At 35.3% G+C, this 72,089-nt stretch overlaps 3 protein-coding genes across 4 annotated transcripts; all 3 read right to left on the reverse strand.

Annotated features, from left to right (window-relative positions):
* Positions 1–440: 440 nt before the first annotated feature.
* Positions 441–3,475, reverse strand: LOC127845991 (uncharacterized). Its single transcript, XM_052377172.1, has 2 exons — positions 997–3,475; positions 441–448 (listed from the first exon to the last, which is right to left on the reverse strand). The coding sequence occupies exons 1-2, from the start codon at positions 3,473–3,475 to the stop codon at positions 441–443; spliced, it is 2,487 nt and encodes an 828-aa protein (XP_052233132.1).
* Positions 3,476–18,515: 15,040 nt separating this feature from the next.
* On the reverse strand, positions 18,516–20,453 carry LOC127845992 (uncharacterized). Its single transcript, XM_052377173.1, has 2 exons — positions 20,297–20,453; positions 18,516–19,994 (listed from the first exon to the last, which is right to left on the reverse strand). Exons 1-2 carry the CDS (start codon positions 20,309–20,311, stop codon positions 18,516–18,518), a joined length of 1,494 nt encoding a protein of 497 aa, XP_052233133.1. The 5' UTR covers positions 20,312–20,453.
* Positions 20,454–37,820: 17,367 nt separating this feature from the next.
* On the reverse strand, positions 37,821–58,202 carry LOC127846538 (mpv17-like protein 2). Of its 2 annotated transcripts, XM_052377899.1 has the most exons (3): positions 57,862–58,202; positions 52,837–52,999; positions 37,821–39,805 (listed from the first exon to the last, which is right to left on the reverse strand). In XM_052377899.1, the coding sequence occupies exon 3, from the start codon at positions 39,795–39,797 to the stop codon at positions 38,940–38,942; it is 858 nt and encodes a 285-aa protein (XP_052233859.1). In that variant the 5' UTR covers positions 39,798–39,805; positions 52,837–52,999; positions 57,862–58,202; the 3' UTR covers positions 37,821–38,939. The 2 variants fall into 2 exon arrangements, with proteins under 2 accessions (XP_052233859.1, XP_052233858.1); XM_052377898.1 differs by lacking the exon at positions 52,837–52,999.
* Positions 58,203–72,089: the final 13,887 nt, after the last annotated feature.

Consider the following 72,089-nt stretch of genomic DNA (forward strand, 5'->3'; position numbering starts at 1 on the left):
ATATAGAATCTAATAATCATATTAAGTCATAAGAAACTTCTTTCTAAAAAAAAACCGATTTTTTTTTAAATTGGGATTTGTAAAATAATTTCGGTTTGGGATCGGGTCCGTTTGTTTGGGATCGTGTCCATTTTATGGCTTTTTTTACATAGCAAAAAAAACCCTGCAATATCTATATTTTTTTACAAAATAAACCTCTTAATTCATTGTATTAGTCACACTATCACAGTTCTCTGTATTAGTTACACTCTAAATTCTCAGTATAAGTTACACACTCTAATTTTTTGTATTAATTACAATCTCTATTAATTCTCTGTATAAGTTGCACTCTATTAATTCTTTGTATTCGTTTCACATTTGTACTTTTATGCATTAGTTATACTTGCTTAATTCTCTGTATAAGTTACTCTATCATAACTCTCTGTATAAGTTATACTCTCTCAATTCTCTGTATAAGTTACACATTCTTACTTTTCTGTATCAGTTGTACTTTTTTAATTCTCTGTATAATTTATACTCTATTATTATCTTGATAAGTTGCAGTCATTTAATTCTCTTTATTAGTTACACTGTGTTATATCTTTGTATTATTTACTCTGTCTTATGTCTCTTTATTAGTAACACTTTCTTAATTCTCTGCATAAGTTACACTTAATTTGATCTCTGTATTAGTTCCATGTATAAGTTATAAATACTTAATTCTCTGTATCAGTTACTCTCTTTTTTTGTATTTGTTACACTCTATTTATTCTCTGTATTACCGTAGTTACACACTTGTACTTTTCTGACTTCTGTATTATTTATACTTTCTGAGTGAAATACAGTTCTGTACTGCTAAAACCACCAACATCATCAGCTTAGAACCGCCTATCAACAAGTGTTTCGGCCCTTTAATCACAGGACACTCTCCAGGCGGCGGGCCCGCAGTGTTGATCAGACACTACGTGTTGGTGGTAGGCTTCCAGCTCCTCTCCTCTCTCTTTATCCACAACCAACTGGATGCCCTTTCTGCTGCTAGGCTCAGTTTGCCCACTGCTCTCTTCCTGTCTGCTCCTTTGATGCCCAAGGCACTGAACATTCTCCACAACGACTGTGCTGGGAATCCTCTAGTGCCGATTTCAACAGGGTAGAGCCACACTCGCCATCCTTTCTCTCTGCACTGTTCTTGCAGGTATGTATACTTGGCCTTTTTCCGTTCGAAGGCCTCTTCACAACGAGATTCCCAAGGGACTGTCAGTTCAACCATGATCAGACACTTATCTTTAGTGGACCACAACACAATGTCAGGCCTTAATGTTGTCTGGATAATGTTCGGGAACACTAGCTTTTGCTTCAAGTCAACAGACATTTCCCACTGATCAGATTCATCTAATACAGAACTGGTAGGCTGCAGTTTTTTAGGCGCCTTTTGTCCTTCCTTCACGAACTGAATCATTTGGGGTTTCTGTCTGGGCCTCTTCTTGGTCCTCTCGCGCTCCAACTTGTCAGCGAGTTCCTGAAGAACACTGTCGTGTCTCCACCTGTAGCGTCCTTGGGTGAGGGCTGTGGTACACGATGACAGAATATGTTCCATGGTTCCTGTCTTGTCACACAATTGGCACTTGGGGTGGTCCTGTAGACCCCATCTGTGCAGGTTTGAGGGTGACGGTAGCAGGTCATAGACTGATCTGAGCAGGAACGCTATCCTCAGTGGTTCGTAGCTCCAAATATCAGCCCAGGTCAGTTTTCTTTCTGTCGTTGTCCACTTCGTCCACGCACCTTGGGCACCGATAGCCACAGCTTTCGCTCTTCTGTCTTCTTCTTCTGCTGCTCTGACTTCATCTTGCACCATTCTCCTCCTTTCCATGTTTCCAGCAGAGCTCCATAATGTTATCTTGGAGCTGCCAAGCCCCTGTCTGCCTACAGCTGTGATGCCGACAATGTCTTTTTGCTGGAGTCTTTTCTCGGCCTGTTCGACTGCTTGGCTTGCTGACCACTTTCTCCCTGTCCTAGTTTCAATCCCAGCATTTCGGATTGAACTGTCCTGCGATTGCTTGAGCGTCACTAACAGTCGTGTCTTTGCAACTTTGAACTCCTCCACTAGTGATGATAGCGGGAGCTGTAGCTGGTTCGATCGCCCATACAATCCGATGCTGGTAAAGCTTGGTGGTATTCCCAGCCATCGGCGCAAGTGTCTGCTGATCTTTCTCTCCAAGCATTCGACAGAGGATGTAGGTATTTCATACAGCATAAGGGGCCACATCAGTCTGGGGAGAAGTGCATTCTGGAAGAGCAATGCCTTGAACTTTCCTGGTAAAGCGGATTTGTCGATTTGTTTCAGCCCTTCCTGGAGCTGTGACCTGATGCGCTCTACGTTTGCTTTGTCACTAAGGCTCGAATCAAACCACTTGCCCAGGCACTTTATGGGGCTGTCCATAATTGATGGTATGTCTTCCCCTTGGACTTGTAGGGTGAACCGTTTTGTGACTGATCCGCGCTTGATTACCAGGCTTCTGGACTTCTTGGGTTTGAAATTCATTCTAGCCCAGGTGGCTGCCTCCTCCAATACCTTTAGTACCCATCTTGCTTGTATGTGTGTCTGTGTTGTCACTGTCAGATCGTCCATGAAGCCTCTGTTTGTTGGCAGGTGTAACCCTGTAGATGTCTTAGGCCCGCGGGTTTCTTTGTTTGCAGGGTTGATTATGAGGTTCATGCCCATCACAAACAGGACAACTGAGATGGTACACCCGGTCACTATTCCCTTCTCCAGTCTCTGCCAAGCTGTCATCTTCTCGCCAACCATGAAGCGCAGTTTCATTCCACTGAAGTACGCAATGATCATCCCTTGAATGTGTTCAGGGATATGGTAGTACTGGAGGGCTGATTCGATGAGCTTATGTGGAATAGATCCGTAGGCGTTTGCAAGGTCTAGCCATACTACAGTCAGGTCTGATTTGTTCACCTTTGCTTCTCTAATGAGCTGGCTGATTGCACTGGTATGCTCCACACACCCTGAGAAGCCTGGCACTCCACCCTTCTGAACTGTCGTATCAATGTACCCATTTGTGGTCAGGTAGGTTGTCAGTCTTCTGGCTAAGATGGCGAAGAATATCTTGCCTTCCACGTTTAGCAAAGATATTGTTCTGAACTGGCTGATGTGTTTGGAGTTCTTCTCCTTTGGAGTAAATATACCTTCGGCATGCAGCCACTCATCATGTATTATCCCCTTCCTCCAGATCACCTTAAGTAGGTTCCATAGTCTACGCAGCAGGAGAGGGCACATCTTGTAGACCTTGTATGGTATCTTGTTTGGTCCTGGGGCTGATCCCATTCTCGCTTTCCTCACAACTTCTTTCACCTCTAAGAGCGAGGGCTCTTTACTTTCCAGTGGGAATGTTGGGGGTGCCACAGGTTCTAGTCTTGGGCAATCCCCGAGTGGTATTAACCTGTCTGGATCTGAGTGAACCTGTCTGAGGTGTTCCTCGATGTCTGCCATGCTGGTTTCTAATTGGCCTGACCTTTCTTTGTCCAGAAGTTGTTTGGAAAATTCTTAATTATCTGTAAAAGTTATTATTTCTTAATTATCTGTTTAACTCTTTCCCCCATAAGAAGCAAAGTGAAAATGGCTTTTGCAACCAGCATGAAATCAGAACAGCCTGCGAGTAACTGGCAGTCTGATCAGGTTTTATGCTGTTTGCTGCTCATCAGTAACTAAGGGTTGGAAATGAAGCCCTTAAAACTTGAATTTAGTAAGAAAGGTATTTAATTAAATGTAACTTTCTAATGGACTTCAAATGCGTCAAAATATGTATCTAAGTGGTGAAGGGTTAAGTAACACTCTCTTAATTCTCTATATTTTAGTAACACACTTTTTATTTTCTGTACTCTTTATTCTTGGTTTGATTTATAAAAATTGTAATTCATTGTACAACTCTTTTAATTCTCTGCATTAGTAGTATTCTGTTAATTCTCACTAGAAGTTACACTTAATTCTTTTTATAAGTAACACTCTCTAAATTCTATGAATGAATTAAATTCTCATAATTGTCTGTATTTGTTACTTTTTCCTAATTCGCTGAATAACTTACAATTACATTCTCTTATTTCCATGTATTAGTTACACTCTCTTAACTAGCTGTTTAAATTACTCTCTCTAAATTTACTGTATGATTTACACTGTCTTTGAAGTAATAAGTTACATTTCTTAATTCTCTGTATTAGTTTCACCGTCTAATTTTCTGTATTAATTACACTCTCTTAATGCTAGTAATTAGTTACATTGTTAAATTTTCACGCCCGATGAACATAACTCGGATAGAGTTAATCCTGTTTATATTGAACAGCTCGACTGCCCATTGACAATAGAAGAAATTACTAAGTCTATTAAGTCCATGCACCGTTTTAAGTCCTGTGATTTTGATAACAATGTAGCTGATTTTTTTATCGATGCAAATGAGATTATATCGCCATATTTGTGTAAAATATTTAATTACTTGTTCGATGTTAGATCTTATCCCATATCATGGACAAAAGGTGTTATCGTCCCTATTCATAAAAAGGGCGACAAATCAAATCAAGCTAACTATAGAGGGATAACTCTTATTAATATTACTGCAAAGATTTTTCCCTTGTATTACGAAATCGCATTAACAAATGGTCTGAGAATGAAAACGTTTTTGAAAGTTGCCAATTTGGTTTTAGAGATAACCATTCGACGACTGATGCAATCTTTCTTCTGCATGCAATTATTCAAAAAGTATTTAACTCAAAGGAAAAACTTTGGTGTGCGTTCATTGATTATCAACGTGCATTCGATACCGTTAACCATGATGCATTATGGGTTAAACTTGTTAAAGCCGGTATCAGTTGCAAAATGATTAATATGTTACAATGTATTTATAAAAATGTCCAGTCGTGTCTCAAGCTGCCTAACTTTTCAAAGGCAAATAATGCTAATACTTCTTACTCAGATTTCTTTGAAGTAACAATGGGCTTGAAACAAGGGGAGCCACTCTCGCCGATATTATTTATCTTATTTATTAATGACGTTTTTAAAACCATCAATTTGGATGATTTAACTGGAAAAGATGTAGAACTTCTCTCTATGTACATGATTTTGTTTGCTGACGACATTGTATTATTCACGACAAATCAGCTTAGTTTACAAGCCCAACTAGATGCTATATATTCGTATTCAGTAAAATGGGGCTTGAAAATAAATATCAATAAAACAAAAATCTGTGTTTTTGAAAAACGTAAAACAGTTGTAAATTCTGAAATAAACTTAAGTATTAATGGAGAAAGCATCGAAACTGTCGACGATTTTACTTACTTGGGAATAAATTTTACCTATACAGGAAACATTAAAAACGCTGTTAAAATGTTACAGGACCAGACTCTTAAAGCCTATTGTAGTTTAATATCTATTTTTGATAAAGTGCAATTAGACATTAAAACCAAGCTTTCATTATTTGACGCCATGGTCGTTCCAATTCTCCTGTATGGCTCCGAAATCTGGGGTGTCTATAACATAAAAGATGTTGATAAATTACATGTGCGATTTTTGAAAAACCTCCTCGGCGTCAAACAGCAGACTCCAAACTATGCTGTCCTTGGTGAATTTGGTCGTTTCCCCCTCTCTATTTTATGTAAAGAAAGGGCGATACGCTTTTGGTTAAAAATTATGAAAAATAGAAATTCTCCTATCTGTAACATATACTCCGATCTGTGTAACACTGGTAGCAGTGGCTGCTGGGCCAACAGAATCAATACCTTGATTGACCATTTAGATTTTAACAATATTCGTCATAATTTCAATTATGAAATTAACTACTTTCCAAGCTTGAAAAATAAACTTAGAGATATTTTTGTTCAAGAATGGAAGGGAACTATTCAATCAATGTCTAAATTACAGCAGTAGTGCTTATTCAAATCTGAATTTGTCTGTGAAAAGTACTTATTAAAAATACAAAAATATGACCTGCTGAAACAATTTGCCCGTTTTAGACTATCGTCGCACCATCTAGAAATTGAAGTTGGCAGATTCCAAGGTATTGATCGCGATCAGAGACTTTGTCGATGCTGCAATATGAACGTTGTTGAATCTGAGTATCACTTCCTACTTTGTTGTGACAATTATAGACACTTAAGACTGAAATTTATTGGACATATCTCTTGGCCTACCTTAAATTTATTCCAAACTTCTATGACATCGAAAAAAATAAATAAAATATTAGGAATTTGTAAATACCTAAAAGAAGCTATGTTATATAGAAATAATACCCTTACTGAATTATCTGTTCCTTAATCCAAAGTATATCAACGTTTCGTTACATAAATAAATTTTATGTATGCATGTAGATTATGCTTGAATATGTATATATGTACTTTGTTGTGTGTGATGATACTACTAAACTGTTCTTTTTGTCTTTGCCATAATTATGTTGTAAATGGCTAAAGGCATGTTTTTATTGCCGATTGCCAATAAACTTTGAAACTTTGTTAAATTTTCTGTATCTGTTACACTCTCTTAATTTTCTGACTTTTGATTCTGTATTAGTTACACTCTCTTAATTCTAGTAAAAGTATCATTCTCTGAATACACTGAAGAATTCACACTCTTTAAATTCTCTTGTATTAGTTACACTCTCTAAATTCTCTGTATTAGTTACACTCTCTAAATTCTCTGAATTAATTGCACTCTTTTGATTCTCTGAGTAAGGCACAATCTCTTAATTCTCTGTAATAGTTGCACTCTTAATTATAGTAATTAGTTACATTCTCATAACTTTCTGTATAAGTTACTCTCTCTTCATTCTCTGTATTAGTTACACTCTCTTATTTGTCTGTATTAGTTACACTGCCTTAATTCTCTGTATTCTCCCAATGCTCTGTATTGGTTTCTCTTTCTAAATTCTCCATTTTAGGTACACTCTCTTAATTTTTGTTTAAGTTAAACTCTCTTTATTCTCTGCATTAGTTACATTTCTTAATTATTTGCATAAGATATTCTCATAATTTGCTGTATAAGTTACATTCCCTTAAGTCACTCTATATTAATTCTCTGTATACCTTACTCTTTTTAATTTTCTGTATTAGTTATACTTTCTCAATTCTTTGTATTTGTTACTCTCTTCCTTAGTCCTTTTTGTGTTTAATTATAAAAAAAATGTTCTCATATCCACTAGTTAATCTCTTCTTTAATTTGATCCTTTTCACGTTTTTTGACACTTCTTGTTTGTTTTGGCTCTCATTGTCTGTCTCCTTTCTTCTCTCTCTCTCTCTTTTCCTTTTGTTCTCCTCTCCCACTGCGACCCCTAGGCGACATACTGTAGTTAATCTGCACTAGGACCCAGTACCAGTTGCCTGGACCATTCGCCGGGAACCAGTGTACACCAATGTCCATTACTGCCATCTCATACCGGCACTTGTACCTGGCTGACCGGGAACCGACACCTGCTGATGTGGAAGCCATTCTGGACGCAGCGAACATGCCCCACTATGAGCTGCGGTAAGCAGAACCAGTGTGGAAGTTCAAATCTTTTTTCTTTTGCTTGGTTACGTAGAAATTGCTTTTGAGTCTATTTCCTCGGTAGAACCAGCACTTGGTGTCTTTGAGGGCGATCTACAGAACGCTCCCAAAGTAGGGATGGAACCGAGCTCCCAGTCACTAGGCAGAAACTGTATCCACTATAACACAGCAACCCTTAACATGAAGATTTACCAAAGTTGTTTCAACAATTTTTTTGATGCTCTTTTATTGATGAAAAGCATAAAATAACGCGTATTAGAATAATGTTTAAGGAAAAATATTGTTCAATAGTCTGATATTTCAGGTTACTTTTTATATGAGCCTTGCTCTGGGTTAAATGTAATTGCCTAAAGTTTCGTTACAGATAAGTCTGTGAAGTTCTCATATGCTAATCAGGGACAACTTTTTCCGCTTGGAATTTAGATTTAAAATCAAGTCGTAAGAAATATCCTACAGACTGCACAGGCAAAGTTGGTACGACGCTTTACTCACAAGCATTAAGTCCAGTTTTCCTAAAATGAGTATCGATTTTCTGTGAACATTTATATATAAAATTAATTTAAAAAAATGCATGTAAATTGCCCTTTTTATTTCATAAAAATATAACATAAACGTATTGAAATACTTTTGAATTTACTTAAATAACATGATAACGTTTTGTTATATCCAGGTAAAGGATTGTTTGAGATTGTAATCTTTAAGGTGATTTTTGTATGAGCTGTGCTCTGGGAAAAAAAGTTTAATGTATGTGCGTAAAGTGTTGTCCCTTATTAGCCTGTGCAGTTTGCACAGGCTTATCTGAGGTTACACTTTATATGCATTAAGCCCTGTTTGCTCAGTGTGTGGCTCATATTTAACTTATGATATATTGGTATATTTGGGGTATATTGGAATTCACATTAGACCAGCCGTCCAGCTGTCATAAGACCAAAACTTGTTTGGATGCTTTCTCATACATTTGACAATGTAAAAAAATTATAGATGTAATATTTGGAATGTAGCATGAGATAGTGGTCCTCTACTAGGTTTGTTCAAATTATGCCACCTGGATTAAAATTGGCCACATGCATGTGGTGTTGAAATTCTTAAACAGACTTATAACAAGACATGTTTAAAGTATGCCCCCTTTGGCAAAAGTTGCTCCAAAACAGGGTTCTCGAGTATATAACCACTGAGCGACAATTTCTAGGCTGAGCATCCAGGGTGCAGGATCAACAGGGTTCTCAGGGTTTTCACACTGGACAGAATGAAAACCCACTGTAAAGAACTTTATTTGTCATATTGAAATATGTTTGCAAAAATCTTAAGTGCATAAAAGACAGTTTTTGCCGATATCTTGATTGAAGAATACATGATTGAATACGCCTGAAATCGGTGCAAAAATTTCACGTTGCATTCAGCATTACTGTAGATGTGAATTCATTACACATTGAATTTGGCCAAGAAAACACGCTTATAAATAACGTATTTCCGATGTTTTTCACATTACCATAAGCCCCATAAAAAGCTGTCTGATGCACCGGTTGAAATTCTTCAGAAAAATTGTTTTTAAAAGTTATTTGAAATAAATCACCACTTACCGGTTTGTTTACATCCCTTTACATGTACATCCATTTGTGAACCCCATAAAGTCATGTGATCCTGCACCATGTAATCCTCAGGGTCCTATTGTCTCAAATCATGCCCCTTTGGAAAACTGCTCAAACCTTTGCAGTTGAATCACCTTAGTGAGTAATTGATTGTTATAAAAAGAATTTTGGAAGAGAAAAGTTTAATAATAAGAAGTATCATGATGAAACTTTGAAGGTCTGAAGCTTGCATAGTTGGGAAACCACTTTTTAACACTTACATGCCGATGCTATCTGACAAAGTGGCATATAGAATTGTTACAGACAAGGCAGTGCCGATCCTAGTTTTATGGGTTAAAGATATAGGCCATGCTCTGGGAATACAAGGCTTAATGCATGTGGACAAATTTTCTTCTCAGATAAGCCTGTGCAGTCTGCACTGGCTAATCAGTAATTATATCAGTAATTATACTAAATGCCATGACTTGATTTTGGTTTAGGAGATACTTTCATTAAACGAAAAAAAAATATTAGCATTTAATGTTGTCCCTGATTATCCTGCGAGCAGTGCGCAGGCTTATCTGGGACGACACTTTATGCACATAAATTAAGCTCCAATTTTCCAGAGTGTAGCTCATATCAATATTCGTAGTTGTGGGGTCTGTTATAGAGCAAGCTTCCAAAGTGGGAAGTGAATCCAGCTCCCAGTCTCTATTATTAAAACTGCTGCCAACTTTGTGTTTTCTTATGTTTGCAGATTAGAGCACGAGCTTAGCTTCGATCATGATTGCCGAGTGGCACTTGACGACCTTCCCAAATATCAACCTATCCAAATTAAGCACGCATTTGGGGCGCCTTTTTGTTTCACTTTGGCAATACTTCCGGTATATGTGTTGACGTCCCCAAACGTACATGGTGAATTAATCAAGACAATTTTTGTAAGTATTAATCTTAGCATACCTGTTAATTATGTAATACAGTGGAAACCCTCTAAACCGGATCCTCTCTATACCGGAATTCTACCCAAAATATCTGGTCCCATTTTTCCCCTATATTAAAAATCATGCGTAAAATATCTCCTCAAGACCGGGGTCCCAGGGGTGTCGGGTTAAGAGGTTCCACTGTTTTATACAATAATTAAGAAGTGATACTTGCTGCCTTTTTATGAAGGAAAAATTGGACCAGAAAAGAATTAATGAACAAAATAAAAAAAATCATTTTAAACAGGTTCGTTTAAACTGGTTTTTATTATGCTTTAACAAAAACATTATTGTTTTGATATTTGAAATATGCTTGTGTTAAAATACTTAGGTTTGTGCAGGTATGTGTATTAACGGTATCCGTGAATAAATCCAATAACGGCGAAAATATGCTGTCGTGGCTGATATCCAGTCAGATGGCTTATCTGACTGGATATCAGCCACGACAGCATATTTTCGTTTTAGTGATTTCATCGATAACGCGCAATAGCTTCACGTTGTTAACCGAGATGATAGTTTACCTTGGTAATTTAAATCCCGATAGTCACGTCATTTGTTATTCAATATTCAAAATCTTACCCAATTTAGAAAGCTGAAATGTTGCTCTTTCTAAATATCTGATTTATATGTCAATGCAGAACAATTTATTATCATTTTTTAAATCACAGACCATAGAGACCGTTATTCAAATGAATTTATCATTTATGGATGATGTTTGTACCTAGGATGGCTAGAGTGCTGCATTATTTATCTGAAGACTGTGGGTTCAATCCTTTAACAGCTGCTTAACTTGTGTGGGTATTGGTCATCAAATCTTTTCCACTGCAATTCTTTCACTATCTCTGATTCAAGGAGGACAGTTGTCAAATACAGGCACGAGTATTCGCATTTAGTACTGGTAAACTAGCTAATTAGGGAAGTGTGAGTTGGTAAACCTACTACCTTGATATGACTAAAACACTGTTGAACGCGGGGGAAAATCCAACTAAACATACACAACTGAAGGATAAGTGGGGTTTTGCAATGTCAGGTGCATTCAGGAATAAATCTTTTGCATTTTGTCTGCAAAAATTAAACTTGTGTTATGTTTGAAATTTGCTAAAATGGGGTCAAACCATGGGCTTTTTACAGAAAAATAAAGTAATATTCTTATTCCATGGATATTTTAGACACAAAAAGCAACAGAAATAGCAGACATATTGGTTTACAAATACCATGACAGCATGAAAAAGTGGTAAACAAATCAAACAAAAGATTCTTTTTGCTTAAAATACAGAGGTGTAGCCAGTATATGTTATTACTTCTTTTAACAAGGGCTGTTTGTAAAACATGCATGCCCCCCATATGGGCTGTTAGTTGTAGTGGCAGCCATTGTGTGAATACGTTTTTTGTCACTGTGACCTTGACCTTTGACCTAGTGACCTGAAAATCAATAGAAGTCATCTGCCACTTATGATCAATGTACCTATGAAGTTTCATGATGCGTAAGCATTCTTGAGTTATCATCCGTTAACCATTTTACTATTTCGAGTCACTGTGACCTTGACCTTTGACCTAGTGACCTGAAAATCAATAGGGGTCATCTGCCAGTCATGATCAATGTTCCTATGAAATTTCATGATCATAGGCGTAAGCATTCTTGAGTTATCATCCGGAAACTATTTTAATGTTTCGAGTCACTGTGACCTTGACCTTTAACCTAGTGACCTGAAAATCAATAGGGGTCATCTGCCAGTCATGATCAATGTACCTATGAAGTTTCATGATCCTAGGCGTAAGCATTCTTGAGTTATCATCCGAAAACCATTTAACTGTTTCGAGTCACTGTGACCTTGACCTTTGACCTGAAAATCTATAGGGGCCATCTGCCAGTCATGATCAATGTACCTATGAAGTTTGATGATCCTAGGCGTAAGTATTGTTGAGTTATCTTTCGGAAACCATTTTACTGTTTCGAGTCACCTTGACCTTTGACCTAAAGACCTAAAAATCAAAGGGGTTCATCTGCCAGTCATGATCAATGCACCTATGAAGTTTCATGATCCTAGGCCTAAGCATTCTTGAGTAATAATCCGGAAACTATTATACTATTTTGAGTCACTGTGACCTTTACCTTTGACCTAGTGACCTGAAAGTCAATAGGGGTCATCTTCCAGTCATGATTAATGTACCTAGTTTTCATGATTATAGGCTTAAGCGTTCTTGAGTTTTCATCCGGAAACCATCTGGTGGACCGACGGACTGACCGACATGTGCAAAACAATATACCCCCTCTTCTTCGAAGGGGGGGGGGGATAAAAATGGGGTGATGGTTATAAAAAAAATACAGGTTACTGCATCCTCGTTTAGTAATATATCAAGTCTAATGCTCCCTTGATATTTTATCCTCAAAGTTATCTCAATGTTATGTCATTTCATTGCAGGTTCCAAAGCCTATCTGAGCTTGAGGCATTTTTGGTGGACAAACACGGCTCTGGTAAATATGGCCTGGTTGGTGAGTTCGAGATCTCAAAAGAGCAACATGAAGGAGTGGGCCACATTGAGATCTCATCAGCGCAACATGAAGAAGTTGGCCACATTGAGACCTCATCAGAGCAACATGAAGAAGTGGGTCAAATTGAGATCTAATCAGAGCAACATGCAGAAGTGGGCCACATTGAGATCTCATCAAAGCATCATGAAGAAGTGGGCCACATTGAGATCTCATCAAAGCAACATGAAGAAGTGGGCCACATTGAGATCTCATCAGAGCAACATGAAGAAGTGGGCCACATTGAGATCTCATCAGAGCAACATGAAGAAGTGGGCCACGTTGAGATCTCATCAGAGCAACACGAAGAAGTGGGCCACATTGAGATCTCATCAGAGCAACATGAAGAAGTGGGCCATATTGAGATCTCATCAGAGCAACATGAAGAAGTGGGCCACCTTGAGATCTCATCAAAGCACAATGAAGAAGTTGGCCACATTGAGATCTCATCAGAGCACAATGAAGAAGTGGGCCATATTGAGATCTCATTAGAGCAACATGAAAGAGTGGGTCATATTGAGTGAGATCTTGAAACAAAGCTAGAGGTGGGTGATGTTGAGGAAGTCTTTAACTCGCAGCCAGAGGCAGAGAAGTAGCCAGAGTCACCAACAAAAATGTAAGTAGTTATTGACAACTTAAGTGAAATTAAAGACTAAAATTTGCAAATTAACTGTCAAAATTTGAATTTACAGAACATTTTTAGAAAAAAACACTTTCAATAAAAATGCCACCACAAAGTTTAAAGGGGTTTATTGTCTGTCTTGCCAGACATCTTTCCATCCCTCTGTCTGCCTGCACATTTGTCCCTCTATCCGTCACTCTGTCTGTTTGCCCATCTGTTTGTCTTTCTCTCTGTCTGTCTGACCATCGCTATATATGTCTGTCTGTCCATCTGTCTGTCTGTCCCTTTATGTGTTTGTCTGCCCATCTGTCTGACCGCCCCTATGTTAGTCTGTCTGCCAATCTGTCTGACCGTCCCTATGTTTGCCTGTCTGCGGATCTGTCTGACCGTCCCTATGTTTGTCTGTCTGCCCATCTGTCTGACCGTCCCTATGTTTGTCTGTCTTCCCATCTGTCTGACCGTCCCTATGTTTGTCTGTCTGCCCATCTGTCTGACCATCCCTGTGTTTGTGTGTCTTTGCCTCTGCCTGTCCATCTCTATGTTTAGCTTTCTGACCGTCCCTATGTTTGTCTGTCTTTCTCTATGTCTGTCCATCTATATGTTTGTCTGTCTGCCCATATGTCTCTCTATCTGTCTGTCTCTCTGTCATTCTATCTGTATGTCGATCTGTTTGTCTGTCCCTTTTCTGTCAGTCCCTATATTTGTCAGTCTGCCCATCTGTCTGACCATCTCTATATTTTTCTGTGTGTCCATCGGTCTCTCTGTCCCTCTGTCTGTCTGCCCATCAGTATGTCCATCCCTCTACCTGTCCGTCTCTATATTTGTCTGTATGTGCATCTGTCCGACCGTCTCTATATTTGTCTGTATGTCCTTATGTCTCTCTGTCCCTCTATTTGTCTGTCTGTCACTCTGTCTGTCTGCTCATCTGTCCATCTCTATATTTGTCTGTCTGTCCATCTGTCTGACAGTTTCTATATTTGTCAGTCTAACCATCTATCTGTTTGTCCCTATATTTTTCTGTCTGTCAATCTGGCTGACCTTCCCTATTTATGTCTGTCTGTCCCTCTGTCTGACCGTCCCTATATATGTATGTCTGTCCATCTGTCTGACCGTCCTTATATTTGTCCGTCTGTCCATCTGTCTGTCTGTCTCTATATTTTTCTGTCTGTCCGTCTGGCTGACCATCCCTATATATGTCTGATGTCCATCTGTCCCTCTTATTGTCTGTCTCTATAACTGTTGGCCTGTCACTCCATCCATCTGTCTGTCTCCCCATGCATACATTTGTCTGTCTGTCCCTCCATGCAACCATCTGGCTGTATGTCCCTCGATGCAACCATTTGTCAGTCTGTCCCTCCATGCATTCATCCTTCTGTCTGTCCCTCCATGCATTCATCCATCTGTCTGTACCGCCATGCATTTATCTGTCTGTCTGTCCCTCCATGCATCCATCTGTCAGTCTGTAGACACAAACTTGTTGGAAGGTGTTCACACATCTACACAAAAATGTTGTGCCTTTTTTACATACAATTTACATAACACGATGATTTTAGAATAGACTTTTTAAGCACAGTATATTTAAAAAGTGCTTTTCTAAAACCACAGTGTCTTGACGTGTTATATTTTGTATGCAATATTATATAGTTGTCCTTTACAAAGCTTTTTCAAATTGTGCCTTTGGGATCAAAACTGGCATTGCAATATTTACCTATGAAACCACTGTAGGCGGAAAGCTGACTTTTTGGAATGTTACCTCGTTTTGTGGTTTTGAACATTTGTTATGTCCCCCACCACTATAGTGGAGGACATATTGTTTTGGCCCTGTCTGTTGGTTGGTTTGTTTGTGCATTTGCCATAACTTTTGCAATATTGAAGATAGCAACTTTATATTTGGCATGCATGTGTATCTCATGGAGCTGCACATTTTGAGTGGTGAAAGATCAAGGTCACCCTTCAAGGTCAAAAATATGGGTCACAATCGCTCATTTAATGTACACTTTTGCAATGTTGAAGATAGCAACTTGATATTTGGCATGCATGTGTATCTCGTGGAGCTGCACATTTTGAGTGGTGAAAGGTCAAAGTCATCCTTCAAGGTCAAAGGTCAAATATATGGGGACTTAGTGTTTCACAAACACATCGCTTGTTTTTAAATTATGGCTGATGGGTCAAAACTTGCTCGACCCCAGGGGTGAAATGAAATTTATGAAAATAACTTTAATAATCATCTCTGAAATCCCTAGGTCTAAATGTGTTATATCGTTATAACAATATATAGTACATGTAGTGGTCATATACAAAATTGGTCACTGATTTTCTATATGGGTTTACAGTGATCACATGCTAAATAAAAACATTTTTAGATTAACTAATTGATATATTTTGATCTCTAAAATCAAATTGCGTAATGTTTTGTATGTTACATCTTGCTGTGCTCCCGTACAAAGTTTTTTTCAAATGATGAACCAGGCCACTCCCCACGGTAAATTGGTTGATATACTCTTTCAGAGCAAAATAGCAAATAATATCTCAAACACCAAGGCTCAGATTATGTTACATCAGATCATTATTGCCAGGGATGGGGTTATCAATTGCCACGTCTAAGTGGAGACACTTGATAGTGTTACAACCTGCTTCCTTATAATATCATGTGAATTTGGTGAATTTGTCACTACCGTGATTAACTTTTTTCTTTTATTTCATTTATAATTGGTAATTTAAAAAAAGGTAGTTCTGATCAATGTGTTAAAAACATTTTGATATATTCTACATGTAATTGATTTATAAAAATTCTGTATGGCCCAGTGTTATGGAAAACTAAAATGCACGGAGTTAGAAGTCTGGAAGTTGTTTTCTTGATATTACTATGTAAGAATATTCCAAAGAAAATAGGTTTTCTAGTAGTCCCATCTTGTGATTTTTTTAACTAAGAAAATATGTTAACAAGCCCAAGTCCATTTTCATTGTAAATGATGTTACCAGTAATCACGTTAATGTATATATAACAACAGTAACTGTTGTTTGCTAATCAGTATTTAAATTAAACAAGAAATATCTTTAAAAAAGATATACGGCGTTGATTGTGGTTGGAGTTTATGGAAGGTAAAAATTTAAATGAATGAGATCAAGGATAGCTAATATCTTTTTCTGTGCAGTTTTTAGCTGCATCAAACGCAGTACGGGATGTTACGCGGAGTTTTCGCGGCTTATTTTACATTATTACATATTGCTGGTCATAAACCTATAGATACAAAAAAGAAAACCAAAGTCAACCGGCCACACGCGAAGTCTCCGTACATATTTTAAATATGTATACGCGCGTTCTTCGAACAAACCTGTTTGAGTGGTTTATCGGGAATTGCTACGTGTATTTGATTCGATTATTAACAGTATCGAGAATCATCGCGCTCATACTTAATACATTAGCCAATATGCTGTAATAATACATTAGTAAATATGATGGAATAATTCTTGTTAATTAATTAAAAATTATATTGATCATGGTATTGTTGAAAACACATTAAGAATCTATTATTGACATGCCATAAAATAATATCGCTGGATATCTTCATTTCACATCTTTCTGGTGGTAAAGAAAATTCTGGTTCACCTAGTTCACGCTATAGCGTCTTTATTATATAACTATTATATAACTGACCGCGAACTCCGAACAGCACAGAAGGTCTGACCTGTATATAAACTCTGACATTCAAACACACTAACCGCGAACTGACCCCTTATACCTCGCGGGTTGAAATGCAACACATTAAAGTGAGGCATCGCTTCCACTGCTCTTTATACTTTTACATATAACATGTTGACAGGAATATGGAAGTCAGTACTAAATATGAGAACATGGCCTTTAAGTACACAACGTTCTCGCGCTGAAAATCCTCTGAAAATAAAAGATGTACGCACAAACTGTATTGATGTCGAGATTGAGTGTAAAACTGTTCTATCTATAAAGCCTTTTTATTAGAGATAAAACTGTTTCATGCTGAACACGCAGTAAAACAGTGTTACAAAGACGCGGACATGTTTCCAATGTTCTAGTGGTATTATCAAATCAGCCAATGCAGTCAATGAAGTGTATTCATCTGTACTTGGCCGCGGGAAGTTTTATTTAAATTCTATTGGACGCTAACAAAGGTCAGGCTAAGGTGAAAAGCTGGCGTATTCAGCTGACGCCGAAAAAAAGGTTTTTTAACAATAATATTATCAGAATACGGGCAAAAATTTTAATTGGTGACGTGTGAAACACACTTATGTAAATATTAACATACAACATAGTGTGTAGAGCTTGTCTATAGAAATTATGGTCGTATGTAACCCGAGGGAAGCAGCTGTATCCAATCTGAACGCATCGGACAGTGGGCTACACCACACCGTCTCTCTGATGTACGAAGGCGGCCGTCATATTGGATTTGGAACTACTTTTGAAAACAAGATGGCGGCCGGACGGTTTCAAACCTGACGTAAAGAAGAAACATTAAAATGTGGTTTTTGTAGCTCGTCTGTTTCAAGATTACATTCTTTAAATAATATTAAGTGTAAATCTGTGAATTCCCACAACATAATTAAACTTGTTTAAATGGAAAGATTCCAGTAATTTGACATGAGTACTCCTATAGTATTATGGTGGACGAACCAGTTATCGAACACCTAAGAAATTAAGTTAAATTTGCAAACACTTAAAATAACAAAAACAATTTGTTTTAACAAATAACTAACAGTTCAATCATTAAATAACTTATCTGTAAAGTTTTCAAGCAAATATCCGTCAAGAATTCATAACAATGATTCCTTGTTTATTGTCACCTCTAGCAGACAAAACAAAATGGCGGCCGATGTAAACATGACCTATTACCGAACAGTTCATAAATACTACTCCAGTGAATATAAACAAACATGAAACTGAACAATTTTTTTTGAAACATGAAAATTAACAAAATTAGAAAAGCATGTAGCTTTGAACACAAAAAAACAAGTCTATTCCTCTGCAATATTGTGGCAAGGACAATAGAACGGGTCATTTCTCCTAACAACATTTGTGGCTGTGCAAAACTGCAAGTGCACCCAGTGGCTACAGTTATCAAAGTCACACTTGGCCCACTTTACAAATATCAATGATACGCAGTTAGCAAGTTCTTTTGGCTGAAAGAGGCTGCATACACAACAAGTTTCATCATCATCTTCATCTTCAGAGGATTCAACATCAGTGTTTAGATGGGAGGGTCCAGGCTCTGGGTAAGTGTGTTGTTTTGTTGATTGTTTTTTTTTTCAGTTGTTTGTTCCTTGTTTTTTTTTAAACTGTTTCTTTTGTGGGCATAAGCTTCGAATGTTTGTTGGATTGTTCAGTTTGTTGCTTGTTTTTCTGTTCATTTGTTGTTTCAGCTCTTTCCCTGAGTTTCTGTTCAATTATCGGATCTGTTATTTCTTTGCCAGATGTAAATTCAAGAATGTTATTCTTTTTCTTTGCATTGTTGAATTCTTTCTTTTTGTTAATGACAACTTCTGCTTCATAGAAGAAAACATCAGGATTTCTTTCATGCATGTTTTTGTTGATTTCAGGAACAGATGGTGCAGCAACATATGGTAGCAAAGTGGTAAAATGCTCCTTGCTAACAGCTGACTCGTCAACAGGAAAAACACCTGATTTCTTGAAGGCAGATCGAAGATTTTCCACAGACAATGCTGCTACGTATGCAGCAGATCCAAGAGGAGCAACATTGTACCTTGTTATTTTTGTAGAGGGATTTTCTCTGATAAATCTGTGACACATGGAGTTGTAGATTTTTTGAAGGGGTCCAAAACAACCCACATCAAGAGGTTGAAGGACATGGCTTGTGTGGGCCGGTAAGATGAATAGAATAATGTTATTCTTCTTTGCCCAATCCAGCACTGGAACATTTATGTGGCTTTTATGACCATCAAGCAGAACAAGGATAGGCTGTGACTTGTCCACTCTTTGCACATATCTGAGGAAATGGGTGTCCATGTAGTGTAAAAACACAGCTGAATTTGACCAGCCACTGTCAGACATACACCCTGATGACCCTTGTGTAGACCCTTGTAACAGATCTGCATTCAGGCGTTTCCCTTTGAAAACAAAGAATGGTGGAAGCTGTGTGCCTAATGCGTTTCCACATCCAATTATTGTTGTAACGCAGGACCTTGACGAAGTAACTGCTGGTGCCTTCAATGTGCCACTTATTATGAATGGTGGGGTATGCTCTGTTTGGATACCTTTTTCGTCAATGTTATAGACACACTCAGGTTTGTTGTGGAGGTCATGTTTTTCAACAACGCTCATCAAATTGTTGAAATATTCATGAACATTGGCCTCTGATGTGGCTTCAGCTCTGTAGTTGGACAGTGCCCTCGGACGAACAACTCGCAACTCAGGCCATCGCTGCTGGAAACCCTTAAACCATTTCACAGACAAAGGTTTATCATTTGGCCTTTTACCAAGGAACACTGCATAGTTTGTAGCACTTGCTACAACTTCACTGATGGTATAACCATACCCAAGGGCAGCCATTGTCTTGACATGGTCAACTAGTTTGACCTCTTCTTCCTGAGAGAAGAGTGGAGCTGGTCCGGGTTTGAGGCATTCAGGGTCAATAACCCCTTTCACACGGTCCCATAGTGTAGTATGAGGAACACCATACTGTTTTGCAACAGTTCTTACTGGCAAGCCACTGTCTTTTACTTTAAGGTATGCATTGTGAAGAGCTGTTGGTGAGTAAAGACCTCTGTGTTTAATTATCTTCTTAGGATTAGACTGAAAAAAAAAGAAAAACAAACTTAACTTTATGATGATCAATTGTCAAGAAAGAAAAGCTGGAATATTTTTTCGGAACTGTGCTGTAGCTCTAAGAGCGATAATAAAACAAAGTCACATGACTATCACATGACTGTCACGTGACCCGGACTCGACGAAAAAATCTACGTCTGCTGCAACCAAAATTGCAAATGGAAATACGCTTTTTGGTGTGTAAATGCACGTTTTGATAAATGCATTCAAAAAGTAATAGCAAAAAATACATAAAACCGTGTAAATAACAATAAATGCATTTCTTTTACCTGTTTTCGGCGCATTTGTTGCAAGCTTAGTGGACAAGTAGGTCACGGACTTCATAAATGACCCTTTGTTTATGGATGTGACGTCATGCGCACTTTTGCGCATGCGCATATAGAACCAAAACAAACCGTCCGATATCAGGTTCTGTTCGATAATAGGTACTTACACGATAATTATCAATGATGACTTCATCAGACTGGGAATTCCCACAACATAATTACACTTGTTTAAATGGAAAGATTCTAGTAATTTGACATGAGTACTCCTATAGTATTAATTATCAATGATGACTTCATGTAGTCAATATAAATTGCCGCAATAGTCTTTTGATGATTTCTGTTTTGGCAGACTCTTGGCTCAGATTTATTCTGAACGCAATAATTTCAGCTATCCTATAAATATGAGGTCGATACATGTATACATCGGTAGATTACGTTTAATTATTTGGACTATGACATTTAGTTAATTTTAAATTTTCACGTTTTGGTAAATTGAGAAAATTTTAAAACAATGTTTCAGATTCGCATATTTTGGTTTTAGTGATGATATTTGCAAGGAAACAGTAATACTGAACATTAACCATGCTCTAAATAAGCCATTATATGCATCTTTTGACGATTTAAAAGCCTGAAAATTATACAGCGCTGCAACGCGAAACGATTGAATGCTTTGGAGAAATCTGTTGGTGTCCTTATATTTTGTGAAGCTATAAAGAATGCTTATATATAGTATAAAATACATCCTTCATTCAATAAGCACGGATGTTTGAGTAGTCTAAATGGTAGACTTTAAATCCAGGACTCTAGGGGTCAGCCCTGATTAGGACTACTTTTTTCCTTATTTTAATTCTATTCTTGATTTTAGCACCTTTAAATTGACTGTTTTCGTTATTATTTGTGACACTACAAGGATTGCTTACATAAAGTATAAAAAACATCACTCATAGTATACGCATGGAAGGCCGAGTGGTCTAACTTTAAGCAGTAGACTTTTACTCCAGGGGTCAATGGTTCTAGCCAAGTTGAGGGTTACTTTTTTATTTTATTTTATTCTTGTGTTTTATTGGAGCTTTTTAGATCGAATGTTTACATTTATCAATATTGCATTTAATGACACAAATAATTTGGGAGAGTTCTTTTTTTATTGTTTGATTGTGTGATATTTCAAGGAATGCTTATACATGTATAAAGTATAAAATAAACCACTGACTATGGAAGCACTGATGGCCCATTGGTTTAAGCGCTTGACTTTTACTCCAAGTGTCAGTGGATTGAGCCCAGTTAAGGAAGACTTCCTTTCTTTTTTTCAGCATAGCTGTTTAGCGTCACTTTTGACCTTAGTTTACCTTTAATCATGACCAGTCAAATTCATATAAAAATTCCCGCCAGTAGGTCCCAAATGATTACATCCGAATTGTACATTAGCTAATAATACAAAAATCACTGTAAACAATGAATGCATATCATTTGAACAGAAATATGAATATATTTTAAAGAACATGTACATGTTAATTACAATAAATTAAAAACATGATTAAAAACATTCTCTAAACATTACACCGAAACGTTTTTCCTTAGTTTAAGAAGCATTATAGCATTAATCACATGTCTCTAAAATTAAAAGAAGCTATTGTTTACATGCCGTAACGCTCACACTAAACACTACAAAAACACACACACAAAGTGTAGCAAAGGTACACAAAGTCAAACACATACTGCAAGGTCCAATAAACCCACTGTAACTCTTGGATTGCCTTTGTTATACCTTGCCTGGAATTATATCAAAACTACTGTAGACCAAATAAAAACAGTTATTTTTGTTAAAATCTTTGTTTCTCCTAAATATATTCCCCTAATAATCTTAAATTTATTAAATAAAGGATACACTATGGTTAACTTATTTGTGTTTTGATCTGACTTTACTTGTCTTTGTAGCCTTTGCTAGACTGTGTGTGACTGCAGTGTTTAGTGAGACCCACTCTTATCTAAATTTGTAAACAGCATAGTAATACATGTCAATGTATCAAGTCAAAAATGTAACTAGAAATGGCGCGGCAGAGGCCGACGCGTATCCCCACGCCGAATGTTTGACCTAGGTGTGCCCCAGGGTTGGTAATGGGGCCATGCATAGCTGAGATTGACCGTATTGTCATAAGAGAAGTTCATCATCAATTAGAAGTGAATTGGTGTAGAAATGAAGAAGTTATAGTAAAAGGCAATTTTGGGTGGGTGTGACATATGTGGGCAGGGCGCCCCAGGGTTGGTAATTGTGCCATGCATAGTTGAGATTGACCGTATTGTCATAAGAGAAGTTCAGTATCAATTTGAAGTGAATCGGTGTAGAAATGAAGAAATTATAGTAAAAGGCAATTTTAGACGGGTGTGGTCTATGTGGGCGGGGCCCCAGGGTTGGTTATGGGGCCATGCATAGTTGAGATTGACCCTAATGTCATAAGAGAAGTTCAGTATCAATTTGAAGTGAATCCGTGTAGAAATGAAAAAATTATAGTAAATGGAATTTTTTGGTGGGTGTGGCCTATGTGGGCGGGCGCCCCAGGGTTGGGATTGGGGCCATGCATAGTTGAGATTGACCCTAATGTCATAACAAAAGTTCAGTATCAATTTGAAGTGAATCCGTGTAGAAATGAAAAAATTATAGTAAATGGAAATTTTTGGTGGGTGTGGCCTATGTGGGCGGGGCGCCCCAGGGTTGGGAATGGGGCCATGCATGGTTGAGATTGACCGTATTGTCATAAGAGAGGTCCAGTATCAATTTGAAGTGAATCGGTGTAGAAATAAAGAAGTAAATGTAAAATAACCTAAAAAAATGAGTGATAATTTCTGACGCGGCCCCACCCCAACCGCTATAACTTTTGACCCAGGGGTCAGATCAAAATTCCAAATAGTGCAGGGTCGCACATATGCTCATAGCTACCATGTGTGTAAGTTTCAAGGTTCTAGTGCTTTTAGTGTAGGAGGAGATAGTGGCCAGGACGGACAGACAGACAGACGGACGGACGGCGGAGATAACCACAATATCCCCACCTTTTTTTCAAAAAGCGTGGGGATAATAATTTATACTAGTGTTGGTCTATTGCAAGATTTAGTTCACTGATATATTAATTAAATGTGTTATTACTATTAATCACTTCAAGTGGCATAATAATCAATCAGTTGTGTATTGCGCATCAGACCCATGAAAGAATCGACACTTGCTGAAGAACTTTTTATTTCAAGATGGTGAGCATAATTAATTGTAGATTTCACCAAGCGCTTATTATATCTAGTTCTGCGGGTTTTTAAATGTACATAACATCAATAGCTTTTGCTGCCATTTTGTTTATCCTATGCAATTTAGTTCAAACACCCATATGCCAAACGATTGACTGCCCACAATATTTACCTAATTCTTGATTTTGGACATTTTATGAGCAAATTATCGCGTTATATAATTGTGTTGTTACCAGTGCAGCAAGCGCCCTTTTTTTTCAGCAACGATATGTTAAGTCATTGAAACTTTTAAAGTGTTTTCTGTTGAGTTCAGTAACAATGTTTATATGTGAATATCTGTAATATTATATATATATTGTTAAGTGTTTTTTTTATTAAGCTAAACTTTTCAGTACATTATACTTTCTTGAATAAATTTTGATGAAATAATCCCAGAACTTTCCAAGCATATGTTCTGTGTACATCTTTTTTTCTTTATCTGGTTCTTTTACATTTAAAATACTAGTTGGAAACTGTGTAGAGCTATGATTGTCCCAATTTTGTACATGATCTGATGAACATGACCATTCCAAAACTCTATTTTACTGTCTGTTCATGTCAATCTACTATCTAGTCAATTAATATTTCTGTGTTTTTTGTTTAAACTATTTGGGATTATTTTGATGCATGTTACATCAATTAAAAAGTGTTATTTCTTACCGTAAAGTAATCAAATGTTTTATCTTTTAAAATGTTGCAACTCGGCCCTGTTTGTATATAATGTTCATTGAACATTATGTAGATCTTTATAGTTTGTGCAGCCCAAAATGTCATATTTAGTTATTCTCATTATTTGCTACTTAATTGCTAGCATAAGAAACATACCATTGTAGTTATTTGAATATTTGTTACGATTTAGTTGTTGCAGTCTTACTGTCACATGTACTAATACATGGACTCACAGATGTAAATAAGCAAACACATTTTCAACAAGCTGTTGGGTTATGTTTCCAGATTTTTATGGGGATCAATGATCTACTGAAATAAAAAAGGCATTTAATTGTTTCTATTGCAAAAAAAGTGGTTTTAAATAATCTTTTTTTGATTTTAGGTTCAGTGTTTGTGGAAAAACATGAGTTCCTGATCCAGAGTAGCTTTAAAGGCGAGCCCTTATGATACATGTCATTATCAATGTGACAGTTGCCTTAAAAAATTGATGGAGAATAAATTGTTTTTAAAAAGCTTAAAACGTTTATTTACACATTTTGTGTCAAGACTTAATTAAACAATTAATATAGTTGACAGAAATAATTGTAACCAATATTATTGCTGTTAATTGGAACATCCTTATAGTGTAAGCAAACACACCTTTCTATATGGAGAGGAAATCCAGGTTCAAATCCTGGTGGGGATCCCATATTAGCAGCAACTTAGATTATGTTCATATTGATTATACAAACAATACTTTTTGTTGTCAAAGTGTGTTGAATTTAATATGCAAATAAAATTTTCATTGTTTTTTGATAATTTTCTTTATCTCACACACACTTACGCAGTAATTTTGTTTTGTTTTACTTCGTGTTATGTATCATTCATATTAGGGCACCATCATTAGGTTCACAAGATATCAGATGTCAAAAACAAAGGCCCATAATTATGACCTGGCAATTTATCATAATTATAAAACTTTTACTTTGAAAAGAAAAGGGTTCTTCTTTGTTTCTACTACAGAATCAAATAAAAACGTTATTTTTCGTACTATATTACAAAATCAGGATATACGCCGAATATCTTTTTAGCTCCACTGGCCAAAGACCAGCAGGGCTTATGTCATGGTCCTGTGTTCGCTGTGTGTGCGTGCGTCTGTCTGCGCGTTAACTTTTCCTTTAAACATCTTTTATCTTTAACATGAAGTACAAACAAGAAATATCTTTAAAAAAGATATACGGCGTAAATAGTTTAATGAATGAGATCAAGTATAGCGAATGTCTTTTTCTGTGCAGTTCTTAGCTGCATCACACGCAGTACGGGATGTTACGGGGAGTTTTCGCGGCTTATTTTACATTATAACATATTGCTGGTCATAAACCTATAGATACAAAACAGAAAACCAAAAGAAGAATGGAAGTGAAATTTAAACATACGAGTCAACCGGCCACACGAGAAGTATCCGTATTTATAGGCGCGTTCTTCGAACAAACCTGTTTTAGTGGTTTGTCGGGCATTGCTATTTGATTCGATTATTAACAGTATCAATTATCATCGTGCTAATGCTTAAAGTGATATTATGGGCATTTTGCACTGTTGAATTGAGCTGAAAAGAATTAACAGGTCAAAATAGTTAGTTAAAATGTGGTTACTGATTAATTATCTGCAACTCACCTTGCTACCAGTTGTTTATAAAAATATATTTTATATTCGATATTCTTACGTGACCCACCCAGTCCTGTAAGCTGAAATGATCCGTAAAACAATTTCGTGTCTTTGTGTCGTATGAACAAATCTGCACTAAAACTAAATTTAGGTTCAACTCGTAAACGCATGATCAGTTGTCAAACGAAAGTACGGTTGATATTCAAATGCATTATTTTTCTCTTTCTGGTATATTGTTTTAGTATGATGATGCTGCATTAATTAATATAAGTGTATATGAAGTAGAAACATCAAAAATAATCAACGGTTGCGATAGACACCTATAAACTGTTACATGCTAATAATATCACTTTAGTACATTAGGCAATATGGACGAATAATTATTGTTAAATTTATCAACAATAATATTTATCATTGTATTGTTGAAAACACATTAAGAATCTATTATTTACATACCATAATTATATTGCTGAATATCTTCATTTAACATATTTCTGGTCTAAAGAAAATTCCAGGTCACCTAGTTCACGGATAGCGTCTTTATTATATAACGATTATTTTACTGGCCACCAACTCCGGTGATGACCTGTATATAAACTCTGAATGTCCGCGAATTGACCCGATATACCTCGCGGGTTGAAATGCAATGCTTTAAAGTGAGGCCTCGCTTCCATTGCTCTTTATACTTTTACATGTTAACATGTTGACAGGAATAAGGAAGTAAGTACTAAATATGAGAACATAGCCTTTTAAGTATAAACGCTCTTGCGCTGGTAATACTCTGAAAATAAAAGGTGTACGCACAAACTGTATTGATGTCGAGAATTGAGTGTAAAACTGCTCTATCTATTAAGCCTTTTCATTCGAGATAAAATTGTTTCATACAGTAAAACAGTGTTACAAAGACGCGGATATGTTTCCAATGTTCTGGTGGTATACTCAAATCAGCCAATGGAATAAATGAAGTGTATTCATTCGTACCTAGCCGCGGGAAATTTTATTGGAATTTTATTGGACACTTACAAAGGTCAGGCTAAGGTAAAAAGCTGGCTTATGCAGCTTACGCCGAAAAACAAGTACCAAATTTTAATTGTTTTTGTCCATAGTCTTAAACTAAAAATCCAGATTGAGAAAGAAATAGCCCTCAGTATTAAATGACACATAACAAATCTTTGAACAAAAATGGAATCTGATAAAATTCTCATGTTTGTCCACTTATATACATTTTACTCTAATGTTAGTTTATCTTTCTAAAATATTTGTGTTTATTTTTTTTCAATCTTATAAGATCATTGTGAATATACAACAAAACACGCAAGTCCATTATGCTTCCTTCCCACTTGAAACAACTCATCATTTTTCATAATTGTTCTTCTGTTGTTCTTTTTCTTTTCTCTTTAAAAAAACAACACCTATCACAAACAACCAAAGAAAACACATATTAACCCAGTTTTTTTCTTCTTAATCTTAAGGAAACCAAAAAAAGTATATATATTAGCATATCTTGTATAACATGTCTGAACTTTATTGCTTTGTACAATCACTTTGTTGTATGATCATATACATGTATACATTGTATGTACTATATTGAATAAAAAAAAATGTAAAAAAATATTAAAATAAAAATAATTATAAAACTTTTACTTTGAAAAGAAAAGGGTTCTTCTTTGTTTCTACTACAGAATCAAATAAAATTGTTATTTTCCATACTATATTACAAAATCAGGATATACGCCGAATATCTTTTAGGCTCCACTGGTCAAAGACAAGCGGGGCTTATGTCATGGTCCTGTGTTCGTTGCGCGTGCGTCCCTCCGCGCGTTAACTTTTCCTTTAAACATCTTCTCCTAAACTACTGGTCCAATTCTGATGAAATTTCTCAGGAATTTTCCTGAGGTGAACCTCTTTCAAATTGTTCAAATTATGCCCCTGGGGTCAAATTTGACCCTGCCCCAGGGGTCACAAAATTGAAAATTAGCTTATATAAGGCCTATTTTGTGAAAACTTTCAAAATCTTATTGTCCATAACCATTGAGCCTAAGGCTATCGAATTTTGTATGTAGAGACATCTAATAGTCCTCTACCAAATTTGTTCAAATATGCCCCTGGGGTCAAATTTGACTCTGCGCCGGGGGTCACAAAGTTGAACATATGCTTATATAAGGCCTTTTTTGTGAAAACTTCAAAAATTCTTGTCCATAACCATTGGGCTTAGGGCTACCAAATTCGGTATGTAGTGACATCTAAAATAAACCTCTACCAAATTTGTTCAAATAATGCCTCTGGGGTCAACTTGGACCATGCCCCGAGGGGTCACAAAATTGAATTAACGCTTATAAAGCACCTATTTTGTGATATCTTTAAAAATCTTCTTGTCGAAAACCATTCGGACTATGGCTACCAAATTTGGTATGCAGTAGCATCTTATAGTCCTCTACAAAGTTTGTTCAAATAATGCCCTTTGGGTCAAATTTGACCCTGACCACCGGGTCACAAAATTGAACATAATATACGCTTATATCTTGTTTATTTTGTGAAAACTTTTAAAATATTCTTGTCCTTAACTCTAGGACCTAGGGCTACCACATTTTGTATGTAGTGAGATATAGTAGTCCTCTACAAAGTTTGCTCAAATTATGCCCCTGTGGTTAAATGTGACCCAGCCCAGGGGGTCACAAAAGTCTACATGTGCTTAAATAGGGCCTATATTTAAGTATTTGCACATGCTGAGAATATTTGTTTAAACCTTTTTTTTCAGCAGTGAAGTGATACAGGGCCATCATGGCCCTCTTGTTTAATAATTAAGACTATAAATGGTTTAAAGTTTGTGTTTGACATCCTTGCTTCTGGAAAGCAGAACTGTTTAGGCGTAAATGACTACCCTTTTTTTGTTAGAATCAACATTGATGCATTATTACTTGAGCAAAGTTGAACTCTTTAAAAACTCGATGACTGGGGGACTGAATTTTTCATGTTTTTTGCTTACAATTTACTGAATATATAAATGTTTATGGCGAACAAAATGTCATCTCTCTTTACAGGGAGATGCTGTTTTTTCATAAATATCCAGGTTATTTTGTATAAATAAGACCACATAACATATTTATATAGTATAAAATGAATTCTTAGCTATACATCTATGATGATGCCATTATGTGTTTTGCTGTAAAAAAATACAGAGAAAATAGACTACAGCTGCATGTCACAAGAGTTGTAAAAGGGCATTTTGACAGTATTGCCATGGACTTTTGCCCATTTTGAAGGATAATCTTATAAAAAACTGATTCTTGGTTTAGCGTGCATAGGAGATGGAGGAGCTTTTATTGGTGCCTTTTAAAAAATAAATTAAATAAGTCAAATTCCAACAATGTCTTTGGTTTTTCAATTAAAAACAAGAGATGTGTTTGTCAGAAACACAATACCCCCTATTGCCCCGCTTAAAAGCCATATAATTGACCTTTAAGGATGACCTTGACCTTTCACCACTCAAAATGTGCAGCTACTTGAGATGCACATGCATGCCAAATATCAAGTTGCTATCTTCAATATTGCAAAAGTTAGGGATATGTTAAAGTTTTCAGACGGAAGGACAGACAGACAGACTGACAGATAGTTCAAAAACTATATGCCACCCTACCGGGGGCATAAAAAACTGTATTCTTAATTTGTTTATGTGTGTTATTGGTGTCTCCACAGTATTGGAATAACCAATTTACACTTAAGGCTAAAACAGGGCTGATCCATTATATTCACCACGAGGTTCATTATAATGCTTACTGGGTCAAACATGCGGCATGGGGATACGCGTCGGCCTCTGCCGCGCCACTTCTAGTTACAATTGTTGCCTGCACAGTTGACCATATTTAGTGTTTTGGTTGCCCAGCTAAAGAGTATCGGCCTGGCCAGAATAACAGCATCTGGAATTAAGTTTCCTAGGCTTAAATATAAAAAATATATGCCAGAAGTACTGTATGGTTGCCATCATCAAATGCACAGAAAGAATTGTTTTTCAAATTCAATCAAGCTCTCCACTTATTCCATCCTGCGAAACCCTTTAGGTGTCTCAATACTGGTAATAGTAAACCCCACTGAGAGCCATATGGCTTTTGTCTGTATACATTTTGTGACTGCCTGGCTTGTCACTATAATGTTGTTTTTTTTTTGGGGGGGGGGGGGGATCTAAGTGGATTTTACTATTTCTTATATTACACCGAAGAGTTTTCCCTGTACCACTGTACAGTGTTGTACGATTGTTTATGGTATAGAACCTAAACATATGGATTAAATCTCAAAGTTTTTCGCCCTGCAGAACATCCGCAATGTTGTACCGATAATTAATGCAATAATAAGAAATACTGGTTCTTTAAGCTTGAATAATGGTATTGTTTATACTTCAAGAAACAACTAATTGGCTTTCTAAACATTTAATTAACATTTGAATAATTTTTATGTAATGACAACCAATGTTTAACAATAACAGAAACAAATATTCTATTATATTACTCCTCAGAGATATTGGTCCTTCTATATCTATATTATCAGTTAATTTAGTGCAAATTTAATGGTGTGTAACCCGAACTATATTTTCGGTGTAATATCTTCCGCCTAGAGACGTTAGACATATTCTTCCACCAAATACACCCGAGAGACGATCGCCGATATGGCGGAATTGTCCGAGGTGTCCCGATTGCAGCTGTATCATTCGTATAATATGGTGATGGAAGTGATGGTCTGTTGGAAGATACATTGATTATTCCATGCTTGTTACAAAAATAAACAAAGAATATCTTTAAAAAAGATATATGGCGTTGATTGTAGTTGGAGTTTATGAAAGGTAAAGAGTTCAATTAATGAGATCAAGGATAGCAATATCTTTTTCCGTGCAGTTCTTAGCTGCATCACACGCAGTACGGGATGTTACGCGGAGTTTTTGCGGCTTATTTTACAATATTACATATTGCTGGTCATAAACCTATAGATATATACAGAAAACCAAAAGAATAATGGAAGTGAAATTAAAACATGTGAGTCAACCGGCCACACGCGAAGTATCCGTACACATTTTAAATATTTATACGCGCGTTCTTCGAACAAACCTGTTTTAGTGGTTTGTCGGGCATTGCTATTTAATTCGAGTATTAAAGGGGCCTTTTCACAGATTTTCGCATGTTTTGAAGTTTGTCATTAAATGCTTTATATTGATAAATGTAAACATTGGATCTAAAAAGCTCCAGTCAAAAATAAAGAATACAATTAAAAAAAGGAAAAACAAGTAACCCGCAGCAGGGCTCGAACCAGTGACCCCAGGAGTCCTGGAGTAAAAACCAATTAGACCGCTCAGCCATCCTGCCAAGTATGTATGAGAGACGTATTTTATACTTTATATCAGCAATCTTCGTAGTTTCACAAAATTGAACAACAGAACTCTCCAAATAATAAAATCGTTTCGCGTTGCAACGCTTTATAATTTTCAGGTCTTTAAATCGTCAAAAGATGCATATAATGGCTATATTAGACCATGCTTAATGTTCAGTATTACTGTTTCCTCACAAATATCATTACTTAAACGAAAATTTGCGAATCTGAAACAACTTTTTTCAATTTTGTCAAATTACCAAAACGTGAAAAGATCCTTTTGACAGTATCGAGAATCATTGCGCTCATGCTCTATACATTAGTCAATATGGTGGAATAATTCTTGTTAAATTAATTAAAAATAATATTTATCATGGTGTTATTGAAAACACATTAAGAATCTATTATTGACATACCATAATTATATCGCTGGATATCTTCATTTAACATCTTTCTGGTCTAAAGAAAATTCCAGTTCACCTATTTCACGCTATAGCGTCTTTATTATATAACGATTATTTTACTGGCCGCCAACTCCGGTCAGCACATAAGGTAGTCGTGAAGACGCAGCGATGACCTGTATATAAACTCGGACATTCACACACACTAACCGCGAACTGACGAAGGTGTAGAATCTACGCACACATTGTATTGATGTGAAGAGTTGAGTGTTAAACTGTTCTATCTATCATGTCTTTTCATAAGAGATAAAATTGTTCCATGCTGAACAGTGTTAGAAAGACGCGGCCATGTTTCCAATGTTCTGGTAGTATTCTCAAATCAGCCAATGGACTAAATGAAGTGTATTCATTCGTGGGTAGCCGCGGGCATTTTTATGAATGTAACCTAAAGGTCACTAAATGTCAAAAGTGACGTTAAACAGCTTTGCCGAAAAAAATAATTGGAAGAAAAAGGCATGAAGGCAGTTTGTGTAAAGATTTAGATAAAACTTACAATATTAATGAATATTAGTTTTGAAAGAAGTGTACACAAATGTTCACCTCTCTTTAAGCTTGAAAACACTTATTTTCGTGATGAGTACACAATGTATTCCAGGGTAAGTAGATACTCACATAATTTTTTTAGGAAAAGTTGTAGCTTTAATCATACCTGAAAGAATAAATATAATTGTGCTTGATAAAACCAATTCTTTATAGGTATTAAAAAACGGTAAAATGAAAACAACTTGTTTTTCTTTAAATAAAATTACTAGAAATAGTACATACTTTAAAGAAATAGCTAATAAATAATTTAGTGAATTTAATGACTTTTAAAACAATTTCCAAAAGGGCAGCCTTAAAGTTGTTGGCCCAGGTGCAGGTATTGATTGATGAATTTTTAACAGACCATTGGCTTAAATTGTCCCGATATATTTGCCCCGGCTAAAAATTAACTTCAAATGTTTTTATGCTCCCCCAATTTTTTTGGGGGGGGGGGCATATAGTCGCCACTTCGTCTGTCCGTCCGTCTGTGTGTCCGTCCGTGCACAATTTTTGTCCGGGCTATATCTCAGCAATTAATGACCGGAATTCAATTAAACTTTATGGGAAGCTTCACTACCAAGAGGAGATGTGCATATTATCAGCCGGTTCTGATCGGATGATATTTCACAGAGTTATGGCCCTTTAAAATTTTCCATTAACTACATATAGTGCAATTCTTGTCCGGGCTATTTCTCAGCAACTGATGACCGGAATTCAATGAAACTTTATGGGAAGCTTCACAACCAAGAGAACATGTGCATATTATCAGCCGGTTCTCGTCGGATGATTTTTCACAGACTCGTGGCCCTTTGAAATTTTCCAATAACTGTACATTTAGTGCAATTCTTGTCCGGGCGATTCCTCAGCAACTAATGACTGGAATTCAATGAAACTTTATGGGAAGCTTCACTACCAAGAGGAGATGTGCATATTATCAGCCGGTTCTCGTCGGATGATTTTTCACAGAGTTATGGCCCTTTGAAATGTTCCATTTTACATATAGTGCAATTCTTGCCCGAGCTATTTCTCAGCAACTTATTACGGGAATTCAATGAAACTTTATGGGAAGCTTCACTACCAACAAAAGATGTGCATATTATCAGCCGGTTATGGTCGGATGATTTTTCACAGAGTTATGGCCCTTTGAAATTTTCTATAAACTGTACATATAGTGCAATTCTTGTCCGGGCTATTTCTCCCCAACTACTGACTGGAATACAATGAAGCTTTATGGGAAGCTTAACTACCTTGAGGAGATGCGCATATTATTTGTGGGTTCTGGTTAGATGATTTATTTAGAGAGTTATGGCCCTTTGAAATTTTTAAGCTGCTTAACCATCCATCGTATTATTTTGTCCTAAGTTATGCCCTCAAGACGTTTCCTTTTATCTGAATATATAGTGCAATATTGTGACAAAAAAACTTTGGGGAGCATCACCTGTCTCCGACGGTTTCTTGTTCATGAGAAGATTTCAATGCCTGTATGGATGGACATCCATCTTTCACAGTTCATGTCCATCTTTCACAGTTCAGATCAATCTTTCAAGATTCACTTCCATCTTTCATGGTTCGGGCCCATCTTTCACAGTTCACGTCCATCTTTCACAGTTCAGGTCCATCTTTCAGAGTTCACAGCTTGAAGAGTTGACAATCTTAATGACCTTGTTGTCTGTGGATTTTATTATTTGTTTGGAAATATGAATGTCATAAGCATTGCTTGGTCTTTTAATAAGTCATTAATAATAAGTCATTTAAGCCATGATTACTGTTTTTGTATCATTTGGTCTCTCTAATACAGTTTCACTTATTAAGTCCCATATTTCTGTTTTTAGTCATTTGGTGGAATATTTATATGAGTTGACCTGTGTTCTGAGGTAATAGGACGTAACTCATGTGCTTAAAGTGTCATCCAAGATTAGCCTGTGAAGTCTGCACAGGCTAATCAGGGACGACACTTTCGCTTTTATTGTATTTATTGTTTAAAGATTCTTGTAAGCGATTATTTAGTTTAGGCGGAAAGTTTCATCCCTGATTAGCCTGTACCAACTATACAAGGATTTATCTGGGACCACACTTTCTTGCTCATGCATTAAGCCCAGTTTTCCTAGGCTCATATTATATTAATATTATTTCTTTCTGTTCAAGCCAAAGGAACGCTTCACTCCCTCCCCATGAAAAGCAACACCTAAGAGGACCTGTTGGCGTTACTGTTGGAAACCATGGTAACATCTCACAACACATGACAACATACCACAGGAACGACCCAGACAAGATCGGCCATTATGTTCACACGTCAGCAGGTAGCAAAGTCTAGTATTATGAGGTTGAAAAGTGATAATGTTGTCAGTAAAAAAAAATTAAAATTTGAATACCTAAGATCATTTTAATTGCTGTAATAAAGATTGTTTCATTCATTGTGCAGGTGTAACAAGATGTTTAGTTAAGTATACGTACCGTTATGCATCAATTTTTATTAGGCACACAGATCATTATATTTTTGACCACTGATTTTTTGAAAAAAAATCACCTTTTTTTTTAACTTTCTCCAAAATACACACCCGTTAGCAAGGTTTTAATTAAGGTTCTGGATAAAACTTCATAATCTACATGCCTTAAATATATGTTATTCCTTGTTCAAAAGGCCCAGCAATGATCCAAGACAAAATAAAGCTGAAAGGAGTTTTTAAAAGTGGACTCCAATGAAACATGAAACAAAATAAGATGTGGGGAAATCGCTGCAGCTTATAAATAGGTGGGTTTACAAGGTGACCTCTAAAAGGAAGGCAAAATAAGCTAGGGGGGGGGGATTTATGCTGCTGATAAATAAATGGTTTTAAAAGTGGACTCCACAAAGACGGAATGAAGCTAAGAGGATTTTCCTGCTGTTGATAAATAACTGGTTTCAAAAGTGGACTCCACAAAGACGGAATGAAGCTGAGGATTTTTTGCTGCAGTTGATAAATAACTGGTTTAAAAAGTTGACTGCTCAAAGACAGACTGAAGCTGAGGTAATTTTACTACAGTTGATAAATACATGGTTTCAAAATAGGACTCCACAAAGACAGAATAAAGCTGGGGGAGATTGCTGCAGCTGATAAATAAATGGTTCCTTCGGTGCAAGATCAGTGTCAACACATTCTTACGAAAAATCATCGATTGGTTGCCACTAGAGACCAAGGTGAGGATGTTCAGCAACAAGAAGTTTGAAAAGTCAAACAATTGTAGAAAGATGTTCTATAGACAACTATTTAAAGAATAATTTGTGTTAATCAAATTGAGTGTTTTAATTGGTTTAAATGATTTTAAATGTAAAACTATTTTATTCCGAGTAGACACATAATGGAAAACTTGCTTTTGTTGTATTAAAATGTACAAGGTGTTTTGAGATAGAAAAATATAAATCACCTCCATATTTGTTTTTTTAAATGTTTTTGACACCACCTAAGGTATGGCCCTTTTTATACAGAAAATAACATTTCTACACGCCCTTTTTGAAATAAGTACTAAGGGAACACATGAGAGGGCAGGCAAGCGGGCAGCAATATTTGTCTGGAGCATAACGATGTGTCAAGCATTGATGGATGTGTAGATAACTTTCCGAATGGTGAGACAGGGTGGTGTTTTTCAAAGCATTTATTTGTTCAGCATGGAAAGATTTTAATATAACTTAATATATTTGAGTACCATGATATGGAAACCGAAAGAACCAGGTTTCAAGGTAATTATAACATTTTAAAGTTGAAGGTCAAAATAAAGAAATGTGGACTTGGTACTTTGTCAATAGCACTGTTCAGCAAGAATTGACTATAAAATAATTCGTAAGAAGTGATCTACCTGATGAGAAGGAGAGTTGCATACAGGAACATGGTACAAGGTCAAGGTTATAAAATGTGTACTCGACACTTTGTTGCCTGCATTTATTTATCGAGCACTGATGGATTTGTAAATAACTTGCCAAAAGGTTTCAGCAAGTTCAGAATGCAATGCCCAATGTCAAATGTTCAATAGCATGGATGGATATACACAAGGAGACTTTTCTAACGCAACACATTTAAAACTTGAATATCTCAGTAATTAGTTAAGATTTTGATAGAAAATTTTACATGTGATCATTTGACTTCATTCTGAGCAAGCTCACAATAATAAAAAGCATTCATCCTTGACAATCGGACGCTTTAGCACGTGGGGTATGTATGGCTTCATTGGCAAATTGCAAGTTACCTGAAAGTGTATTGGAGACTTTTTTGACGCAAGTCTTTTCAACCTTGAATATCTTTCTTATTAGTAAAGATTTTCATTTTAAATTGTAGATTTGATCATATGACTACATTCGGTGAAGGCTTAGGATAATATCATTCATTTGTTACACTTATGCACGTTGGGTAGGTAGCATGCAAATTGCCAAAGTGCGCGTATGTGCTTCTGAATATTCATATGAGCCAAACATTTTTATGTCCCCCACCACTATAGTGGGGGACATATTGTTTTTGCCCGGTCTGTTGGTTTGTGTGTTTGTTTGTTTGTCCCAACTTTAACATTTGTAATAACTTTTGCACTATTCAAGATAGCAACTTGATATGTGGCATGCATGTGTATCACATGGAGCTGCACATTTTGAGTGGTGAAAGGTCAAGGTCAAATATATGGGTCAAAATCGCTCATTTAATGAATACTTTTGCAATATTGAAGATAGCAACTTGACATTTGGCATGCATGTGCATCTTATGGAGCTGCACATTTTGAGTGGTGAAAGGTCAAGGTCATCCTTCAAGGTCAAAGGTCAAATATATAGCTTCAAAGCGGCACAAAAGGGGACATAGTGTTTCTGACAAACACATAAACAAACACATCTTTTTTTAAAATTAATTTTATGTTTTCCTAGTGTAAGAACCTACCTCGAATGAGGAAATTGAAATGATTTAAGAATTCACCATTTAAATGTGCATGAAGATGAAACTATACATTGTAACATACCCCACGTGCTGAAGCGTCCAATTGTCACGGATAAAAGTAAGGTGAGAGAGGATATCTCATCCCTGGGTTCACATGTCAAGTTTGGGATATGTGTACTTTCAAGAGCATTTTTTAACCAGCATGGATGGATTTTTAAATGATTTAGCTTAATTTAATGAGAACACGCAAAACACAGCATCGGAAGACAACATACCACATTAGCTCACAATGAGCACTAAAGGATCATGTAAGTGGAGAATTAATTAGTATGCCCCTCTTCAAAGAAGACGGGGTATATTGCTTTGCTGGGTGTCTGTCGGTAGAACAGTCTGAATGTCGTTAGACCAGTTCGTTTCCGATCAATAACTCATCAAAATTGATCGTTTGGTTTGATACTTCACATTTGCATTGGCCTTGGACAGTAGATGACCCCTATTGAAATTGGGGTCACTAAGTCAAAGGTCACTACCACACTCAGTGTGAAAATTGTTTCCGATCAATTACTCGTCAACGAACTGACGGATTATCTTGATACTTCACATGTGCATTGGCCTTGGCAAGTAGATGACCCCTAGTTCAAAGCCCTGTTGGGGGGCATATGTCTCTGACTGCGGAACACTTGTTGGTATAGATTCAACAAAAAGGACATGTAGTGTTTGTTCATCATTTTTTACTTCCTAAAAACATTAAATCATAAAATGTATCACGTGTAAAAACAAATAAAATTGTCCATTATAAGCTACATTGTATTATGAGAGCGGTTTAAAGGATTTAATTGATTAAACAATGCTTTTGCTTTTAATGCAATCTTCTTTAAACTCTTTTTGTAATAATCATGCAAAGTCTTCAAAAGAAAATATTAATACCATTTCCAAACATGTGTGTCCAAACATTTGTAATTACTTCAACAATTAAGTCTACAAAAGATTCATAATTAGAAAGTATTAGTCAGGTCAAAGCACAATGTTTACATTTATATGTTAACTTGATCTTACGAAGATTATTTCACTTTTTTTTGCACATTCAAGACACAAACTAAGGACTTTATTATAGACTTCATTTGTACTATGATTCCAATAATACATGATAATTTGTATCAATTTTAATTTTCTTGCCTTTTGTGTTATTGTGTATATGTGAGAAGAAATATATACAATAAATTCGCAATTAAAATTGATAATGTCAGGAGAAACAGACTTTATGACATACAGAATGTATAATACAGTATGTTATTAAATGCTATACATAAACAAAAAATATAATAATAATATATATTTGTTGTTGGAGCTGATTTTTTCTTATTTACCAGCTGAAATTTTACCCATAGTGTTCACCAAAATTAACACCCCAAGACCAGGGTAAGCTACTCTACCCTGTGAAAAACCTGATTGCTATAAAAATGCCAAACATCACAACAACAGACATCCCAGACCTCCAGCTGGAGACGTATGACACCGGATGGTTGCGACCAGACAGACATCCCAGACCTCCAGCTGGAGACGTATGACATCGGATGGTTGCGACCAGATTAAACTACAAGCCATCATGCTGAAGGCCATCATCTCAACCAACAAGCCAGGAGGAAGCTTGTCAAATTAATATCACAGATGTTCCTCAAATAAGCTAAAATAAGCTTATTTTCGTTTCACGGAATTGATCACAACTTATTTTTTTACTTCAATAATTAATGTCACTGCACACTGCATGGAGGACAGACATAAAGTGATCACAAAAGCTCCCCTTAAGCATTGTAAGTAAGTTATTTTTTCACTTCAATCATTTATGTCTTCACTTGATCGTTGTTTTTCAACTTCAAACGTTTCATGGTCAACAGTACCAGACTGTTGGAAACTACGGTCATGCCATTTTTGCCACCAACGTTTGGAATTGATATGAAACATATCTTGCTTTAATTGCACAATATCTGCTGCCTGTATGTGCAGGAATGGCACATGGCTTCCTCCAATTTGATATCTTGATTTGGTCACCTGTGTCAATTTGTCTTCTGAGTTATTGGAATTATCACTTTCCAAGTTTGGAGCACCAGCTTTAATATAACGGTGACCATATTTCACGAATGAAAAATACCAGTCAAATCCAAAGGACACTGAGTTATCAAACAACACCCTGTAACGTGTGGGTAAGAAATAAAAATTGATGATCTGAGCCGGTGGCCATACTATCCATTCAGCTGTATAAAGTGTTTTTCCCTTTTCTATTAACTCCTGCTTTATCTGGGGCGCAGTCTTCCCTTCCAAGAACGAGGTAAGAAGCAGGAATGAAGATATTGCAATTGGCGAACACACAAACTGATCTACTACTAATTTCTTCATCACAATGCCAATAGTGCGACCTGGAAACCAGCGATCCAACATAAGGTACCAAAGATGACAGAAGGGTCCTATAACAAGGCCAGTAAATCCAACATCGTGCATCCTCTGCAAATCCCATTGAGTCATCTCCCCTTGGAGTATCTGGTAATGCTGCTGGAGGGAATCTCCAGTACATGACATCACCACAGATATGGCAGTGTTTGTATAGAGAAGGTAGCGTCTGCTAAAGAGATTTCCTACTTTGGAAGGAATAGATCGAATTTTTGGATGGTTCCAAAGTCTTGTCACTGCCTCCATGGTAATCCCTGAAAGAGAGAGCTACATTTGACACTTCCAATATTATGAAATTAGTAGAATATAGTAACATAGCAATACATATTAACCTTTTTTTTAATCAAAAGAAAACCACAAGGTCAAAAAAGTATATTTTGACATATACAATGTTTATTGTATAACATGTTTGGACATTATTTCTGCTACATGGTATCACATTGTTTTATGATCATATACATGTAAACATTGTATGTCTTATATTGAATTTAAAAAAACAAGATGTGTTTGTGAAACACAATGTCCCCCTATATGATATTTGACCTTGAAGGATGACCTTGACCTTGTGAAGGATGACCTTGACCTTTCTCCACTCAAAATGTGCAGCTCCATGAGATACACATGCATGCCAAATATCAAGTTGCTATCTTCAATATTGCAAAAGTATTCATAAAATAAGCGATTTGGGCCAAATATATTTTACCTCTGACCTTGAAGGATGACCTTGACCTTAAACTTTCACCACTCAAAATGTGCAGCTCCGTGAGATGCACATGCATGCCAAATATCAAGTTGCTATCTTCAATATTGCAAAAGTATTTATAAAATAAGCGATTTGGGCCACAAATATTTGACCTCTGACCTTGAAGGATGACCTTGACCTTGACCTTTCACCACTCAAAATGTGCAGCTCTATGAGATACACATGCATGCCAAATATCAAGTTGCTATCTTCAATTTTGCAAAAGTATTCATAAAATGAGCGATTTTGGCCACATATATTGACCTCTGACCTTGAAGGATGACCTTGACCTTTCACCACTCAAAATGTGCAGCTTTATGAGATACACATGCATGCCAAATATGAAGTTGCTATCTTCAATATAGCAAAAGTTATTGCAAAATGTTAAAGTTGGCGCAAACAGACCAACAGACAGGGCAAAAACAATATGTCCCCCACTACTATAGTGGGGGACATAAAAATTGAGTTAACGGAAAAAAAAGAAAATAGTAGTGCCTTTTTATCATTTTTGATGATTTGTCTCATACATTTGTGTGCATTATATATTGAATTGTAACAACTTATAATTTTACCATATTTATGAAAATTATTATTTTTTATATCAATTTTGCTGCATTGCCACAACACTGAGTATAAATTTGTTACTGGATAAAGGGCTTGGTCCAGGAAAGATTGAAATATACCCTGTTACAGAATTTATTTAAATTACTTTTATCTTAAAGGACAATCTTTTAATATAGGAAAACAATATTTTTGTAATTAATATCGCTTTATAATGGTTGCTATGGCAACATGATAAATACAGTGAATATGTGTTATTGTATATAAAAATCAATTGTAAATGTATATATATATATATATATATATATATATATATATATATATATATATATATATATATATATATATAATTATATATATACATCAGACTTCATCATGAAAAATATATAAATGTACATGAATGTTGAAACATGCATTATTTTGCGAAAAAACACACATTTTGGTTGGTTGCCATGGTAAAGAGTAAAACATTACATTTTTTATACCCTTTTCAAAGAAATCATGAAAGAACAAATTATAATGAATAATACACCACATTTTTTCCTAATGCATACCTAATTAATGGTCAGAGAATATGCAGATATGTTAAATTAATAATTTGTGCAAGTTCGCATGCAGTTTCTATGGAATATAAATAATTTGATATGTCCTTTTTAAAAAACAATTTTTACTTACTTATTAATAGACTGTTTTTAGTTGCATTCTTTTTTATAAAGAACAGTTATATTTTTGCATTAATTCTAAACAAATTAAGACAATTAAAAATGCGTTGCGATCACGGGCCAATCATGTGGAAGGTTAGAGCTGTAACCAGCATTACACCACATCTGTGAATGCAAATGACATATGAAAATTGACAGCTTTACAATCAACAAAATGACAAGCGCTGAAAGCTTATTTGTTATGCCGAAAGCTTAATTGTGACAAAAAATAATTTAAGAGAAACATCAACAACAGCTTCGTTTTTCAATTAAGAAATTATTTAAAGAACAAGAGGGCCTGAAAGGCCCAAAGTCGCTCACCTGAGATAAAAAGAAATAACCTGTTCTTTGCAGCCCAAGATATCAATGGAACATAAGTTCTAACCAAGTATCATAAAGAATGAACAACAAATGGCCACTTGGCGGCCATGTTTTTTTAACAGACCTGAACCATTTATTAACTCTTCCAAGACATGTCCAAATTATATGAGGATTGGGAAAAAAATGTGTCTTCTGAAATGTTCACATGTTGTCACTATATACATAGAAAGAAAACTGCCCCACTCCCTGGCGGCCATGTTTTTTCACTGATCATGACCATTTTCAAACTCGTCCGAGACATGCACACAACTAATGTTTTGACAAAATTTCATGATGATTAGGCAAAACATGTGACTTCTGGAGTGTTCACAAGATTTTTTACTATATAAATATAAGGAAAAAGACCCCCCCCGGCGGCCATGTTTTTTTACCGATCCAAACCATTATCGAACTCAAATGTCCTATCCAGGTGTGGTAGTGCGGTCTCCTTCGCTTACGCAAATGAACCGGTCACAGGACAGTAACAAATTATGTAACTTTGTGATCACTTATGTAATGCAGAAATATTTATTTGACAAACTCTTATTTCCGGTCAGGATGACTATACTGACTGGTTGTAATTCAATTAACTAAAGGCGTTCAATCAGGGAAGCCTAAATACACTCAAAGAATTTATTTATAAGTGAAAACTAAGGCAGCTTTAACAAAAATAACTTATTTTTATTCCAAGAACTCGGAAAATGAAGAACAACGATAGAAAATTAAGAACAGGTACAAGCCAAGTCTAAAGAATCTAAGTATCGTTACAAAAATGAACAACATAAAGCAAATACCTTAATGGATGCAAAAAGAAGTTCAAAATCTGTCAAAAAACTGATATAAATATAAGTTACTGTTAGTCTAGAAAGTGCTTCAAAAATCTAGTTTACAAAATAGGTCTAATTTAATCTAAAGAACAATATTTATGGAGATTAGGAAACTTCAGTGAATCAAATGTAAAAATTAGAAAAATATACTAAAGTTATTGAAATAGAATACAGTCTTTCTTATTTAGAAAATGCCAAATTAAAATAATCTAAATAATAAGAATAATTAAAAATAAAGCCAAAATGTCTTAATGCTGGTGTTAAAAAATAATTTAGAGTTTAATTATTTCAAAATTCCAACCTTTTTCAAGAGCAGTTAACTTTTCAAGAAAGCGTCGAGAGGTGTTTAAATCAGCCAAAACAGCTTATTTTATACAGTTCAGAAGAGATCAATGGCAGAGTAGTCAATTTTTCCTCAGAACAGTGCATTTATCAATCATCAATATCTTCCCAAATTCCAGAGCAGAACTAAAAATAGATTACTAAACCAGGTTAAACAAGGAAGATAAATACTGCATAAATACTGCAAAATCATGTACATGTTGTCTTTCTTTCAGTTATCTCTTAGTTGAAAGGCTTATCATAAGTGTTAATGACTAAAACACTTATGTTAACTATGAAAATTCTGTGTTATGAAAAATTACATAATACAGTAAATGTCACATAATATTGACATAATAAAACCCAACTTTACTACACAGGAAACAAATGTTCTGACTAAATTTCATGAAGATTGAGCAAACTAGAAAGTTAACAAGATTTTACTATAGCCATATATAGCCATATAAGGAAAAATGGCCCGCCCCTTGGCTGCCATGTTTTTTAAGCCAAGGTTACTATTTTTGAACTCATCCAAGATATCGTTGAGACAAATCATCTGAGCAAGTTTCATGAAGATCGGAAAATAAATGTGGCCTCAAGAGTGTTAACAAGGTTTTACTATAGCCATATAAGGAAAAATGCCCCGCCCCCTGGCGGCCATGTTTTTCAACCCACCGACATCATTTTTGAACTCGTCCAAGATATCATCCGGATGAATCTTCTGAGGATCGGACAATTAATGTGGCCTCTAGACTGTTAACAAGATTTTGCTATAGCCATATAAGGAAAATTGTATATATATGTTTATAGGTTGGGGTCATGTTGGTAAACAAGTATGCAACATATAAAAGCAATATGTCAAAGGATATAGGAAATATTTGGGGTAGTACGCAAACTTTTACATAGATTTATCAATAATATGTATATTCTTAGTATAAAAGGTTTATATGTTTGGGTGATGTTGGTAAACAAGTATGCAAAATATAAAAGCAATATGTCAAGGGACAATGAAAACTAGAAATGGCGCGGCAGAGGCCGACGCGTATCCCCACGCCGAATATTTGACCTAGGTGTGCCCCAGGGTTGGTAATGGGGCCATGCATATCTGAGATTGACCGTATTGTCATAAGAGAAGTTCATCATCAATTAGAAGTGAATTGGTGTAGAAATGAAGAAGTTATAGTAAAAGGCAATTTTGGGTGGGTGTGACATATGTGGGCAGGGCCCCCCAGGGTTGGTAATTGTGCCATGCATAGTTGAGATTGACCGTATTGTCATAAGAGAAGTTCAGTATCAATTTGAAGTGAATCGGTGTAGAAATGAAGAAATTATAGTAAAAGGCAATTTTGGGCGGGTGTGGTCTATGTGGGCGGGGCCCCAGGGTTGGTAATGGGGCCATGCATAGTTGAGATTGACCGTATTGTCATAAGAGAGGTTCAGTATCAATTTGAAGTGAATCGGTGTAGAAATGAAGAAGTTATAGTAAAAGGCAATTTTGGGTGGGTGTGACATATGTGGGCAGGGCGCCCCAGGGTTGGTAATTGTGCCATGCATAGTTGAGATTGACCGTATTGTCATAAGAGAAGTTCAGTATCAATTTGAAGTGAATCGGTGTAGAAATGAAGAAATTATAGTAAAAGGCAATTTTGGGCGGGTGTGGTCTATGTGGGCGGGGCCCCAGGGTTGGTAATGGGGCCATGCATAGTTGAGATTGACCGTATTGTCATAAGAGAGGTTCAGTATCAATTTGAAGTGAATCGGTGTAGAAATGAAGAAATTATAGTAAAAGGCAATTTTGGGTGGGTGTGGTCTATGTGGGCGGGGCGCCCCAGGGTTGGTAATGGGGCCATGCATAGTTGAGATTGACTGTATTGTCATAAGAGAAGTTCAATATCAATTTGAAGTGAATCGGTGTAGAAATGAAGAAATTATAGTAAAGGCAATTTTGGGTGGGTGTGGTCTATGTGGGCGGGGCCCCAGGGTTGGTAATGGGGCCATGCATAGTTGAGATTGACCGTATTGTCATAAGAGAGGTTCAGTATCAATTTGAAGTGAATCGGTGTAGAAATGAAGAAATTATAGTAAAAGGCAATTTTGGGTGGGTGTGGTCTATGTGGGCGGGGCGCCCCAGGGTTGGTAATGGGGCCATGCATAGTTGAGATTGACTGTATTGTCATAAGAGAAGTTCAGTATCAATTTGAAGTGAATCCGTGTAGAAATGAAAAAATTATAGTAAATGGAAATTTTTGGTGGGTGTGGCCTATGTGGGCGGGGCGCCCCAGGGTTGGGAATGGGGCCATGCATGGTTGAGATTGACCGTATTGTCATAAGAGAGGTCCAGTATCAATTTGAAGTGAATCCGTGTAGAAATGAAAAAATTATAGTAAATGGAATTTTTTGGTGGGTGTGGCCTATGTGGGCGGGCGCCCCAGGGTTGGGATTGGGGCCATGCATAGTTGAGATTGACCCTAATGTCATAACAAAAGTTCAGTATCAATTTGAAGTGAATCCTTGTAGAAATGAAAAAATTATAGTAAATGGAAATTTTTGGTGGGTGTGGCCTATGTGGGCGGGGCGCCCCAGGGTTGGGAATGGGGCCATGCATGGTTGAGATTGACCGTATTGTCATAAGAGAGGTCCAGTATCAATTTGAAGTGAATCGGTGTAGAAATAAAGAAGTAAATGTAAAATAACCTAAAAAAATGAGTGATAATTTCTGACGCGGCCCCACCCCAACCGCTATAACTTTTGACCCAGGGGTCAGATCAAAATTCCAAATAGTGCAGGGTCGCACATATGCTCATAGCTACCATGTGTGTAAGTTTCAAGGTTCTAGTGCTTTTAGTGTAGGAGGAGATAGTGGCCAGGACGGACAGACAGACAGACGGACGGACGGACGGACGGCGGAGATAACCACAATATCCCCACCTTTTTTTCAAAAAGCGTGGGGATAATAAATGAGGTAGTACGAAAACTTTAACATTTGCTGCATATTCTAAGTGGAAAAGAGGCCATAATTATGACAAAATGCTTGAAAGAGTTGTCCGCTCTTGTTTATAGGTTGGAGTCATGTTGGTAAACAAATATGCAAAATATGACAGCAATATGTCAAGGCACAATGAAAATAATTGGGGTAGTACGAAAACTTTAACATTTGCACGCTAACGCAGACGCCGGGGTGAGTAGAAAAGCTCCACTATATATATTTCATATATAATAGTCGAGCTAAAAACTGTCCATATCCAATATCCATTACATACTATGATCAAACTTTAACATCTAGAAACAAGCATAGGTGAATACATCTGAGTATGGGTAAAGGGACATGTTAATAGAAATACATCTATTTGTAAATGTACATAACTGTTAAAATTGAGTACCAATGATTATTTCAACTAGCCATGATGAAAACTTAGGGTCTTTGAGCCAACGATCATTAAATAATGTCTGTTTACTCATGCTGGATATATGTCTATATATGTGTACATTATATTAAATCTGAAATAAGAAGAGAAAATCAATTTGTGATCTGTGATATATGGTAGGTTAATACATGAAAATCATGCAGTTAGGAGCAGAAGCTGGTCTTCTTAATAACTGAAATAAATAAGAAAAGTTAGTATAGCTCTTTCCTAAGTTCAAGGTCAAGGTCACAGGTAAAAATTGTGTGCGTATGGAAAGGCCTTGTCTATATACACATGCATACCAAATATGAAGCTTATATCTCAAGGGACAGTTATGAGCATTTTTCGAAACCTAAACGCAGATTTCGAAACCTAAACGCGGACCCTAAGTTTAAGGTCAAGGTCACAGGGGTAAAAAATTGTGTACATATGGAAAGGCCTTGTCCATATACACATGCATACCAAATATGAAGGTTATATCTCAAGGGACATAGAAGTTATGAGCATTTTTGGAAACCTAAACGCAACGAGTGACATAAAGACGGACAGACAGACACACAGACAGACAGTCCGATCACTATATGCCCCCTTTTCTTCGAAAGGGGGGCAGAAAAATATGATAAATTTACATTTTTTAACATGCTTTACACATGTTATAAATGTTTTACTACATAGAAATTTAAAAACATTTCAAATAAAAACAAGGGCTGTTTGTAAAACATGCATGCCCCCCATATGGGCTGTCCGTTGTAGAGGCAGCCATTGTGTGAATACGTTTTTTGTCACTGTGACCTTGACCTTTGACCTAGTGACCTGAAAATCAATAGGGGTCATCTGTAAGTCACGATCAATGTACCTATGAAGTGTCATGATCCTAGGCAAAAGCGTTCTTGAGTTATCATCCGAAAATCATTTTAATATTTCGGGTCACCGTGACCTTGACCTTTGACCTAGTGACCTCAAAATCAATAGGGGTCATCTGCGAGTCATGATCAATCTACCCATGAAGTTTCATGATCCTAGGCGTATGCGTTCTTGAGTTATCATCCGGAAACCATTTTACTATTTCGGGTCACCGTGACCTTGACCTTTGACCTAGTGACCTCAAAATCAATAGGGGTCATCTGCAAGTCATGATCAATGTACCTATGAAGTTTCATGATCCAAGCCCCAAGCGTTCTTGAGTTATCATCCGGAAACCACCTGGTGGACGGACCGACTGACAGACCAACATGTGCAAAGCAATATACCCCCTCTTCTTCGAAGGGGGGCATAAATATACTGTTGAATCTACTAACACAAATGATACCAGAAAACTGCCATAGCCACTTAATAACTTACAGTGTATGCATTAATCAAAAATTTTATTTCCCTTACTTTTCACTGACTTTTCTGAAATTTCATTTTTCACTGATCATTTTTCTAAATTCCCTGACTTTTCACTGACCTTGAAAAAAATTCAATTTTCCCTGACTTTTCAAGTTGAGTGGCAACCCTGCTAAGCAACCAATCAGAAGGGCCGATATGAGAAACAGTGTACATGATACTGATTTAATACTACATGGAGCTTAGTCTCGCCAGAATTTTGGCCAAGCATTACCGATTTTAATGCAGTTTTGTTGTTAATACACATTTAACTTAGATTGACTGTGAAAGATGGACGTGAAATCTGTGAAAGTCTGAAAGATGGAAGTGAACTGTGAAAGATGGATGAGAACTGAAAGATGAACGTGAAATCTGTGAAAGTCTGAAAGATGGAAGTGAACTGTGAAAGATGGATGAGAACTGAAAGATGGATGTGAATTCTGTGAAAGTCTGAAAGATGGATGTGAACTGAAAGATGAACGTAAACTGCGAGATGGATGTCCATCCATTCAGGCTTTGAAATCTTCTCATTACAACATTAGCACTTTAAAATGACTTTTCCACCTAATACATGTAACACTAGACTTTGCTTACCTTCTGCTACCTTTACAGGGCATATTAAGCTGCTTAATGAACCAAGTACTTTATTTCAATGCAAAGTGGCCATTAACATAAAAAGATTAGATAATAATAATTAAAAAAAAGGAATAAAAGCATTGTATAACATTTAACACCATGATTTAAGAATGGTTACAAAATGGCTCAAATTGTTTTTAATTGGCGAAAAAATTATTAAAAATGGCAAAAGAAAATTTAAGTGAGAGCCCAGGAGTTGGAGTATTGCAACTAAAATGATAACCAGTCACCAGACACTGTAACCGCCTCTCTTGATTGCTATTCTTACAGCAAGGCTGTTGGAAGTGACATTATGTTACTACAGCTTCTGCTCACCCTAATCTTTTAATAACAAGGGCTGTTTGTAAAACATGCATGCCCCCCATATGGGCTGTCCGTTGTAGTGGCAGCCATTGTGTGAATACGATTTTTGTCACTGTGACCTTGACCTTTGACCTGAAAATCAATAGGGGTCATCTGCCGATCACGATCAATGTACCTTGAAGTGTCATGATCCTAGGCAAAAGCGTTCTTGAGTTATCATCCGAAAATCATTTTACTATTTCGGGTCACCGAGACCTTGACCTTTGACCAAGTGACCTCAAAATCAATAGGGGTCATCTGCAAGTCAAGATCAATCTACCTATGAAGTTTCATGATCCTAGGCCCAAGCATTCTTGAGTTATCGTCTGCCAACCACCTGGTGGACGGACAGACAGACCGACCGACATGAGCAAAGCAATATACCCCCTCTTTTTCGAAGGGGGGGCATAAAAATCAGGGTGAACAGTTCCTTGTTTGAAGTTTGAACGGACCCAGATTTTATCAAATAAAATTTCTTCATATATTGTCGTGTACGGTATTTTGGATGTAGGGGTATTTTCGACGATCACACATTTTTGGATGTAAACAGGCGTGTTGCGCATGCTCAGCATGGGTCACATGCTAATTCATTTGCATACAAACAGTTCATTCAACAGATGACGTAAAGTGATATCAGCAATAGAAACAATAAATAAACAAGCTCATATTCGTACACAATAGATTTTACCCATTTTAACTAACTATCAAATACTCTACCTCATCATATAACTTTACATTTTTGTAAATTTAATCCACATGTTGTCATTTTGTCTGTTTTAAACACCGAACATTCCAGTTTAGTCAGGTAAGGCCACTCCAAATTGATCTGTTGGTCGTCGGATTTGCCGCACCTTTTTTTTCAAAATGGAAAAAAAATAAAATTTACCGCTCACACTCATTTTTTGTGTCATTCTGTAACCATAGCGCATGTTGTTTTTTTTTAATTTGTGGGGAAAAAACGCGATCTAGCAGAAAAGATTTTGATGCTGAATGAGAATGCCAAATATTGTGTTTCGTAATCCTTTTAATCGATAAAAAAAAACTGCAGACGCTTAAAAATTCGATCGAGACGACCAGTACAAGTTTCGCTGTCGTGACCGTTTTAACAAATTGCGGTGAAAAGTTGCTGCAGCCAACCCTTAAAAATATAAACACATCTTCTACGTTCTGTGACTTATTTAAATGTATTTGTTTACGTTTGAACATGCAACTATCAGCAGATACCGTTGAAGCATGTTCAATTTCAAACAACATCGGGAAGCATGACGTAAGATTTTTAAAATACTTTTTCTTCATTAAATGGGCATATGGTCGGTATTTCCCTATATGTAGGCAAATTTTTCCTATAACACAATTTTAAGAGAACAAAAAATAAAAATTAAATCATTAAATGCTGGTTCTAAAAGTTTCACAGGGACAGTGTTTATAATTTTTTAAATACATGGTTGACGGAACATGTTTAACAGCTAGGTCCGTGTATTTCAGAAACATCAAATAAGTTCTTTGTAATGTATAAATTTATTTCAGAAAAATACAATACCATACTAGCCATCGATATGCCCCTTTTAAAATAAGGTAGCGACAATGGATAATATGCATGGCCTTTGTCCCTCACTTCAATGATATGGTTACACGTATATTTTGTGGTCAAAGGTCATATGCAACTTACTCCTATAAATATGAGGTCGATATATATTCTTTATATAAGAATTGATTTGAATGTAAAAGATAGCTGTTTAAACCTGTATCTCTTGAAAATGCAAATTTTTTCCATTTAAATGTGATTTTTTTTTTCTGCGCTCGCTCGAGAATTTTACTGTTTTCCAAAAAAAATTTTTTTTTTCGCTCGTCTCTTCAACTTTTTTTCAAAAAAATCCGTAGACCAACATATCAATTTGGAGTGGCCTAATGCTTTTTTGTATAAATATTTTGAATACTGTTGTACAAAAAAGGTTAACGGTGAAAGAGAAAAATTTGAAGTCAAATTTCAGTAGGATATGAAACACATGCAAACTGTCCTACCCAGCAATATTCTATAAAAAAAAATTGTTTATTTAACTTACACATTATATAGTCCATATAAACGGACTCCCAGAGCCTTTGATAATTTTTGCTATGGCGGCTCTGGGAGTCCATATGCACCCCTTCATAAACATGGGTGCAGTTCAGCGCACGCAATTCGTGCGATTCACTTAACAGACATAGTTCAAGACAAATTGAGGAAAATAATTAATAAACATCATAAACATTTTAAATTTATCTGAATGGCAAACTACGGATGTTATCCTTTGCATGCACCCTATAAAAACACGACAATGTTCCAACACACTTTTCTCGCTGACATTTTTATGTTTAAATTTGAAACAGTGTATTCTCAGGGCCCTCTCTTGCCACCAGGGGAAGCCATCCACATATCTCATGAGGGGGGATTTCGCGTCGTTTTGAGCGATAAGGGGAATTTTAGAAGATCTCTTCACCAACCATTCAACACCTAAAATTGCTATATTTTAATGTGATTTACATAAATATACATTTAATCAAAGGTTAGTAGCAAGATACCAGCTGGCAACATAGGTATAAAAGTAAAAAAATAAATATATATATATATATACTTATTTATTTTTTTGGAGGAGGAATTTTTAGCTGAAAAAGGGGATGAAAGCATACTTTTTTCATGGGGGAAGCCGCCGATATTAGGCGGTAAAAAGTGAGAAACGAGGGCCCTGATTCTGTATCAAATACCACATCGTTATCGCCTTTAATAGACTCCATCACATAACCCGACATGCAAAATATTGGTGTACTGCGACTAAACCAATATTGGGTCAATTTTCCAATATGGCGGATACAGCGTACAAAAGAACAAGAGCTGTCAGAGGACAGCGCGCTCGACTATTCGAGTGCTTGACAGTAACTTTGTAACAATGACAAACTTTGAAAAATTTTAAGTTACAAATACTTGAATACCAACTATATAAAATTGTTTCAATATATTTTATCATACTATTTGCGCTAACTGATGTTTACAATAATAAAGCTCAATATGGTATGTAATCTTACAGGGACCATTTCTTTGATCATGAAAACGGAGTAAGAAGAAAGGCGGGACCGTTGATACGGACAGAAACTCTCTACAAAAAGGCACCCTTGGTATTAGGTGGGAAAAAGCTAGAAGAAATGAATCCAAAATGCTGGTTACTTCTAAAATGGGCTAAACAGACGTCATCTTACTTTCATTGTGTTTTGTGTACTATATTGGAACATCAAAACAGTGAATTTGAATGAAGTGTCATGATCCTAGGCAAAAGCGTTCTTGAGTTATCATCTGAAGATCATTTTACTATTTCGGGTCACCGTGACCTTGACCTAGTGACCTGAAAATCAATAGGGGTCATCTGCGAGTCATGATCAATCTACCTATAAGTTTCATGATGCTAGGCATATGCGTTCTTGAATTATCATCCGAAAATCATTTTTCTATTTCGGGTCACCGTGACCTTGACCTTTGACCTAGTGACCTCAAAATCAATAGGGGTCATCTGCGCGTCATGATCAATCTACCCATGAAGTTTCATTATCCTAGGCGTATGCTTTCTTGAGTTATCATCCGGAAACCATTTTACTATTTCGGGTCACCTTGACCTTTGACCTAGGGACCTCAAAATCAATAGGGGTCATCTGCAAGTCATGGTCAATGTTCCTATGAAGATTCATTATCCTAGGCCCAAGCGTTCTTGAGTTATCGTCTGACAAATACCTGCTGGACGGACCGACCGACCGACCTACCCACATGAGCAAAGCAATATACCCCCTCTTCTTCGAAGGGGGGCATAATAAGCATAACAAATTGTATAAACTATTTTAATGAATCTACAACATCGTTATCGTTAACGCATTAACAATATTAACAAACGAAACATGAACTAAAGAATAAGGTTTTTATAAATGATTTATCACAAGCACCAATTTATAACAAATACTAGGGCACTAGAAAAAAAACATGTCGTAAATGAAGATGAAAAGTACCCCCGAAATGGCTCCTTTCAAGCAGGTGTTGATGCCAAAATTGTGTTCCATCTACACATTGATCACACACAATGATTAGGTGTAAGACGTAGATGTTCAAATTGGTCGCCTAGTTTCATGGAGCATTGCTCTGAATAAATGGACATATCCACGGTTTCCCCCTCTATAAATACATATATAAAATACAATGATTGCAAGGTATATACCACAAAAAGCAATACTATGTTGATGGAATAGTTAAGAAATATAACAGCTAAAATATTGTTTAACCAACATGCCTTCTGTCTGATTAATCTCACGCTTACTGAATCCGATTGCATCACATCAAAGTATAGAATAGAATATTTACAAGTCCGGTATCTACAGTGCGCTTGGAGGTATTGCCATGTACATTATATTACTATAAACTACTACAATTTTGCCGCAGTCGCTAAAATACCCCATGGACAACTTTGTATAATGATTGAAATATATATGCTACTAAGTGACTATCAACAAGAGATCTACGTTTTGAGCAATAATTCTAATATTTTTTTTAATGTATAAGCTGCCAAGTCACTATTAAATAGTGTTACATCCACATAAATAACGTCTTGCACTTCTACAATTTGTCTGCCCATTTTCCTGCGCATGTGCTTCTGCATGTCAGCATTCCTAGGCCCAAGCGTTCTTGAGATATCGTCTGACAACCACCTGGTGGATGGACCGACTGACAGACCGCCATGAGCAAAGCAATATACCCCCTCTTCTTCGAAGGGGGGCATAATAATTGGGAACTACTTTAAGTATGGTGGACTTACCAGTGAACCTTCATTTTCAAACTTACTTATTTACTCGCAACACAGTACTTATTATAGTCACAAAATGACACAATTACAAAAAAAACACTATATTACCAAAAGGCAAACTCTTTGATTGTTCATTTGAAATATATGGGACTCGGAAAGACGACTAATTGGCTACCTTAAAACAAAATACAACATGTTTATGTCACATCTCGAACTCCATTCACGTTAGTTAAACATGTGGGGCATAAAACATCCGGTTTCAAGGAAGTCGACATAACAATATTTCAATTAACGATCTAGGCATAATATTTGTAGGGTCGGAAAAATGAATTATGAGAATGTTGGGCACACGTACATATTAAACCAACTGAACACTTTCATTTCTATAAAAACCTTGTCATTGATAAAAAAATGCATTTGTTATTGTCTTGTCATGTTTACTTGTTCAGGTAGCCATTATTTGCCGGAAGTATATTCAAAAAATATTTCGTTTCAAAATCGATCATTTATAAATTACTCACGATCGGTTTGTTCTAAAATTTGTTTAATTTGTTTATGAGATAATTTCAAGTTATGTTATAAAGTAAATATTTAATATAACAGGGATTTCAATAGACGCAGAATGCTGCGTTTTGACGCGAGCAAATTAAAAATGACTCGTTTTTGACGCAACCTTTTTTTCTGCCGTGCGTCATTTTGACCCGTGCGTCAGTCAGTTAACATCTCGAGTTACATGGTAATAAATCCCGCTGTGCTCCTATTAAATTGAAAGTAATGTTTCAGTATTTAAAACTCCGTTTATAATCGAGGGAATACCCCGGGAATTGTTTATCTTATCTCATCTCTTTCAATACACATGTTACCGTCTAAATAGTGCATGCGCACTAACTAGGTAGCAGCAGTGATTACGTGATGATTGATTAACCATCCGATAATTGCAGGTTTTTTGCAGACTTTGCAGACGACACGGTTAAAGAAAGTCGGCAAAAAGTATTAAAGAAAAAATGAAATTGATCTTTTGATTACGTAGATCCACTATTAAGTCCAGCGAGTTTTGTCAGTTTGTTAATCCACCGATAATTATGAGTAACACCCGTCTACTCTTATATAAACTGGAATCACAGTTCTTTTTTTTATACTAACAAGTCATAATTCTACACATAAACATTAAGAAAACACATTTTCTCAATTAGATATAAATTATCCGAGTAGAATTAAATTGCTACGTCATGACCTTCGACATTGTAAATGGCGGACGTATTGTAAATTAACATTAAACCCGCTTTCAATTCAAAAAATGGTGATTCAATAATGGAGAAAGCATTAACTGGATTTAACAAACATAGTCATTTGATAAGGTTTGTTAAACCAGATAACAAGGAAAATTTGGATTATTAAAGTTAAACTACTACTGGTAAGGCATTCTAAAGTGTATATATTGAGGACATGTATAGTATTCGGATAAACAGTAATAGATATACCAGATGTTCCATTCATTTACAAAGCTATCATAGGGATGATGATAATTTAATGAGGATCAATATGTGATGAAAAGGTGCTACCGGTACATATCTTTATTTACTTAAATGTCTTAAAAGACTAAAATGTGTTATGATGAAGTAGATTTTAATGAGCATTTATTGTTTTTTACAAATAAACATAGTATAGTGATAGAAATAATAAAAGTTGTAAAATGAACATTTTTTGTTTTTGAAAAACTTAAAAGTCGATATTGTTCGCACAAGTTATTGATATTTTGTCCTTATCTGTGTGTACCAATTCATTAAAATATGTTGTGTTATGTATCATGGTATTTTTATATAATAAAGCAGTATACCTTTTTCAGATATTGTGTTACTCTTAGAGCATATTTTTATCGAAACAAATGAATAATACAGACAAAAACACAATTAATGCGCTTCAAAATGACCCCAGCATTTTTCAATTTGACTCCTCAAAATTTCAGTCCAGGGGTCATTGACTCCTGGTTTTTAAAATCTATTGAAATCCCTGATATAAGCAATATTTAACAAATTCGCAAATACGAATCAATACACATTACTGACCAAGATGGACACCCGATGAAATTAAATCTGGAGGAGAGTCAATTATATCAACATTCTTTTCAAATAGTGCGTTTCAAGTAAGTGTCATTGTTATGGAGATATTATGAAAATGATATATTTTCATTAATTTTATTTTATAAGATCATAACTCTTATTGATCGCATGCTATGCGTGCGGAAAGTTAGTATTTATCCAAAATCTAAAAATAGCGACTCATGGCATTGACATGTTCATTTTGAAATACGCATAGTGTCTTTGTGGGGCTGTATTGACGCAATTCAATTCAATGCTCGGAGTACCTTACATATAACTTGCATATACTGTTGGTGTTTTTACTTGGTGCATTTGTGTTTTTTTAATGAAATTGAGAATTTGCCATACATTGCAATATTTTTGCTAATAATTACATTATTACTAACATTTGTGAGTGTTTTTTTTATAATTGTATACATATATGGAATAAAAATGTGATTATTGCAACCATATGTAAATTTCATTAACTTATTTTGGGTATTACTGATCATTTTTACATTTTAAAATTTCATCTATATGGGGTCACTTTGGGACTTTACATGAACCTTAATGGTACCATTTGGATGAGTTTGTGGTTTAGACAGGTAAACTTTAATAAGTTCGTGTAGTTTTAGTGTTCCTTAACCCTTGCATTGTTGATAACATTTTGCACCTATGGACAAGAGAGAGAGAGCATTTCAACTCTCAGCAACCCATTGGGTTATAAAGCTGAGATTATTATTGCAACTACCACATTATATTAGTTTACATCAGGGTTCGCCAAAACCGTCGGTCCGCCGGTCCTGACCGGCAAATTTTTCTAAGGACCGACAATTGATTTAAGATAATCGGTCCGACTGACCGACACAATCGGATGAAAAATGGTTTCAAAAAGATCACTCAAAGTGTATAATATGCTATTGGATTAATACAAGGTAAATGCTTTTTGTTCAACTTCTGTCAAAATACTTTTTTTCTTACCTTTATTTTTATGTTTTGATGTTTTAAGTTGGATTAGAATTGACTATCACATGCGAGTTCAAAATCAACGGTCTTTGTTAAAAAATGCGACCGATTGCGTCCGCCATTTTATTTGTTCCATTTAATTTCTCCACAACAAAAACCGCATGAAAACTTGTTTCAACTGGCATTTGTGAGCATTTCTGTAAAATATTTTCATTATTATATTGTTCTGGGAAGGATATATTTTAATTTACACACCAACAATTTCTGAAATCAAAATTAGATTTTTTACCCGATGTACTATATTTCGGACATTTTAAAATTCGGACATAGGGATATTTATGTTTTGATTTGTTGTTGATAGTTTGTAGCAATATGTTTTGTGTTATTTCAGACAACAAGAATGGATGGTAATTATCATGGGCCTTTCTATCAAGAAATAGGTGTGAAAGACATTCATTTAATTGAACCTTGAAATCAACCACCTCAGCTAAGAGAAAATATTTTAACAATAGGTGTTGTTTTAGAACTTGTGAAATCGGCTTATAAACAGAAATTGAAGTCATCCAAAGTAGTGTGAATGGTTGTGTGCAATTGAGTCAAACTTGATTGGATGTCACCTTAACTTTTCAAGAACACGGATTTGTAGAGCTGTGCAGGCCAAAAAACAGTTTGACAAAAAGAAGTCTAAAAAGAATACCTTTGGTTTATATGTGGTTTATTATTAATATAATAATTGTTTAATTATATCGACTTTGGACATGTTTTTATTGTATTTTAATATTGATCAAAACCAATAAACATCAAAAAGGTACTCTCTTTCGTTTTGTTTTGCTGTTATAGTTTAGTCGGACAGTGGGACTGAGAGAAACTGATTCGGACTGACAAAAATTTCAAGTCTGTCAGTCCGAATGACTGACAGATTTTTCAAGTTTTGGCGAACCCTGTTACATATTGTGACAGATTTAAGTAATTAGTGCACTTTGTATTTTTAACAAAAATTCCTATAGGTTTGAATGATATATCGACTTGCTTCTGTTTGCAATCTTATGCGAATTAATCAGAATAAGCCCTTACACCGTCGAAAATACCCTTCACCAGGCTTCTGACTTTTATCGCGAAAACATATTATTTATTAAAATGCAGCTGAAATATACCGTTATTTTGTTTAAGTACATGCAAATATTATGACTTACACAGTAAAATCTGAATCAACTTGCCAATAACAGTTGGTGTTATCGGGTTTCTGATACGTTTTTAAAAATAATGTTTACATAACATCCTTGAGGGTATGACTAAAATACGTATATGACTCATATCCGCGGATATGAATGGAAAGTACGGATATGAACAAATAACGGCTTATTAGATGGATTTTCCCAAAAAAAATGGATGAAAATCATTCTGCGACAAAAATACACGTCGCTTATGTGTTATGTTACGATCGAAATAATTTAAAAGCGTTTTTATTGGCATTTTTAATTTCATAAACTCTCAATTCATATTCGCGGATATGAACGCCAAGTCAGAGCACCGCTGTTAGGCTACACAACACCAATACCAAAATTGCACCAGTAAAGCCGGTATTTGTATGATTAATATATAAATTCTATATATTTTATGGTATTTATCTTCCGATAAGCACATACTTTATTTCGCATAATATGTCTAATGAATGTACTTTGTTTTAAATAAAGTCTTGTTAAATTGATGTATAAGCGTAAATCTATGCATATATCTTTATTGTTTATAAATTATTATTTTCCCAAAAAGAATGTTTATCTTATATATAAACTGTATAAAGCTATAGATTTTTTTTATTTTACAAATAGCCCTGAATCATATATTGACACATAAAATTATCTAAAGCGTTTGACAAATAAGAGTTGTTTAATGAACGTAGGCCTGTGTTATATTTTGGACTATTTGCTCCAAAATGAATACATATATTAATCCTATCGCCCTGCTTCTTGTTTGGATAATGCCTCGAACAGTATTGAATGGAATTTAATGACGTTAAGATAACGATAATATAACAACCGTTATAAAAGCTCATTTGTAACAAATTAATGTTCACGTCGCATGACTATAAACGTGGATTTTTGTTATATATTAGATGGATATGTCGTATGGTGCATTTGTATATAATTATTATCGCTCATGAATTATAATCGGGTTGTTGTTTTTCATTTATTTTACATCTTGATGTATACAGACATGATTTGATATGTAATAAATTATCTATGATATTTATCTACATTGTTTCATGTTAGTGCTTTTCATTATGTTTTGTCTTTGATTGTATCATGTGATTGTTCAAATCTTGTCTGATAAGTTTATTCTATAAGCTATTATTCGTTAATTATGCTTTTGTATCTATCCTGAAACATCAATGCACCTGTATTATATGTACTTGTTGACCTGTATAATGTGTAATGTATGTGTGTATATGTTTATATGTTTTAATCATTGCACTCAGTATTTATGCATCGATGTTTAAAAGCATGATTTGATGTGTAATAAAGTATCTATGATATTTATCTACATTGTTTGGAGATGCGATTAGAGAGCTGGTACCCAAATAGAAGAACCCATTACCACCTGTCAATAATACTTTACCGTCAAGGCACGAGCTGGTCGGCAGCCACACACCCAAAAGCCCCGCCGACAGATAGCAATTTAAACACATACACGCACACACATATATATATATATATATATATATATATATATATATATATATATATATATATATATATATATATATATATATATATATATATATATATATATATATATACAGCTTTTTTGGTTTATACATCAATTGGGAATTATAAATACATGATTGTTTAGAGTTATTTATCGGCTAAGTACGTGGTGCAGGTTACGAAACTTTTTAATGACTCGAAAATACCAACTTTATAATTGTTATGTTTTTATGGTACAAACAAAATGAATTGGACAATCAAATATATACCAGTATCTAGACGTGACAATGTATACTTGCTCATTGCTTTTATGTTTGGCCCATTTACTTACACGTGGCGTTACAATAATTTGCCATGGAATTAAAACCACATAATTTGCTATTGTATAATGTCAAAGTAATAAAGCGTGGTCACAGAAAACCTCAAAATATTATCTTTATATTATATTTACCGACCGATGCTAAAATATACATTCATTGCGATTAAAATAATCTATTACTTTTGTGAAACAGACATTGCCAGCCCTTATGCAATATAAATAAACCTGTTCAGGCTACCCTGGTAATGTTCGCTGCGAACCTGCCAATTATTGATATATGGGCATTAAGAGCCGCAAGACGGTCATAAAATGCGGGAGAAATCTCGGGTTAACTCACATAAATCTGTATGAAATTTCAATTTCCGTGATTGTTGAATGAATGTTTAAATGTTATTTTAAACAATGCATTGGTAATTAACGAAAATTCCATGAAAATGCCGATTCAGTACGGAGAAGTAGTTTTCAATGTTCGTAGACATACGCACTCACATATTTCTCTATGTTAAAAAATATAAATATACAAACACACGGGTATTATAGAATAAAAAAACACAATTTTATTGTCCATTTAACAGTACATGCATATCGTGATATATAAATTGAAAAACAAAATAAGTGTGAAAGAAAAGCATGCACTATGTTGTGAAGGAATATGTGTGAAATAAATTTACAAACATATAGGCAATAATTTTTTTAATTTCCATTTGAATGCGTGAAAAGGAAACACTTTTAAACTGTCGTCATAGCAAACAGGGATATCTTCGTTTAGAAAATATAGTGTTTTCTTTTTAATTATTAATGAATACTTTTTTTGTTTTTTTTAGACATAGCATATCGATGCTTTAACTTTAATAAAACTAAAAGCATGAGTATTCCTTAACGTATGCAACTTTGAACTTGCTGACTACCGCAGATTACAATTCTTATAAGGAATATGGCTTAAATATCTCCATATCAAAGCATCTAAACGGGGAATAGAATTGATCATACGAAAATTACTAAACAGTTTTGATTAAACATTTTTTTAATTGTGTTGAATGTACATTCTCAAACAATGACTACACATGTTTGTTTCACGTGTAATTATTCATAAATTAAGATTTAGGTAAAATATGTAAATTAAAAACATCTATATTATTTTTCTCATAACAAATTCAAAATACATCATACAACGCAGGTAGTAATTTTGTTAATACAATTATTCGAGTTATTAATAAAATTGTGTTTTTGTATCATGAAACATAGACACAAGAGTGTTTTCGTCCAAGGACTTTGAGACAAAATGAAAATTGGCGATACATTAAAGTTCATATTGAGATATTGTCATAAAATGTTAATAATTCATGTAAGAGTTATAAATCAATATGAATTCCAAAAGCAAGGAATTGTTCAAACCAGAACTTTAAATAAGATAAAAAACTAATTATTTTGATAAGAAAAACGTGTAAAATATGAAGCATACAAATTATTAATATTAAATTGTAAGAAATTAACAGATGTAGGTTTGCTGTAGAGGGTAACTTAAGGTGAAGAATATCCTTGAACGATATGTGAATATTACATGTTTTACGATTTTAGTTTGAATGAATTCCATTAACGGAATAAAACATTATATAACAATAGCTTAATATTTCGTTATTTAGCTTTACCATTTCACTGAAATACATTTACGCAAATAATGACGCAGAACAAAGAAGCGAAATTGAACGACATTAGGCAAAACAATATTTGAACAGGTAGGCATATATGCATATCTTCGAACGTCTTATCGAAAAAAAATTAATAAAATTCACAAAACTAACAAGAAAACAGCGATTATTTGATCAATATAAACAACACTTTTTAATTTAGATAAACGAGTCGCTAATTTTCATCACACATTTTAACTGCAATTCCTTATTGTCGCATAGGCAAGACATAAACAGAATAGTATCCCTTTAGAAAATAGATGTGCATGCAGTATTAAGTCACAGTGCTGTACAACGTGAGTGCCTTTAAAAATAAAATTGTTAACTATCTGGAGTAATTGAAACAAGAGCGCTTGTATAAACGGTATATGCCGTGTATTCGATATAAATTTGACAGGTAAATGTAACTTAAAACTGAAAACAATAATCATAATTGTTCATAATTGTTCTATTACTTCTGCTGCTGCTGTAACTGCAACTGCTGCTGCTACTGCTGCTGCTGTTGCTACTGCTACTGCTTCTGCTAATGCTGCTACTACTACTACTACTACTACTACTACTACTACTACTACTACTACTACTACTACTACTTCTACTACTACTACTACTACTACTTCTACTACTACTACTATTACTACTACTAATACTGCTACTACTACTACTACTACTACTACTACTACTACTACTACTACTACTACTACTACTACTACTACTACTACTACTACTACTGCTGCTACTACTACTACTACTTCTACTACTACTATTAATACAACTACTATTACTACTACTACTACTACTACTACTATTACTACTACTACTACTACTACTACTACTACTACTACTACTACCATCGCCATCACTGCTACCACTAGCTCTACTACTACTACTACTTCTTGGACCGTATGCTGTTAACAAACGTGAACAAGCTATGGTCTGAACGTACATAAGCGTAAGAATGTTGTCCGTTTTTCAAAAAATTACACATTTTGCAGAAGGTGAGTGAGAAAAAACGCGTTATTTTAACTGTAATGCCCTAACGAGTATGTTTAAAACAGCACATATCATACAACACACACTGAAGATAAAAGTACTTCCAGCCATTAAATGCAAGACTATTTTACTAAGTAGATATTAAAACAACATCAATATTTTTCGTTGTATTCTATATTCAGAAAAATTACACGACTATCAGCAGTAATATTATTAATGCAAATGCTAAAATAAAACACCGTGGATTTTAACGGTACACGAGTGCATGTTTTTATTGAAAAACAACGTCGGTGAAATTTATAGTATGTTTTGTTGAGTCTGATTTTACTGACAGGACGTTCATTGTAACTGATTTGTTCCAAGCACTAATCGTTTCACAGGTGTGTGCGACTTTTCTGCCCTTTTTCTTTTAACTTGGTTTGGTTTTTTGCCTGATGAGGGTGCTCTTTAGAATATGCGCAGACCATTAGTGGATTGAACCACACCCCTATCACGCCCCTTATCAGACAAGAATTTCTGCCATAGTCACTCCAAAAGGACCATAAGTCCGGTTCTTACGTATTGTGTGATATTCGGAAGACGCCCATTTTTAGGCGAAACGTGGTTTTTAGTGCCCCTAGTAGTGTTGACACATCTATGATCTTGGCTTGGTTTAATACCTCAATCAGAAATATCTTTTTTCACTTAATCACATTTGTAGCTTTGCAATTTGTTCCTCAACAAATTGTGCTTTGATTATGTCGCTGGTGACAAACATCCGTAGTCAGATCAAATGTTAAATATAAAAATTATAAACGTTATTAGCACAATAACTTTCAAAAGTAAATGTTGTCTCTCAATCCACAGTAATCCACAGTTAAAGTATGAAGCAAATGAGAAATTTCGTCGACTTGTTCTTTCTTGTTTCGGCGAAGTTCATGTACAAAATGCTATCTATATTATCATTTATTTCTGGAGGTTTTTAATATATCAATAATGTCATTTTCTCGATAATAAAAAATACACACACAATATATTGGAATATAATAAATTTGCATTATTTTATTGAATAGGAATTTAATAAAATTTGATTAAATTATTGATAATTTGCTCAAATAGATATTTGACGCAGCTGCTGAATACGGTATGCGTTATTATATGGTGACTTTGATATGTTTACGATAAACTACAATATGCCGATAGGTGCAAATACATATTTATTTAATTTTTCTTATGTGTTGTCAACTGTAATAACTTTATTGTAAAAGTATAATTATGTTTGTAAATGCCGCTACATGCGTTTAATCCATCTGAAAAAAGAGTAAAATTACCCTTTGTAAATTTACTTTGGCAAAACGGGAACTTATCGTAGTAAAATAGATGCACTAAAACAGAATGTGAACAATATGCGCATCATCGTTATTCATCGGCAAAGCGACAGATCTCTCTTGTTCTGATCCGATTTGTAGCTATCATACAATCGAAATTATTTACTCGTGTTTAGGTTTCTACGTTTCATGACTCCAAATCAAAATTAATGCCTGATACGCACGCTTAGTAGAACAGTATTTCGTAGGTGTGAACATGTTACGTTATTAACAGTTCAAGCATTATCAATAATGATATTTTCAGAAGACGCGAATCTTCAGAAACGCGAAAAACAAGTACTACGTAAAATGGGTGTCTTCTGCGACATTGCGGAGATGGTATACTTATTAAACATTAATGTGTTAACGGAAATGGAAATTTTATATGTCTTACCTCGATACTACCATTTTTTTAAGGTAAATACGGCAGAACGTATTTCGGAAAAAAATGTGGTATTCGAAAATCACGCTTTAAAGAGGCGAATAACTCAAAAGAGTGGTGAAACGGCTCAGCTCATTATCTGAAAGTGTTGCGTCAATATCCTCCGGGAAACTGAATGCCGAACTGACGAACGGACAGCGCGACTGCTATATGCCACGCTACCGGGGGCATAAACACTAAAGTAACGATGGTTCGTAAGGTAGGAGGGTAGGTGTAAACGACAAATGGTTTTATAATTACCAAGAAGTAAAAGTCTTTACATTTTTCAACGACTTAGGGGTTGTGCTTACCAGCGGTGGATCATTCGCTCTAGCTACGAACACGTGCGAAAAAAAGGATAACGATCCTGATATGCACTATTATTTTATTAAGAATAACAAAATACAAAAAAATATAATGTTCAATCTGTTTGAATTTTATGTACTATCAGTCATAAATTACTGTTCGGAAATTTTGGGTTATGATCAATGTGATACTATAGAAAGGGCACACTGTTTTGTAAATGGGCTTTTAATGATAAATCCTCTTCAAATACGTTTGCATTGTATAGCGAATTGGAAAGATTTTTATTGTATATTGAAAGATACTTCAGAAAGATTAAAGGGGCCTTTTCACAGATTTTGGCATATTTTGAAGTTTTTCATTAAATGATTTATATTGATAAATGTAAACATTGGATCTTAAAAGCTCCAGTAAAAAATCAAGAATAACATTTAAAAAAGGAAAAAAAAGTAGCCGGTACCAGGGCTCGAACCAGTGACCGCCGGAGTCCTGGAGTTAGTCTGAAGTAAAAACGCACAAGCCCTCTCGGCTATTCCGCCGAAAATACACAGGTAGAGTATTTTATACCTTATATAAGCAATCTTCGTAGTTTAGTAAATTTAAACGACAACAACAGAACTCTCCAAATTATTCAATCGTTTCGCGTTGCAACGCTTTATAATTTTTAGGTTTTCAAATCGTCAAAAGATACTTATAATGGCTATATTGGACTATGGTAAATGTTCAGTAATAGTGTTTCCTCACAAATATCATAACTTAAACGAAAATTTGCGAATCTGAAACAACTTTTTTCAATTTTGTCAATTTACCAAACCGCGAAAAGATCCCTTTAAAGGGGACTTTTCACAGATTTTGACACGTATTAAAGTTTGTCAATAAATGCTTTATATTGATAAATTTAAACATTGGACCTAAAATCTCAAGTAAAAAATACAATTTAAAAAATGTAACCCTCAACTGGATTCGAACCACTGACCTCTGGCGTCCTGAAGTAAAAGTTCTCCGATTCGACCACACGGACATCCATGCTGATGTTATCGGGAGGTGTATTTTTACTTTATATATGCACTCCTCGTAGTTTCACAAAATATAACGAAAACAACAGAACTTTCTACATAACTTTATTTCCAGGATTTCAAATCGTCAATAGATGCATATCATGGATATTTTGGAGCACGGTAAATGTTCAGTATTACTGTGTCCTCACAAATATCATACCTGAAACAAACATTTGCGACTCTGAAACAAAAGTTTTTAAGTTGTCAATTTACCAAAACGTGAGAATGCCCCTTTAAATACTTTTTAAAGATTCACTCGGTTAAACGAGAAAATGTTTATTAAATACCATTTTAAATGAACAGTTAAGTAACATAAATGTTAACAATTCTCGTACAAACTGGGCCTCACAGGTGCGCTTTATACTTCAATCCTCTGGTTTACACAAAATATGGTAATATCCGAACGCAGTTAAAATAGAATCATTCATCCTAAAGCTAAGAACCCGCGATTTCTATATTAGTACTTAGCGGAAAAGACTAGAATATTGAATATCTCTTTATGTATAAAGATTTTTTTTAAACAGCATATATAAGCAAGTTGGATAATCAGAAATGCTGAAAATATTGGCCAATTAACGTTTTCCCACGGCACATATTAAATATTGAAATTATATATATATATATATATATATATATATATATATATATATATATATATATATATATATATATATATATATATATATATATATATATATATATCCATATTCGTAAAGATTATTATAACATATTTCTAAACCCAATCGAGTATGTTAAAATATGTACGTTTAATGCAAAGCGAAAATAAAACAAAAAAGAATTGGCAATATTAAGCCTGCCAACACAGAGACGCGCTAATGTATTCAGTTTAAAGTTATCAATTCGGCCACTTTTATAGTACCCAAATTGTTCACATACCTAATTGTTATTTAATTTGTATAGTATACCTCACGTTAATTCGCAATGTTGATTCCCATAGGCCATCGTTACATAGAAATACTGTTAAACCCAGCGGGAAAAAAATCGGGAAAATCCCCAAGTTGACAAATTTACTTTCACCGTATCACACATGTAATATTTTTATAATGTATGTGCTTTTGGTTGTTATTGTTGTTGTTTTATTTTTCAAACGATGAAGGTATTGTATACTTGTAGATTAAGTAATTTTGTCGCATTTGTTGTCTTAATCGTACGATATTACTTATTTCCTACGAGTATATACATTCAGATATCAAACATATTTATATATTCAGTATATTATATAACATTTGTATGTATACAAAACATTGTGTAAACTAACACACACACAAATCAATCGTAACACTTCGTCCATCTTTGGATTCTCCGTAAAGAGTAGGCCGGTTGAGTCCAGAGTGCAAACAATTGTGGAGTAATATTGTTGGTGGTGTGTAGCCTTCGTCATGGTCTCGGATATGAATTTAGTGTTGGAAACATGATAATGTCTATTACATTGCTCTTTTTTGAGGCAATGTTAACAGATTTATCACAAATTGTGAATGTTTTATTCAACAGTGATTTTTTCATAAAAAAACTGCAAAAAACGCATACATATTGCCTATATTCGTTCATATCCGCACTTTTCGTTCATATCCGCGGATATGAGTCATATACGTATTTTAGACGGACCGACTGAGAGTGAGACGCGGTTAACATACGCTATATTTTGTTAGCTACATTATACTAAACAATATACAATCAAAGCGCTGCAGGCACTGACGTTGTTCGCTATTGCATATAGTTCAATTGGAAATATAAAGTACACGGTTCCCATATGGGTACTGTATGGGCAAACCCATATGGGCTTGCCCGGATTCAGTCCATATGGGACCCATATAATTATGCATGTTTGCTGGGATAATCTTAAGACGCAACACAGTTTTCAAAACTAAGTTATAGCTTTTTATATCGCAAGTTTGAAATGAACACAAACCATTCAAATTTATAAAGAGTGTGTCTTAAAGCACAGGTCGAGATGTGTGTGCACTGTTTATCCTCATATTTATGTTATAGAGATGACTTCGATAAAAATAAGAACAATATGCCTCCTTTTTCGCAATTGGTTGCTGCACTGGCAACCATCTTAGGAATTTTGGTTGCCTTGCTAAAGAATAACACGCATAGAATCATGTACATGTTGTGTTATGTGTATCTAATCCTTTAAATATTTTCTTTAAATTATTGAGCAACAATTTTGCCGACATGACCGACTTTTAAAGCATTATGTCTTGTTGTGAGCCGGAATTAAATCATTTCCTATGCCTAATTGATCTACAGCCGCCAATTTGTATTCTATGTTTAATTTGATTGAGTTGTTCAATCTTTGAAAAAGCTAGTTTGCCTGCTTTTTAGCCCAACTGTAACCAACTTTGAGATTGAGTTTCCTGGACTTTAATCTACTGACCCCAGGCTAACAAGCAACCACTAAACCTGTAAGTTATTCATGACAGTGTATTAAACTTATTCAATTTGCAAGTCTGAAGACATTAAAGGAACCTTTTCACGTTTTGGATAATTGAAAAAAATTAACGATTTAATAATTTGGAGAGCTCTGTTGTTGTCGTTATATTTGTTCATACTACGAGAATTGCGTATACATATAAAGTATAAAATACATCTCTCATTGGCAAGGATGGCCGAGTGGTCCAAACAATAGACTTTTATTCAAGGGATACAGTACATGATGTTCGATTTTTTAACGGAGGCCCATCGAACTACCATGCAAAATACAAACACCACTGTAATTTACTTTTAATTGTCTACAGTGGTGAGATTTTGAAAATACTTCAAGGGGAAAATGTCATTGATTTACAACAACTCATAATTTTCTCATCTAGGTTAGCGCTAAGGAAAGAATAGTAACCAAGTTTCAGCTATATGCATGAGTGTACCTGTCGCTTTGTGCTACAACATAATTATAATAATAAATGTATAGGTAACGAGCATTGTAGCATTTTCCAGGATCCCGTGACTTTTTGGGTTTTCCACATTAAACGTAATTAGATGTAACACATCGGTAAGTGTTGTTTTTTTCCAAATACTTTTAAAAACAATTTTCTTAAGAATTTCAACTTGTGCATGAAAGACAGATTGTTATGCTGCTTATGGCAATGTGAAATACATCAGAATTACTTTATTTAATATGCATGTGTTCTTGTTCAAATAACATGTATACAGCACGACTAGGCGTCATGCAAGGTGAAATTTTGTCACCGATTTCTGACGTTTTCAAGGATTTAATCTTTTACCTTAAGATATCGGCGCAAACTGAAAGAGACACTGTCTTTAATGCACTAAACATTGTTGCAAATGTAGTTCAATAACTTGAGATATTTGCAAAAGTAAAGTTCTTAAAGGCCCGTCAAAGGTGACGATCCGTAATTATTACCGAGTTTTAAATATTTTTTTGCTTATTTCATCTATACAGGTTATCACAAAATAATATATACATGCTATTGAACATTACCATAAAAATGAGCAATACAACTTGTTCGGAGCTCAAAATACAGTGTCCTCCAAGTCAATTGTGTTTACAAACAATCCGTTTATTTGCATCGCTGTTAACTCATTCATGCCGATCGATTCCGAGCCGGTTTTCCGATAACAAATTTTGATTGGTCGGCATAAGACATTGTGTATCACATGACCAGGTCAAGGGTGAAGAGGCCAGACATTCAAAACAAAAATGTCGTCAAAAATGAAACATATTATGATATATTAAAACAAGTATGCATGATGCATTTTCATGTAAAACAAAACATTGTACAACACAAAAATATCTCACCGAACTCATGTTCTCTTTCTTTGTTTACGAGGATACTGTGTTGTTTCTACTACGTTATCAATATATGCGTACTTTACGAAAGAAGCCGAGGAACATCGGAGAAAATGTACGGACATTGCAAAGTTGTAAACATTTTTGCAAATTATGAAACTGGTATATCTTCCATTATTCTTGACAACGTTCCACATAAGCTGTGTTATTATCATTTTTTTATGCAAAATTAACTGAAATACGGTAAAAATTAGACCAGTTTATATGCATAATAATCGGACTTGTCACCTTTAATGGGCCTTTAACGGTGTGTTTAAATTCTGTCTAACCCGTGCGAAACCCCATGAAGACCCCGTTGATTCTGTACCCTGTCTACTGCAATATATTAATCGTAAATTGACCTTTTTTTTCTATAGTTTCAATGGGTCAATACTTAAAGTTTCTCATTGTGTGCATTAATTCCGATTTGAATTTTTCATCACAAAATACTACATGTACTGAGCTGCCACATCTTTATTTAGTTGCAGCGCTGGTCTGTTGCAACTCGCACGCTTTTCATGTGTGGAACTTGACAGACGACTTCGCGCTCTTATTAAAACACGGGTTTTACAAAGCTTGAAATTTAAGTGAATGGTGTACCCTGAAGATGCGTTCGAATGGACTTGAAGCAGCAAATATTATCACGTGGCTTTAGAAAATCTGGTTTAATCAGTTTTATAAATTGACATATACATGAACTGGAATTAAATTGCTACCGCGGAAAGTTTTTAAAGTTTATTGTTTTCACATCTTACTCATTAAAATGATTCAATCGTTACCATTTTATTTTTCATAAGTAACTATTGTTTTGAGGTTAAAGGTGTGCTGATGATGCCCGACATTGTCTTAAATGTACTGTTTAAATCACCGTTTTATATTTCGTAAATGATAAAACTTAAAACTGTTAATTAACTTGTTTATGTGTCTGCGGTAAACTTTAGTTTATTGAAGTAAAAACAATTACGTTTTTAAATAATTAAGTTAAAACAGGCGAATCAGGATTAATCATTTACGATTGTCACAGCTGTTCACAATTTTCATCGTATTACTTATTATTAGGAAACAATCATGGTTCTATTCATCACTTAGTAAAATGGTATTGTTTTTTTCCCGTTTTTCTCCCGTTGATTTGATAGGGAACCAGCTATTGATATTAAGGTTGATAATTAATAGCATCAGCTGCTGTTCTGCTGTGCTGCGCGCGTGTTTGTGTGTATTTCAGTGTTCATTTACATGTCATGCTGCATCTTCGAGAATGCATTTATTGGCTGAGCTTCCCTTGTAACCTTTAAGGAGAGCTGTGTTACGCGATTTTATCTATACTCTCAGTGGACTATTCTCATGATGCGGATTGAGTGAATAGTTGTACCATGCACACTATTAACCTTAGATTGTTCTTGCGAACAAATAACTTTGAAAAAACGCTCCAATCACGAAGCAAGAAAACCCAGCATCGTAAGTCCTCTGAAAATCCCTTGAAGGACCTAGAAATTCTTTTGAATGGCGTCTCTTGTACATGACGTCACCGCCGCTATGGCGGTGTTTGTATAGAGAAAGTAGCATCTGGTGAAGAAATTCCTTATTTTTGAAGGAATCGATCGAGTTGTCGTATGATTCCGAACAAGCATCACTGCTTCCATGACATCTGAAAGAGAAAAAATAAAACTTTAAATATTTCAAAACAAGTAAAATATTAGCTTAAACAATTTTACTGAGAGTTTACAAGACAAAAAGTCAGTTGATGTCTTCATATACACGTGTTCTTTACTTAAAGCAATATAAACATAAACATAAACACGCGAATTCGTTGAATTGATATCCACCGCCAATATGCTTCTGGACTCAAAAGTGTCATATTTGACACTGAAATAAGCATTTTTTCAAGATAAAAAGGGCCATAACTTCGTTATTAACAAATTGTGAACAATGCCATTTGGCCATTTCAAAGACGGACGGACGGACAACGCCAAAACAACATCCCCCGCCTATGGCGGGTGAAAATAATATGAACGCAGCCCACACTATAACATTAGAAAATACTCTTAAAGCTTAAGGTGTCAGAAAAAAATGGTTTGTATTAAGAAGGAAAGAAACTTTTGAAAAATCAAGCCCTTTTTGTTTAGAAATGTTTTCAAAACACCACTCTTTACTTAAGTTGTTCTCGCGAACTAAAATTCAGGGCGGACGGATCAGTTTCAAACACGTAATGCCAACATATGCAATGAGACAAATCTCGCGAAAACATGGTATTTAACAAACTGTAACACATATCCCCAATTGTTTCGTTAGGAATGTACAACTTGTAACAAAAGAGTGTAAAATTTAAACAAACTTACAAATAAATGTTGATTGTATCTGGTATCCGATGTGTCAATTGTTACGACACATTATCACAAAAATACTTCGGTATTGCTCTTCTGCGTCACTACATTTTTTTTACTTACGCAATCTCACTGCAATCTCTAGTTGTCGTTCCATGTTCTCACAAACCTGTAATGTTACCGTCGAGCAAACATGTATGTTTTTTTAAGTTTATGTGGTCCGTCCGCGCCTGATGCAGAATTAGGAGAGGATTAGGAGTGTGTTTACTTCAAAATTAAACGTCATACTAAAAGGTCAAAGGTCAAATATTGCCATACAATCGATTGTGTAGTCAACTTTGACATTCATCAAGCAATTTTAAAATTGCTGTTCACCATGATCAGATGGTTCGTTGCAAGTAAGGCCCGTCTTGTAGCGTTTAAGGTAAAGGTCACATTTAAGGCAGATATGTCCTATTT

This window comes from Dreissena polymorpha, chromosome 9, assembly GCF_020536995.1.
Source record: "Dreissena polymorpha isolate Duluth1 chromosome 9, UMN_Dpol_1.0, whole genome shotgun sequence".
Lineage (NCBI taxonomy): Eukaryota > Metazoa > Mollusca > Bivalvia > Myida > Dreissenidae > Dreissena > Dreissena polymorpha.

What these genes read in the sequence shown, in the direction of transcription:
- LOC127845991 (XM_052377172.1), bottom strand. Translation starts at nt 3,475, where the DNA reads ATGGCAGACATCGAGGAACACCTCAGACAGGTTCACTCAGATCCAGAC.
- LOC127846538 (XM_052377898.1), bottom strand. Translation starts at nt 39,797, where the DNA reads ATGGAGGCAGTGACAAGACTTTGGAACCATCCAAAAATTCGATCTATT.